General features: G+C 42.4%; 2 protein-coding genes across 3 annotated transcripts; one reads left to right on the forward strand and one right to left on the reverse strand.

Moving 5' to 3' along the window:
- Positions 1-32,792: 32,792 nt before the first annotated feature.
- zic1 (zic family member 1 (odd-paired homolog, Drosophila)) lies at positions 32,793-37,173 on the reverse strand. The gene is made up of 3 exons (XM_070986075.1): positions 34,972-37,173; positions 34,359-34,522; positions 32,793-33,907 (listed from the first exon to the last, which is right to left on the reverse strand). The coding sequence occupies exons 1-3, from the start codon at positions 35,930-35,932 to the stop codon at positions 33,710-33,712; spliced, it is 1,323 nt and encodes a 440-aa protein (XP_070842176.1). The 5' UTR covers positions 35,933-37,173; the 3' UTR covers positions 32,793-33,709.
- A 2,065-nt stretch (positions 37,174-39,238) lies between these two features.
- zic4 (zic family member 4) lies at positions 39,239-45,996 on the forward strand. Of its 2 annotated transcripts, XM_070986074.1 has the most exons (3): positions 39,239-40,652; positions 40,761-41,393; positions 43,497-45,996. In XM_070986074.1, the coding sequence occupies exons 1-3, from the start codon at positions 40,226-40,228 to the stop codon at positions 43,934-43,936; spliced, it is 1,500 nt and encodes a 499-aa protein (XP_070842175.1). In that variant the 5' UTR covers positions 39,239-40,225; the 3' UTR covers positions 43,937-45,996. The 2 variants fall into 2 exon arrangements, with proteins under 2 accessions (XP_070842175.1, XP_070842174.1); XM_070986073.1 differs by having other exon boundaries at positions 40,093-41,393.
- The last annotated feature ends 26,093 nt before the right edge of the window (positions 45,997-72,089 follow it).

Consider the following 72,089-nt stretch of genomic DNA (forward strand, 5'->3'; position numbering starts at 1 on the left):
GAAATAAACACATCTCTAAACAGTTGCCAGATAGCAGTGAATAACGGATAGCCTCATACTACACTTCCACTTCTTATGTGCTCAATGAATCGTACTTGCTAAGCATAGTGGCTTGAAGTTCACTGCGCAGTTTCTGGGAGACGTTTTTGCATTCTTATTTCTCTGTGTCAACGTTTTTAATTATATGTTGGCAGGGCTTAGGATCTCATTAAATTTGAGAGTATCATTTGGATGCTTGAAAGACAGCTTAGTGTCACTCAGTGCTATGGTGATGGATATAATAAATCCTATGCTTTCTAATCCTGTGATGTTAAATTCATTTTCCAAACCTGCAAATAAATCGCCAAAGACAACCCTCTGAAATGCGTAATAGCAGATGTCACAGCATTCACAGACAAGTTGGAATACCCTTATTTCACAAGTGTCAGATAAAGACTGAGAGAAGTCAAAAAAGGGAGTACGGAGGAAGCAGATCGTCTCCCTGTGCCCCCCAAAGTAAGATGCACTCACTTGTGCATCGCAGCTGCTGCCATGTCTTGTAAATTTAGCTGCAATTTGGTTTGCTTGGTGATGTGTAGTCATATTGACACTCTTGTCCTGCCTGTGGTCAGCTGGCAACAGTGCTGATCACATTTCTGGCTCATTTTTAACACAAACCCAACCACACTTTGGACACTGCGGCCACTTACAGCTTGAAAGTCAATAGAGATTTGAATGTATATTTTTAACATTTATCTTTAATCCCATCTGAACTGGTTTTACACCTCTCCTCTCTGCTCTACTTTGCCATCCTCTGTGTGAGACCCATAAACTGACAAACCAGACCCAGGTGATCTAGTTTCCTTTTTAGAGAGACTCTCCTGTGGAAACGTGCCAAATGTAGTAGATTTGGAGGTGGGGGCTGGGGTAGGATTCTCATTATGAACAGACTTTATGTTGATCAATGCTTATTAATGTTTTGATCGGTATATTATAACACTGGACTATTTAGAGACTCAGTAAACACAGGAAGCAAGGTTTTGTACGTTGCTAAGAGGGGACGTTAGGCTAGGAGGACAGGGCCCAGACTGGGAAAACTCAAGTCAAGTATACATACTGTACGTGGGAAAAAGTTGCATAAAGCCTTTAGAGGATCCAGAGGAAGCTGCAGGAAATCTCATAAATAGCCTCAAGTGATGTCACTTGAGGCAACATTGGTTGCAGCTGAAGTTTGGCAAAGAGGAAAATCTGAGCATGTTGAGTTAGAAAGTCGCTCCTCATCTCTGCTCAAGGCTACATTAACTACTAGCATAACATACCTGAATCTCTCAACTAACTGTTGAATTATGGGTGATGAAAGTGCCAGATTTTAATAAGGAAGAAGAATAAATGGAATTTTAAAATAAGACTATCTTTGCTTTGCAGCATCAGTTTAGATTCATTTTTTTTAACTGTCCATCATGGACATGTAGTAAAACATATTAAAATGACTGTGCTTGGAATAATAATTTGTGTCTGACATGGTTTTTTTTTTTTTTACACCTTGTTAAAAATTTAAATCTTCACCTGCCATTGCCTTACAAACTTTAATCATAGTGGCTCAGTGATGAGGTCTGTGACCTCACAGCAGGAAGATCCAGGGTTCAAATCTCGGGTGGTGCTCGGTCTTTCTGTGTGGAGTTTGCATGTTCTCCCCATGTTTGTATGGGTTTCCCCCATCATCAAAAGCATGTATGTTAGGTCAGCTCTCCTGCCAGTGCCCTTGACCAAACACTGACTTACAGCTGGAGTTTGTCCCCAGGCGGCCACACAGTGGCTGCCCTCTGCTCCTGGTGCTTAGAATGGGTTAAACACAGAAATTAGATATCACTATCCATTATACTGCGTGTGACTGTGTATGTGTGCATGCTACAGCCCTGTAGTGTCAAACTCTGCACATACACATCACTCTGCATGGCGATGGTCAAACATCCAAGTGAAGTTACTATAATCAAAACACTTTTGATTGGAGGGGGACATTAAGTCTTCTTTTCCCTCTTTTACCAGACCTGCACTGTAAATATACAGCACAACTCCACTGCTTTAAAAATAAAAACACTCAGACTGCTAAATAGATGCCTTTTTGTGCCTGATTGCTGCTTGGTCAACCTCACACCAATGCTCTTCAGTTGTTGCTATTTTTCTAGAAATACAATGGATTGCACTGCTGTTTGCCAGAACCCTTGAATGGACATTTCAGCATTGTGCATTTGTTAAATGGATTGAAAGAGGGAACTGTGCCTGAGAGTACAAAGCAATTAAAAAAATTCAAACCTGATTCCCAACATCTGTCCAGTCACATTTGACTGTTTCCGGGTTTTCCTAATCAGCGAACGGAATAAGATTAAGGGATTGTACTCATTGAGCCAAGCTCAGTGTTCACTTTGAAATGAATGAAGACTCAACAGGTAATTACTCCACCTGGTATTGACACCGGACATTGATTGATTGATTGATTGATTGATTGATTGATTTATTTATTTATTTATTTATTTATTTATTTATTTATTTATTTATTTTTTTTTTCACTTGCCAGACTGGAGTAAGATAACTGAATTCTCTCTGATTTGTTTTGGAACATTGATCAGTGGGGACAACATTTTAGTATACAAAACAAGGTACTCATCCTGAGGCTGCTATCGATATCCAAAAGGAAGATAAATATGAAAATAGACTCCTGAAAAATTATGCATTTTTGCTGTGTGTGGAATTGACGTTCTTCCAGCAGGTCCAGGGGTAGAAGGAGGAGGTAGAGGGATTACATAACGACCTTCACATACTGATCAAAATGTGGTGTAATTAATGTAATTATGCATTTACCTCTTAATGACTACATTTTATTGTAAGTCACTACCCCCCAAAAGCAGATTAAAAGTCAAAAAGTGGTGGGATAAAGTGGGTTTGCAAACTCCCAGTATTGTTATGTGTGCAATAGTTGTGACATGGGTAAGGCTTAGGTTTTGGTTTTAGGTCAAGTGAGCAGAAATGTGACCTGCCACAGTGGCAGGGGAGGAAACATCTTGATTTCAGACCCTTGGTGTCCCACCTATTGACAAAATTTCTGAGACAAGCAAAGCAATTACTGATGACAGACAAGATACTATTGTTTTGTCAATAAAGGAATATAATATAGAGTGGTGAATGGTTCATGTTAAGTCTTTCTTATTTTTTTTATTCCAGGATTTTACGTTTCCTTGATCGTTCCTTTATAATAATAGGAAGCTACCACATTAAATTTAGAGCCATGTAGGCTAAGAAATTATGAGAGCGGCACCTTGTTATACCCAATTGATGCCCATGTGACACTAAATATACCAGAATTAGAATAGTTAAAGTGTTAGTTCGTAAACCACGCATCCCTCTTCTCAATGAGACTTTGGTGTAGAATCCATTTCAAAATAGATAACGATCCCCTGCTGTTTGTTTGTATTTTCGAGCAGTCCTATATACCTAAGAGAGTGTTTTCTCTCAAACTCCAAAATTAGATCAAAACAATATAAAACACACAATCCCAGAGCCAGTGGTCCAGAAATGCAATAACATGTTTTTTCTCATTCCGGCATTAATGAAGTTCATTCGTAACAGTTTAGTCTAATTCGTACAAATTGAAAGATGGCCTCTGCATTAGCAGCAGTGAACAAGTACAATGACAACTTCATTACCATAAGTAGAACTGTGCATCATAAAAATCATATTAAAAATTGCTCCCCAAATTGCCATATTAGTTTCTTTATGGGGTAATTTCTACACTACATGCAGTAATAGAATATTTTCTTTACCCTCCAGTGCATATTAAACTCACTTATCTTCCCCTATAAACTCTAGGCGTTGTGAATTTAATGGTGAAATAGGGAAAGTTGCCTCTTTTCTTTCCAGGCGAATTTATTTACAATACAAAATTGACACTGGCAAATGCTTTAGAGATGCAAATAGCCATTTAGGAGATTGCCACAGCATAGTATTTTATTCCTTATTAGCAGCGCCTATGAGTCTAGTAAAACAGTTTTAACACAAGAATGACTGATAAAGGATGAAAAGGGGGGTAGCACGCACCTCGGTGGCTTAAAGGATAGGTCAGGTTTGGATGGATGAGGCAGGGAGTCAAAGAACGCCAATACTTGAGTGATAAATGATTCAACTCTGATTAGAAATATTGCTATTTTTCAGCGTTGTCAGTGGAATAAAGGCATAGGCACAATGGACTAGTTACAGCCTTTTTCATAATTGAGACTAGACCTTCTAGCTGTGCCCCACAGCTTATCATTAATCAAGCTGAATGAAGCAGAGGCAGTGTGACAGCTTTGGACAGCGTCGGATAGGGAAGGCGCTTTTTCAGGTAGCCAGGCGAACCTGAGAGTCATTCATCCACTACTCAAGCATGTAACTGTTTTCTGCGAGTGTACAACTCTATCTCCTAGCTATACTTCTCTTATCCTGTTAACCGACTGAGTAGTTTTACTCATGTTTGGATGCTATAGGAAACAAATCAAGGTCATCTTTAAATGAGTGAAGGACAAGGATTCCGTTCTGGGTCCATTCTGGGTACCATTTCATCTGCATTGGCTATCAAATCCCTGCTGCTGTCAACTAAAGAGTCTCCAGATTTACATTTCATCTCAACAGACATCTCAAAATCTATGCTTCTCTTATGAGGAAATCCTCCATTTTTAACTGAAAACATACCCCCAAATACAAAGTTTAATCTAACTTTTAAGCCATGAAGTAAAAGAAAAACAAGTAAATCTTCGAGTCGACAGTGACGGGCTATCCTAACTGGTTTGTCACTAAAAAAATCAATAGGCTGGCAGAGAGGCAAAGCCCATTATTGTTGAGAAAGATGTTCATTAATTATGTCATTTAATTGGATTTAGGCAGGTGCACAATGAACACCTCAGCCAGGGTGGTCAATGGTGAGAAAGGCCTGAGCGTCACTCCTCTCTTTTTCTATTAGGAACCAGCATGTCCCCTGTCTCCTGGAATTGCTGTGCTCTTTATTGATTAATGACCCTAATTTATTACCGAGAAGAAGGCTGTGAGTTGTGCTAAATGTACTATTAATCAACTTTCAGCATCAAGTTATGAGGATCTGCGTTGAAAATGCCACCAGGAACGCAGGAGACCAAGTGGCTGTTTTCCCCCGGCTCCTGCAGCAAGAAGTCCAAGGTGCTGATTTTAACAGGAGTTAAGAGTCTTTCATTGCTCTAATACCTCCTGTCCCTGTATGACAAATGTCTTTGTGAGAAACTGAACATAATTCCTTTTGATGGAGTGACCGCCATGTTCTTGCCACAATTCACAGTCAAGCCAAGTAGAATAATGAAACACCCGTCCACACCCCTGAAGACCACCTATTCATTTCAGAATAGGAGCGGGAAAATGCCCGCAGCTCCAAATATATCACAGATAAATCAACAATATTATATTAAGCTGAAAACGGATGAGAGGTTAAAGAACTGGAGGCAAGCCTACAATGAATTTCAACTCTCGCAAGTCTGTACAAGGCTATTATTTCCCATTGAATGGAGACATTTATGACACTTTAAATCCAGCTTTGTAAAAAGTACAATTGACTATAATTTCTGAATGCATTGCCGAACATCCTACAGCTAGTAGTTACTCCAAATGCATTTGAACCCTTCAGAAGTACTTCAGTCTTTCTCCCGCAGCTGTGTTATGATATATTAAAATTCAATGAGAGGGATCTTACTATTAACCTCTTAAGCAGGCTGAAACCATCAGGAATTACCTCTTAAACTGATTTAACTGTAAAGGTTATTACTCTAAAAATCACTACAGTCCTCAGACTTGTTATTTTCTTTAAGGAATTCATTTTGCTTTAGCATGTCTGAGTCAGAAGTTTAGTTAAACTTATTCGAGCAAAACAACTTTTTGTTTCAACTTTCACCCAACTTTAACAACAAAAAAAAAGCCTATTTTAATGAACTGTACTTCCTTGACTGCATTTTATATAAAAAACCCCCCCAACTTTAAATGAACCTCTGCCCACTCAGACCTGTGATCCCTTCCCGCCTTTCTGATGCTCTGTTTTAGCTGCAGTCGGTTGGCGGACTCAGACAGATTTTCGAGGCAGAAATCCATTTTGACTGAAACTCAAAAGTCATGGGAGTGTGAAATCAGTTACTAGTCATCACAAGTTTTACATCTACAGCTGCTTTGAGAGTTGTTCACTGGCATAAATATTCATTGGACCGTCCCAGACTGTTGAAGTAAAATACATGAATTCTTTATGAGTAACCATTTCTTCAAGCCTAGACGTTAATGTTAGTCCTGCTAAAACGCTGTATTGATGAGTTGCGTTATGCACTAGTGGAGAAGAACGGGGCTGATTTTACACTTTGGAGAAGAGATTATTTTGTGTTTTGATAGCCCGAAGTGGTTTGTTTTTGTCTGCTGTTTGTCACTATTTGGCAGCGTTATTTTGATCCGTAGCATATTATTTGCATTGATTTTGCGAGATGCAGAAGTGTGTCACTGAGCATATTGCACAAGTATTACACTGTTGGCTGAAACGATAAGTCGATCAGTCAGAGTAGACTCACAGATTGTTAACCGGCAACTATTTTGTTAATTGATTAATCGTCACAATCTTTTCAGGCTGTTTTTAAGCAAAATGCAAATCTTTCACTTGTTCCTATGTGAAAATTAGCTGTGTCTCTTGATTAACTAAATAACCCCAACCCAAACCCTCAGAATAAGGCCTTAATAAGTACTTTGTAATAGCAAATATAGAGTCACTATGCAACTTATATTCATGATTGAGATACTCCTTGTTTATATTGTTTGGTTGATATTTAATATTTAATGTCCTTTTACTGATGCCCTCTATGTTTGCTATCCACTTTTGCTGCTGTAATACCTGAAATTTCCCCACTGTGGGACTAATAAAGGTATATCTTATCTTATCTTATCTTATCTTATCTTATCTTATCTTATCTTATCTTATCTTATCTTATCTTATCTTATCTTATCTTATCTTATCTTATCTTATCTTATCTTATCTTATCTTATGTAATTGTAATCTTATATCTGCTGGTTGGATAAAACAAGACATTCAAAGAAGTCACCTTGTGCTCTAGTTAATAATGATGGGCATTTTCTCACTATTTTTTGACACATTGTAGATTAAATTAGTGGATTTGTTGAGAGAATAATTGGCAGATTAGTTGATGATGAGGGTAATTATTAGTCGCAGCCCTACTTGTCTTAAATCTTAGAAAATGTCAGACTGAAGCTTGCTACTGTAATCAATTATGTCTCTAGAGTCAAAAGCTTAAGGTTAAAGGTAATTGTAAACATGCTGCTATCTAGCAAAGATCGGGATGTATATTCCCTCTGGGCAAGCCCTGGTGTCACAGACTGAAACAAGGTCAGAGGAAGCGTGGTAGCAGTCAGAAATCACAGGGGAAATGTAAACTGAATTCCCCAAAAAGGCTCTACGGTACGACATGACAGGAAACAAGCTGATCTCTGGTGATGTATCCTTCAAATGATGTGGAATTATTAGATTTATTTATTTATTTTTAGGACGGTAACCTTCAAGCTCATTTTTAATTTCCCGTACAGCGCTCACATTCAGAGCACTGGCAGGTGTGCCTGACTGTGAGGCTGCCTGCAGCATGCATGGCTGAGCTGCGAAAAAGCAATGTCCCATGATGATCAGGGACAATCCACTGGTTTGTCAAAACCTGGCAGAATCTCTGGCTCCAGCAATAGCACCTTGTTAGATTGAGGTGCTCAATCAGGGGAGTGCTGGAGTGCCCGGCCAGGTTGAGAGTGGTGATTACCGGGGCACGGCTGTCCAAAGCCGCTGAAATGCTCCACCTCTCCACAGGAGGCCCTCTGACATTCAAGCCTGCATTTTCTGAATCAGTCTTGAGTGATTAGGGCAGCGACAGGCAAAAGGACAGATCAAACAATTATTCCTCCTCACCCTCCTCTCTATCCTTTTGACATGTGGCAGAGCAGGAAGAGTGCAGCTCAGAATTTCCACCATTTTTAATCAGTCGTAATAGAAAAGAATATTGTGTAGTGGTTTTGTCTGGTTTATTTCTTATTCAAAAACAGATTCAGAAAACATCTGTTTTTTTTTTAAATACAGTTTTTAAAGAGACAGATACATCGTTTGAAGCAAAAGGTCAGCTTTTTTTTTTTTTCTTAGAACATGACCCAGACAAATGGAAACAAAAATCAATTTCTTACCCAAGCAGCACTGCGAGGTGCAAGTAAAACTGTTACGTAAAGGCAATATGCCACATATCCCTTTGTACGAGGGCTAAGAAGCTCATTCAGAGGCTGAGTATTAAAGCCGGGAATGCACGTTACAGTTGCTGTATGTTTTATAACCTGCAGCTTTTCAAAAAAATGGCTACAGATCAACAAAAACTCACATCCCTCGGCATTTTGAATAATATTTACATAATATTTAACTGCACTGTTGCCTCTTTTCTTGTTTGCTGCCGTGCCGTCTGAGCTGCAGGGACATACAGCAGTAAAAATTAGTCAGCGTGAACAGGGGAGAGGGAGTACAGTATGTGTCAGAGCACAAGAGGGCAGTGTAAAATCCCTCCGACAGCCATCCATACAACTAGTTTGCCTCCCACCTGAAACAACAGCCATAAAACCTGTTGTGGGCTGCCAATCTCCAGTGGCTGTTTTCCTCCACGAAGCGCAGGCCTGAGATCTGATTACAGAGGGGAACACTGGACCACAGTCTGCTTACGAGAGACGGGGGGGACAGTCTTGAATGACCGTTCAGCAGGGGCTCCACTTTGATCTTGGAGGAGAGGACTTTCCATCTGCATGAATGTGTTTTCACACATAACAACAAACAGTTATTAGCAAATTAATAAAAGAGAAAAAGGAGCAAGACGTGCTCGCATCGCCTCTGCGAACGCTGGTTTCATTCTTTGAGAAGATTATTAGGGAGAAGATGGGTAATGAGTTGAAAAATGTTAAATTCAGGGAATGTTCACTGCGTAGCTTTCTGTGAATGATTTTTTGCTCTCCGTGGAGCACTCACCTGCGATGGGGGAGATGAAACGTGAATACAGTGCACCTTGATGCTGTTGAAAATAACTTAAACATCGATATTATCTTCATTCATAGCTTGAAGATGCTTCAGGCACTGAATGCTAAATGACTAACAGCAAAGCATTTAGGTGAACTAATCCTGCAAGGAAAATTATATGCTGTCTAGGTTTAATTAGGTAGATAAAGAAACTATGATCCATATAGTTTTAGTGGCTATAAAAAGATCATCATCAGGACAAACACACTAAATCATAGTCCTGCTGGTGACTAAAATGGAATGCAAGAAGCATAAAAATAAGTGTGCATATGCTATCTTTTGTATTTTGAAGAAGCATACATTGTATTGTGTGTGTGTGTGTGTGTGTGTGTGTGTGTCTGTCTGTCTGTCTGTGTCTGTGTCTGTGTCTGTGTGTGTGTGTGAGATATTGTAGCTCTACTCCAAAGTGCAGCCCTGAAAAGTGGCCTGGCGCTTCAAAGGCCGAGGGATTAGAGTTTTTCTATCCCATAATTAATATGACTGAGGAGAGAGGGACAGCACCTGAAAACTGGACAGAGCAGCCAGTCTCCTGCTGCGGCCAGAGAGCACCCCACTACCCACAATGCACCACAGGCGGACTCCATCAAAGGCACAATACTATGTTAACCCCATGTCTTCACTGAATAGGCTTAGCTCTGTCTTTCTTTCTCTCCTTTTCTGCTTACAGTGAATTCAAATGTCTCGTTTGAAGACCAAAACAAATAAAAACACACATTTTGTCCAAATTAGAATGAGGAGCCTCGCTGTCCTGTTGGCTGCTTTAAATATATTCTCGGGAAATTCTTGACATGTTTCTTGGCCTTTAACCCTTCTGGGTCATTTTCAATTCCCACCAAGTGACAAATGAGGCATCTTTTGAAGCCCGATCAGCTGCGTTTTCAGGTTCTTAAGATGACATCTGCTGCTGTTTTTTACCATTATGTAGCACGCAATTGCATATTTCTGCCTCAGCGCTATTTAAAAATCCATTTTATAATCCTAAGAGCATTTTTAAATGGAAAAACCCCATTCTTGAGTTCTAAATATACAGCTTTGCCTTTTCTTCATTACATAAACCGTACTGTATATTCTGAATTTGACATTTTCTCCTCTAGTTATCTCATGCCAGAATACAGGTGAAAGGTTACATTGCTTTCAGAGGGAATGCTGATTCGAAATTGCCAGCAGTTGTTTTGGAGAAATCCCTGGTTGCTTTGAAGTCTGCACCCCACTGAGTGTCCTAACTTTGACACAGGGAGCCATGGCTGCGGCTATTTATACATCTTGTGGGAGAATAGGTTTCCCCCACATAACAGACTTTTTTTTTTCTTTTTTTTTTCTCTGAGGCTATCCCTAGAATTCAGCCATGCCACAGAATTGGGAGTAGGTTCGCGGAGTTAGCGTGATAATCGAAAGACGTACAAAAGCCGGCTAGTCTCAGTGGATCATACATGCTGTCGTTTTATGTTGTTATTTTCACTGTTGTTGAGGATTGTAGGTGCGTCCTTGCCGACTTCGATATAGCAAAGTACCAGGGTCGCAGTCAGAGAGTCCAAACCAATGCATCTCTTACAATTCTCACAGTCTATTGATTCTCCCTCTGAAATTTATGTTGCTTTTCTGTGGGACCCCCTACTGTGGCCCTCACTGCCTCCCCCACAGGAGGGTCACGGTGACACAAGAGTGCTGGGCCAGATGCCGAGTGATCCCCTCCGACGCACCTCCACTTCCAAAAGCCACATCCATCGCAACTAGAGGACAATCAGCCTAGGCCTCATTGAAATACCACACACCAAACCTGAATCACCAGCATCGCCCGCTCTCCTGCTTGCAGTTTTTTTTTTTTTTTTTTTTTATTCCATCAACAAGAGCAAGTGTAAATCTCCGGAGCAAATGCTCAGGGGAAAAAAAGATCGGAGGAACAACTGGGGACGATGAAGAGGGGGAAAAACAGAAAGAAAGGAAGAAAAAAAAACACAAGTGGAGAACAAAACAACCCAGCTGGTCCACCTTTGCCACTGGAAGCCAGTGAAGTCACCCTGTGTTTTTGTGAGGGTGCGTGTGAACAAAACGGTCTTTGAAGTTGGGTTACAGCACTGTACTGTGGCATCACTACGGCCACTACTAAGCCCCTGCAAAAATGTGCTGGGTGATTATAGAAAATGCTATAGAATCCAGTCATAAATCAACTAAATTTTCATGCAAATGGCCTCCTCCATGGGGCATTTATGTAGTGTGTGTATAGCAGCATCAATAGCGCATAAAAGCCGTATTTTGGCACTTAAAAGAGAAATCATTGAGACATCACAGCCCAAATGCACACAGAACCTTCAAGGTCAAACACGGCGAAATAATAAAACACTGACACACAGAGAGACACACACACAAACACACAATCGGGAGGTACAACAAGACTGGAGAGTCGTTAAGGCTTTTATCTTCTGGTTGAAGGAGAAAGATCCACCCGACATCCCAGAGGGCACTGATCAATCACGGCCTGACTGGTTCAAACTGTTTGTGCTGGATTCCACATCTATCACCATCCGATGGAGCTCTGTGTCCGACTACAGCGCCGGAAAAAAAAAGAGAGAGCACTTTCAATTAGGGCATGGCGAAGTAGATTCACACCACTTGATTTATAGTGCAAGACTAATTACACAAGCCCTTTTTTTGCCTAATGCAGGCGGAGCTGAGACTTAGTCTCGTACTTAAGGAGGTTATTGTCTTATGTTAAATGGCAGGCAGTGGCATAGATGAGGACTGCGTGTTTTCATGTCCTTTAGAAAAGCTCTTGATAGTGACATGAAGGATAACAACGGACTGAGCTGCTTTGATGTTTTGAAAGAAAGAGAAAATACTTCTTTCCTAATAATTTCTTTAAAGGATAAGTTCAGACCGCATCATTTAAAGAGTTTAAGTCTATTCCCAGGCCATGTTTTAAAAGAGGAAAACCTTTGATATAATGCAAACATTAACAAACCATCCCGGAATACTTTCAGTTTCAATGACGGCTTTCCTATGCATAAGTGTAGATTATGTCATTTCCTTAAATGTTGCCACTAGCCTATACCTCAGGGGAAGACAGGAAGGCTTAACAATAGGTACAAGCTACAGGCAGAGCGCTGGGAAACGCTGCAGCTCATGAATATCATTAGCTGTGAGCTGAATTTGTATTACTTTGGGATTACATCTAACCCTGTAATGCAACCTGATTGTGATTGCGAACTGAAAATATGTAATAACATAATCATATGTAAAGCAAATGTAAAAATACAAATCATGTTGTGGCATTAAAACCATCCCAGTTGGTTGGTTCCACGGAAGAAGGCAGGGAGTCTGGAGTATCTTTTTTTCAACCCCCCTCACAGGGCCATTTATATAGTGTAATTCAGTGCTGTACGTAATGTAAACGCACATAATGAAACAAGACTAAGTGCTAAATACACATGAGATGTCTTTATTGCTTCAGTACAAACAACCTAAAAGCATTTCAGTCCTGTTCAGGTAAATAGTTGCAGAAAGAAACCTCCATGCTCCTTACTTTTGCAATGAAATGTGCCAGATGGCTTTCACATCTTCATTTATCCTGCTAACACACAATTATCAACCTACATCTTCACTCCTGTATTTGACACTCTGTAATCAATGCTATCAAGAGACAGACATGATTACATTGATCGCGCATTTCAGTCAACCTACATACCTTAATTGGAAACATCTCCTAATGAAGGCGTCATGTTTATGCTCAAGTAGCTACAAGGAAGTCGGTTCATAACCTGCGACATCCCCTTCACCCGCAGACACTGGATCCCACAGTAGCAGAGGTGGCAGGAGCTGGGTGTCAAGTTGGGAATTTAGACACATTTTCCATCACTGAGCCTCGAGGGATTTCACAGTCTCACTTAAGACAGTCTGCACCCCCCAATAGGTGCTATATCTGAGATGAGTGATGGTATGGGGTGGCGTTTAAAAGACAAGATCCTCCCTGGTGACAAACAATCAGGATCTCAGAAGAAATCAGAAGAGCAAGACTTGTTGCACCACACCCCTTCAGAGACAGAAACATTATTAGATTATTAGTCTTTTTCTACACCCTGTTATCTATGCTTTCAAATCAACAAACATCAAAGTGTCCCCTGAACTTCTAGGTTCTCAATCACTGATCTCTGTAAACCATTAATTATAAGTTTATGGTTTGCTTCCCTGTCGAACCACTGAAAATCCATTTTGAGAGGATGCAAAAACAGACATTTTTCCTAAATCGTGTTTGTTTGTGCTCTCCAGGGAATAGTTGGTGTTGGGTTGTGTTGATAAGATATCTGAAGTATTTGTCATATTTATCTGTCCAATTAATGCTGTTTTATTAATTTTAGGGTTGGTGTTTATCTGTTCTTTCAAATAATTGCTTAATAAGCAAGAGTTATAATAAATGTCCAAAATTGTATTTATTAGAGTGTTTTATTCTGTGCAAAAAAATGCAGAATTATTCATGTTACTCATTAACAGTAAAAGCATTGCATTGTCACCAGCTTCAGCCAACAAATACATACTCTAGGTTTGGAACGTCTGGTCCTTAAATGACAATATTTTGCTATAATGTGACTTTCCAATCAAAACCCCTTAAAAATACAGCTTCCGCATCCATATTAATTTCTTTAGCTTCACCCAATTCTTGCAATTGCAACTTGAGTTTGAAAGAATGTCACTGAGGTGTGAAGTTGCTAACAGGTTTGGATTAAATTCCTGTTTCTGACACTGACACAAGGTTCCACTCTGATTGAATGTGAGAGCTGCTGATCAACCCCCAGTTAAGGCCAACCGATCCGGACGGAGGTGTCACTGCAGAGCTTAGCTGGAGGCGTAAACGCCACGCTCCTCCTTGAAGCAAGATGAAAGAATGTTCCGCTTGATACGAACCCTCCTAAACACTCTGACGGATGTGATCGACCAACCCCCTCAAAAGACGTGTAGTGACAACAGCTGATCTGCTCAGGTAAGCACCATCTTGCTTTTCAAAGTGCTTTACATCGCAACTCATCGTAAGAGGTTGATTTCAAAGTCACTGCTCGACAGATTTCCTGCCCATGTGGATATGTGGCGAAGTCACGGATGTCTTGGAGGCACAGGTGATAATAGGGCCTTAATCGCCCTGCTGGTTCTGCTTGTCCCTCTCAATGTCACATATCCGGATAAATGTGGTAAATATCAGCACATAGTTGGAATAATGCCACTTTATCTGGTTTTGTCAGACCAAGGTCTTGGTCACATGAAGCGGGTGAAAGATGAAAGGTGTACATAACATTTGCAATTTTTAAAGCCAGTGTACTGTATAATCACCAGGTTAATACTATTTGGATGGTGCAACTTGGAAACTCTTGGATTAAAAATAAAGCTGAAATGCGAAATGCATATTTTTGCATGCAAGATGCAAAAGCTTTCTAAAACGAAAGGCGGCTGCTTTGAGGCTAATTAGCATTTTCGACACAGACAGGTGATCAGAGCAGACAGGTGTAGAGATCCAGCCTTTGGTCAATGGGAGTTTTGGTCTGCAGTAGCACCATGTCAGTGTACAGTAATGAAGACAATACATTGGCCATTTTTTCTCATATTTTGCATTTTTGTGCCACATTTTTATGACATAAATATCACTAAAAGCAATTCCCCTGACACGATGCTTTGATGAGGAAGGATCTTGGCAGAAACATGGTGCCCCCATCCCTCCTCTTACCCTCCACCATACCGGCTGTACCTCTTCCAGCCATGCCTTACCAGCATCCCCGCTGTTCAATACCGTCTCATTTGTCATGTATCAAACGCAAATTTGAACGAACTGCCCTTGCATATGCTGTGGAAGAAGGAGTCTGCCACAGTGATGCTCTGGCTGCTGTCCAATCCTCAGCTGAATAAACACAGGGGCCATTTGCAGGTTGGCAGACACTGAGATGTTTGTCTTTCAAGGCAATCCACCTCCCTTTACTCCAGTTGACCCCTTCCCTCTCAAACACAAAGAGGAAGAGGCGGCAAGAGCCTACAACTGCCACAAGTCACCAGATTTCCAGTACTAGAGCTGCTGTGATTGGCCGAGAAACTGAAACTGACATGAGTCTGCAGCGTTGCTGGTGTTTCAAGTGTCAAAATTTGAAGTTGTGAGAGGGCTGATGAAGAAGAGGAGAGAAAAAAAAAAATCCAACTTTAGAGGACGTTATATCAAAGGGATCAAATCAAATAGGATGAAAGAGATGGTTTTGAATGATTAATCAATGTAATAACAAATCCGATCTGCAAACTGAGACACAGATTAGAATAAAAAGCAAATGTTGATACTCAGGTTAATTAACCAATTACACATCTATAAAGAATCCTGATATTTGATTAGAATCATTTCATCAAACGCTATTGTAGCCCCAATCCTGTCCTCCAGAAATTACATTTATATTACTGCTAATTTGTTTTTCGAGTTTGGTTTTGAGGGAAATGTAATTACTGCCTGGATTATGTTGGGTAGGAACGTTTTTAGCAGGGAACAAAGTTCTTGTAGCACACAGAATCTGGTGGTCTGGGTGGATGGCGCGCTTACAAAAGGCAGGACTGTGAAACTGTAGACCAAGGTTCACATTCTGAGTCAGGGAACAGATTGAGGTTCTCAATTAAACATGCCTGCATACAAAGAAATAAGGATGCAATTGCAAATTAACCTATTAGTTAACTTGCAATTGGTCCCTTATGAACAATATTGAACAGTTAAGAGAATGAAAAACCAAAATAGTAAACATAAACAACCTAAGTATCAATTAACCTCCCATGCTAGCATGCTAAACTAAGATCATTGCACCTGCTTAAACATCAGCATGTTAGCATTGTTTTTGCATGCATGTTGGCTATGATGACGTTAGCATTTAGCTCAAAGCATCACTTTGTCTAAAGCCTCACAGAGCAGCTGGCCTGGCTGCTGGATCAATATTCAACCAAAACCCCAATCTTCGCTAACCTTAACCAAGTTCTGTGAGTGCCTGAGCAGAACCATGATGTGATGAAATACATCATCTCTGAATATCACAGATATGTTCAATACTAACATTTTACAAATTAATTTCCTCGTTATATTGATAAAAAGCAGAGGGCAAATGTATTTTCTTGAAGGCAGGGTTAGGTAGCTCTCACCACAACACACACACACACACACACACACACACATATATGCACATACATTTGTGAGACGGGTGTATAACCTCAATGTTTCAGTGATGTGTCCCTCTCTGTAAGCTCCACCATATTTCAAACAACTCACAGGAAAACTCTGAAAAACATGAGCATGGTAAATGCAGCTCAGTCCAACCTCCTGGAAAACTGGTGACAAGAAACAACAAAACCTAAAACAAATGCCGTTCTAAAGCCGCTGCCCTATTGTGTATTCATGACCTGGCTCTTGTTTGGAGATGGTCTTTCAGTGACACAAAAGCAAGCAGGCTCTGCTGTTTCTGTCAGTTTAAGCAAATAACAATGATGCAACAGGAGTGCTTCCAGTGAATGTGAAATGCACTGTTGAATCACCAGTGGAGCCCCACAATGGCTTGCCACGCATCACAACAGCCAGGACGGACTCAATATTAACATTTCCTTTTGACGTTTGGCAAAAGGTTTTCTTTAACCCATGGAGGTTGAATGCGAATCAGTGGATAATAAGAAATTAAAAGGTAAAGAGGACACAGGGGAAAGAGCAAGAGAGAAAGCCAAATCCTAGCCCCAGGGCTTAATGTTAGAACACAATGGCCGCCGAGGCAGTAAAGGAGTCGACATTTCTTATTCACCCCCTCCCCTAGTGCCACCTGCATTACAATTAACCTCATGGCAACCTTGAGGTCTCTGATTAGTGATGGCCTATTGTCTCGATCCCATTAATGCTTGGCCCCCACTTTGCCCTCAGCGCACTCACATCAACAAATCAAACCCCGTTTCCGGCAGGGTCTTTTACTGCAGAGAGCTGGCCTCTAATATGGGACGGCTAACTAAGAGATGGCTGCAAGAGGGTCCTGCAGAGAGCTGTTCAAGGTACCTGTGAGGCTGGCTAACACTGAGACTTAAAACCAGTGTCTGATGTTTGAGTACAAACACTTTTTTGTATTATGTTGCCATATTCTGTTCAAAAACCTGCAGGAAATCAACCAAAAATGACAGAAACTGGAAGAATACGACAGGAAATGGCACTGACAACCGTGAAAAACAAATGTGTCAAACATAAGCCTGACCCATGCAGTCTAAGCTTCGCAGCAATGATACTCAGGACAAGTGAAAGACATGGAAGTGGGAACGTCCCAAGAATTAAAAGCACGCCAGATGTTGGGAACCCCTCAAGGAATAAACCGACACATTAAACATAATATCACCTCATGCACTGGAGTGCAATCACTGGTTCCCTCTGGGGAGCTGTTACACTGCAGTATGTGTTGCTGCCACAGTTTAAATCTCAAGAACTAGAAACTAATGCGCCGCAGACGGGGTTAGCCCACGCAAAGAGTACACTTGGGAGCTCCAGCTGGCTTGGGAGCTCCGTGCAGAAAGCGCTGACTGTGTTTCTGTTTGTATCAAGTTCAAAAATCAACTCGGAGTAGTTGTATTTGATATCTTTGGGGAGATAAACATCAAATCTTTCTATGTATGTTTTCACCCATCAACGCTTTAGTCTGTAAAATCTGCCTCCCATTCCTCCGCCTGTTCTTTCTTAAATCACACATCTCAGCTGTGACAAGGCCAAATTATTCACACGGCATTAATAATAAGACAGATGCATTGCATGCGTGCGTTTATGTGCAAGACGGGAAGATTATTCACTTTATCATCTTTAAAACTCTGCTAACATTTTGCCACCTGTTATTTAAAGAGAATCATAATTAGTAAAAGTATCTTCAACACATCATAAATGACATTATCAAAACAAACAGTTGTGAGACACAATGCATATTTATCACTCTAATGATGAGATCAACTCAAAACCAGCCTTGTAGTTTTAGTCACTGAAAGTTTGACTGGATTTGTGTGATGAGGCTGTTAAGTTGGAAATGAAGAACAAATTACAATAATGTCATCTTTATAATCATTTGTAATTACCACAATCGTTAAACTGTAATTATTGAAAATACAGAATGTTTAGTATTCATGTGTGTGGAGAAGGATGATGGATTGTGCATTGGTAAGATTTCATCAGGTTGAGTTTTGCATAGTTAGTGCTTGATTTGAGCGTTCAGCTAACGAAGCACTGTCAATGATAAACCTGCACATTACATAAGGAATTTATGTTAACTTACACTTGCCGCCATATTACTTCACTGCATACTCCACATACACCGACTTCCCCAAAAGCCTTCATTTCAAAATATCTCGAACAAAACCTTACTTTGAAAGCAGGAAACAATCACAGACTAGCTGCAGCTAATGGCAACACGGCTAAGCAGTTAGCACTAATACAGTCGTTAGCCTCCTCACTATAATCCATATATGCTTCAGTATGTGCAAGTGCTGCTAGTGGCCTTTATTGGCCTTCCTGCTCTTTACAGGGACTACATGCGGAGTGATGCTAAAAAGGATGAACAGGCACAAACAAGAATATCCTCTTTGCAGCAGAGAAACAAAACAGACACCAGTTTTTTATTATATCATTATTGTTATACAACAATGATAAAAATGTGACTCTTGAATCTTAAACCCGATAAGAAACCAAATATATGCAGAGTGTGACGCTGATAGCAACCTAATTAGTCACATTTTTGAATCAAATTTTTGAGAAACTTCTACACAAACGAGGCTAGCAGAGGGAATATGAGTATGTACCGGGAGCCTTTTCCCTGTAATTGCTTACTTTGAATTTTGTAGTTGGAAATTAGCATCAGCTTTCTTGGATGTTCTGCTGGATTCATTTGTTATATGATGGCACTGATGGCCATTCAAGCTCCACAGCTAGACTCTGGGGGAGGAAAGGGGTCAATTTATTCCATCTGAAAAGAAAATATTGGCGTTCCTGAGCTTTTTGCTCGTCTCTATCGTTGTTAGCTCAAAGCCGCTTAGGCTGCTGTTCAATCCATGTAGTGTGTTATTAGATGAGCAATTCAATATCACATTTACCTTGAAACGTTCATATTTTTTGCAGTAAGTAATCCTCGAGGATCATCCGACATCCACGACAATCTGACAGGATGTTGATAAAAATGGGTATGTGTCGTCTTGATTTTTGATTGTAGCAGCTAATACAAAGATTACAGAGATTCACAGGATGTTTTTCCACAGCAGAAGAAGGCAGACCCATTAAGCATTTAATTCAGCCTGGCCCAGGTGCGTCTCTCTGTCCAGCTAAGCAATACAACAGTTACACCATTTATGGACTGTCCAGTGTGCAGGTGGCAGAGAAACTTCTGGGGCACACCTGCCAGCTGATTCAACCATTAGACTACGCACCACACTGTCTATAGCCCCGATCCCCAGAGGATGATCACCATGCAGGTGCAGAGACACAGAAACTGTGATGGATTACTCCAGATTTAGCATTTGCTTCCTCCAAAAAACCTCCTTTATCGTCTTTGAATGAGACAACTGGATGCTTTGTTTCTGTGCTTTACTGGGAATTCTCATTTTCAGGCAGCAATAAATGGTTGTTGGAATGTTATCAGCTAGAAAGCATGTGTCAAATGAGGTGACTATGATGGTTTTCACACCGGCCTGAAATTAATTAAAAATACTTGGAAAGTGAAGTAGGCTGTGGAAAGCTTTGTCTCCAGTCCAAAAAAATTTCTCTCAAAAAAATAAAAAAAGAGAATGCAAACACCAACAAAGAAGCATTCCTGACTCTGCTGTCGACTCTGTTCAAGCTCCAAAACATGTCCCCTTCTCCCAGTGAAAACATTAAGAGGCCGCGAAGCTGCCACATTGCTTATATGGCTTCACCCAGCAACCATTACACACCTAACCATTACTCCGACCACACTGCTTCAACTCCAACCCAAATTAAGCCTCCCATGAAGATTCGTGGAAACAGAATATAAAAGTCTTTCTCCTCTCCTATCCATAAAACTAAGCACCATAGCTGGTTTTAATTCAAAAATCTGATTTTAATTACAACATGAACGAGTTATCTTTGTTTCACGTGAGATACAAACTACAAAGAGTCCAGATTACAGAGAAAAGTGTCGTTAAATGATGATATTCTCTGCACTGGATCATTTGTGGAAATTAAAAATTAACTTAAAAGAATGAGACTTTTTTTTTTTTTTTTTTTTTTTTACAATGTAACAACACTAATATGTCACAGCTGAAAATGAATATCATAAACTTCACATAGAGCTGGAATTTATGTAGGGATATAAAAAGGGGCTATTCTATTAATATTATTAGAGGAATGCTAGGCCTGGTGTTATCTTCCATAAGATTCATCAACGTTAGTGTTGTCCAGACCCCCCAGGGTTGTAATTCTTTATCCCTGCCATCTTGGTAAACTGCATTATTTAGTTAAGAAGATGTAATTCTTTTCCCTTCACACAATCAGCAGGCCAACGCAAAGCAGCTGCACATAAGTGAGTTTGCACATGTAATGTTTTTAGCTTATAGATTTGAAAAAACAAAACAAAAGAAGTGATTAAAGTTTGGTTGCACCCTAGAGTCAGATAGACATTTCTATTACTACTTATTAGTTTCTTAGATGATTGGGTAAAATCCTGTGCTTTATCATGTATCCATATGCTGAACTACAATGAGCCAATACCAAACCAGATCCCGATTTATCTGAATTAGACTATTTCTCTTTAAAATGCACAAAATCATAAGTCGACACAAAAGCAGTTTAAACACGACACAAAGCCTTTTGATTAAGCTCACAGGATTCATTTAGCGCTAGCTATTGCTGCTGCGCTGGATTGTTTGGTGTTGTTGCAGCTTGATTTCACGTTCATCAGCTCAGCAGCTCAGAGTGGCGTATTTATCCGAGCCCGTAAACAAAATAATCATTAACCAGCAATGCAGGGAAAGCGTTTTGTCTTGGTAAAATATGATACCAGGTGAGGCTGTGTCTTGACAGGTCGCCATTTCTGAGCCACTAATTTGGTCTCTTCGTGGCAGTGGCAACTCCCAGCACAGCAGCAGGACAATTATATCCAGGTGCAAGGATTTGATTCAACAAATTCTAGGTGGATCTTTCCAGCTTGCTCCCCCACCCCCTCTTTGCCGCGTTGTCTCTCTTCTGGGCCAGCTTGGAACAGATGCCCTTGAAAAATCTACAGCCCTCACATGTGACTGAGGACCTTGGCAAACAGCTGAAGCACTTCCAGAAACTTGAAAGTCATGAACTGCGTTGTGTATTGTAATAATTGCAATGGCAGCAACTGGAAACATTCCCGTGAATATTCCAGAAGATAATGGGACATGCTAATGAGCGTGGAATCGAGCCAGTCAAAAAAACGAAAGAGAGAAGGGTGGAGATGGGATGGAAAGGTGCCCCCCTTCAAGTCATGTGGGGTGTGTGGGTTGCATGTGATGTATGTGCGCTCCGTCTTCTTGGAACAGCAGTGCTGTTGAGTGTAGAATAGCACTGTACGGGCCGCCTGTCAAAACTGTTGATGCACATTTGGGGGAAGCATGATTTGGGAACTCGCACCTGGCAGGCTGAGGGATTTCATGCTATGCTGCTATGCCAAAGCACTCAAACAATGCCATGCTAAACTCAAAGCTTAATTCTCTGGTCGCCACACACAAAACATGACGGAGGGCCCGTAAATATACACACTTTTCCGGCTGGTGCGATGGCAAAAAAGAAAAGGTCTCAGACAACTTTGAGGAATGTTTTTGCTATCTAAATCAGAAAGTTTGGTCTAATTTTTGGCTGTTTTATTTTGATTTATTTTAATGTACTGAAATGCTAATAGAGTTCAGAATGGGAATTTATAGCCAGTGAATGTGTGTCAGGTTTGTCCCAGGGGAGCAAATGATGTAAAATTAAACTCCAAGTAACGCTTAATAATTTATTGATGTACATTAAGTCTTAAAGCGTAATTCCCTTTAAATGATAATTAATGCTTTAGGAGGAGCTTATAGTGCGGTGTCTTATTAAAAATGCTGGACTGCATCCTCCCTGTTCAGCGAACTCTGTCATCACTGACACACTACATCTCAATCCTGTGGACAGCTGATTGGATTTACTCAAAACTTGGGCTGAAGAAAGTCTCACGCTGAGAGTAAAATTGACTTAGGCCTGTATTCAGAGGGAAAGATGAAGGGCATCCAGTCTTATCATTCTCCATCCCATGTCTCCCTGCAGCCCCAATACTTTCCATGTGTTACTCCAGTTTGTGCCTGAGAATTTTTCTGCATGTGATGTCAACATCAAGCCGGGACCCAAAGTCAAGGGAGGTACAAGGGGTTGAATCAGAAGTGCTGCCAGCATTTTATGGCTTTGGAATCCATGTTCAGATTGATCAGTGGATGAAAGATCACTAAGAGATGCCAGGCAGCCAGGGAAGTGGTGTAAAGAGAGATGTAGCTTAATGTTCGTGTGACAAAGTGGGGTAAGATTGGCAAGATCGGGGGAAATTCAGAACATCTTGCACTCATAATACCCATGAATTCTGACTATAAAGTGGATATACATTAATTTGAAAAACACTAAAAATCCTACTATTATATAGCCTTGTTTTTACAACAAAACCACCCTTTTATTAAACTGCAGTGATTTTCTAAATGCATTGTGACAGTTTAGGCTTATACATCACAAAGATGGACATTTTATTGCATGTTACATTTGAATTTCATTTGCTAATGCTTAACAACGTTTCTGTAACTGTAATGTATAAAAATGCAGACAGTGTAACCGGGGGTCTGTGTATAATTTCATTCCCACTGCATCCTCACCGGGGTGCTGGTTCTCAGACTTCAGCCAGAACACAAGCCTTTATTTGATTTAGGGAACTCCCCCTCTCATGAGCCTCCTCTGCTCATGAAGTGTCCCAGTATGGAATGTCTGCATTATTGCACTGCTGACAGAGATTGATGCTCCTCCAAACCATCTGCACATGCAACAATCCTCAACTTCAATGAACTTAATTGCAGAAGAAGGGGGGGAAAAAAAGACTTTTAAGGAGTTAGAAAACACAAAGAATGAGAGTTGTTGTGAATGTTTCTGTTTGAAACATATGTTGGGAAGGGAGGAAAAAAAAAAGCTTTGTAATGAATGTTTGAGGTTTTAGTCAAACACCATCGGCAAACGTGTCAGGAATGAGTGATTTATTGAAACGCCGCACGTGGCCATGAAGTTGGGTTGTAGCAGAAGCAGCTTAAAGCCACGGAGTGATGTTACTTTGAAATTATTTACGAGTCGACGACATATCATCCTTCAGATGCACAAATTCAGGCCTCCCAAAATAGACATGCAAATAATCCTTAATGGTCCTAAATCATCTTGTACAGCTTGTGGGACCAAACAGTGGACTCACTGTGTCCTTTAGGTTTGAGCTGATTGTAAAGAAGTTGTGAATGCTGATTTGAAACCTGATTTTTTTTTTTTTTTTTTAACACTTCCAGCATCTTTCTATATTAACCCGACACTTGTAATTCACTTAAGCAGGTGTATGATATGTGGCCTACGCTCTTCAAGGCTCCGAAAACAAAGGCTGCAGCTTAGTTGTACAAAGAATCGACCTGCAAACCAGTGGGATCAACTGTTCAAGCCGTACAGTACGTCACTGTTCTGTTTAACAAGGCTGGGGATCAAAACACTAATCCCCCCCCCCCCCACACACACACACTCCCTTTGGTTATAATTAACTTGCAGTGCTCGATGGTAACACTATTTTAAAGATATGTTTCTATGGGCTCTAATCCTGAATCAGTCTCTCTTCCTGTGTAAAGCACCAAGAGGAGAAAAAAGACGAGGATGGCTTTGTACTTTTTGTGTTCACTCTCTCTTTACTTCATCATGTATTATCAGTTCAATACCTAATATCACAGGGGGGTTTGACTTGAATACATTAGTGAGAACAGAGAGAAAAGCTGTGTGATTTTCAGTAGTTTGGGTTCCGCACATAAAGCAGATGAAATTTTTGGTAAAGTGTGGTCCTGAGCACACTGTGTGACTGGAGGCAGCCAATGATTTGTTTATTTAACTTGGAGCCCAAATTATTATTACACAATCTAAATGAAGAGCAACTTTAAAAAGCAGAAGAAGAAGAAGAAGAAGAAAAACATTTAAATTTGATGTTTTTCTGTTTTGCATTAAAAAATCCTCAATCACATAAATCAAAACATAAACAAAGCCAGCGTTTCAGTGAGACTCAATTACAGATTGCAGTTTTTAAGCATAAACCAATTATTTTATAAAAAGAAAATATAAGCATCTGGTGGACAGATTAAAAAAAAAACGTAAACGCTTTGCAGAAACGGCCGCTTTCAAACAATCATTCCACTCGCCATTAGGTAGCAACATGCCGCCATTTATCTGTTTGATGACGGGGGCTGTGAAGCGATGACAGATGGATACTTACGTCGCACAAGTTTGGAAACAACCTTCAGCGAGAAGTTCAGCTGGATGCTCTTTTTTAAGGACATATCAACACTTGTCCATTAGACACAAACCACTGCTGCGCGTGGCTTTGTACCAAATAGCTGAGTGTGGATGCAGTGCAGGGGGCTGTCATATGTTAAAAAAATAAAAATAAAAAACACAAGTGGTTGCAGACAAGTCACGTGACACTTAAACACCAGTCCTGCTATTTGCTTGGCTGTGAGTAAACACACACACAGAGGACTGAAGCCATAATTACGCATACATATATGATAGTTGGAATAATGGCATTGAGCCGCTGTCTGCATCTAGTCTTTCTAGAGAGGATCCATCTTGCATGTTTGCAGTGCATGCAGAGTTTCAACATTTATTTCTAAGTTTCAAAAGCTGCTGACAAGTTCCCAGTAAGCCATAAACCACCAGTGCAACATTACTTGTGCAATGTGAACATGGATGCTCTGATGTGGGTTTTTGTCCAGTTGTGATGCTGCTTTCCTCTGTGCTCCTAAAACACAAACTTTCATCTAGATTTCAGGCTTCATTCCTTTCATTTTTTCTCTCCAAGTGTAGATGTTATTCATTGGTTTAAGCCTCGCTGTTTTTCAGAGCTTGACCTTTTGTGAGCGCTTCTATTTGCCTTTTCACTGGAGTGCAGTGTTTTTTCTTTGAACCAGACCTCAGTAAAGCAGAACGTGACGTAGCATGTTCGAGCGCTACAAGTAGCCATGCTATTAGAAAAGAAGCATCTTATGCTGAGTTCATGAAATTTGAGAGAAATTCTGACTCGCAGCGATGCATTTTGTAACAAAAAAAATTTATTAAGGCAACATCATAGTCAGAACATTGTAGTGTTTCCATATGCAGACATCAAACATGGTGTTGCATCCCACACAGGGACCTTCCAACCAAATCAGCTCTTGTTGTCATGAATTCAGACATCTTTGAACGCTGACTGTGCCATGCCGTGCGAGCAAGCAGCGGCACAACAAATATGTGGTTTGAGTGTTGTATTTTGGGTTTGGGATATTTTCTTTTTGATCGTGTAAACATTAAAACCCTGGCCGTTAAAGTCTTTCTGATGCATTTTCCACACAAAGAGTGGCAGTGTGAGGCTTTTGGCCACAGTTGTGGTATAATTTCCATTGCAGGTGGAAACACCAATTAGTGATTAATTGAAAGGGGTGGAAAAATAATAAATGGCAAACACCTGGAGCAAGTGAATTTGGGCCAATCATTATCAATCAAACTGTGAGTGAGCATCGGCCAGTTGGAATTAATGAGATACAAACACCTTATAATGTCGGACATGCGTGACATTTTATTTCTAAATTGTTATTAGCAAACAAATTGAATGATCACAGTTAGCTCTGTCCTGCAGTTGGTCATTCGCTTGGAATAGCTGGATTTCTTGTCTGCCAGCGTGTTAAAAGCGCTTCGCTGTGCATGCTGGAAAAATGAGAGAAATCTGTTTATGCTTTGTTTTTACATCAACACATAAGCAAACATATCATCAAGATGTTAAGAAAAATGACCTTTTAGCTTGGGGTGCGTGTTTGACGTTTTACAGAATAGCCCTTTACTCAGCCTCCTTCTCACACATTAATACGTTGGCTTACTGTGGATTGCTACCCTGCATGTTGATAAGAAACTGAGCAGTCACCTTCTGGCCGCTCACCGCTCTGCACTTTAAACTCAGGCCTGAAAGTAATTTTAAAACCACTGGCATGTATTAAATATTGTTGGAGAGGCGCATTCACGCAGGAGCACAGAGGCCAGCAAAGCCTCTGGAAGTGATGTGACCCTGTCATTTCATCTATTCTCACCTGAACCACATTGGACCAGCTGTGACATCCAGGAACATCAGAGTCAAAGACATAAAATCGAACTGTGAGATACTTACAGGAGCAGCTGCTGCACACGGGCCGGACTGTGAGTCGTGCATCAGGGAGCTGTTGAGTAGGATTTGGTACATCTCGCTTTACATTATTAAGCATCTTTTATTGAGTGACATTTAATTTTGACAGTCCTGTATTGCTGCTTTACAGTTGAATGAAGTTTTCTGCAGGCAGGATTTAAGATTTCTTTATTTTTTCCGCGCTTTTCTCGTCACACTTTTAAATAATGTGTTGCATGTCACCAGCTTTCCCCCTAATGACTCACAGTCCTTCACAGACTCCTTGAGCTTTCTTCTTGCAACATTAGGAAGCTGATATTCTGCTGGAGTTCAACACTTGCACAGTCATACAAACACACACATACGGACACACAGACACATTCAGCTTCCAGGCCTTTCTTGGCTGCCGTCACCAGTCGAGTTGCATTTCCACCTGTGTCCTGCTGATGCAGCTGCTGAAAAATATTCCATGCCAAGTGCACTGTTATGATGATACCTTACATACCGCGTTTTGTTTGCCAAAGTCTACTTTTAATCACTCTCTTTCTGTGATGCCAGTGTAATTATAAATGAATGCACTGCAGAGAGGTGAAACATATCAGGTGTGATTGAAGCGCTGCATCAGACGGTACCTCTCTGTTGCTGCTGATACTTACTGTACGCAGCTGCAGGATGTCAGAATGGCTTGTGGACCTTTGCTAAGGTCAGTGAAAATGAGCGGTGAGATGATACGTTTCTATCTGTTGACATGCTTCCTTTGAGTTGTAACATTTTACTACAGGGTTTGAGCTTGATGACTTAGCCACAGCTTTATTCCATTCTGAATACATTTGATGTCAGAAACGCTTCAGCAGTAAGGAATGGAAAATATCTACAGATGCACACACTGGCATGACAAACACATACACAGCCGCAGCACGTGCTGGACTCTAATGATGGATGGATGGACTAATGATGGATGTACTTCCATTATCAGAATCAAACTGAACAACAGTGAGCCAAAACAATTACGAAGCAGCAAATGTTTGTGGGGGAAAAAAGCGTGGATATTAACATACTATTGAAAATAGCTGCAATTGTGCATGCACGAGCCAACTAACCAGGGGAATTATGATTCCAGTTTGTTTCATTGCACATGTGTTGTTTTTCCTCTGAAATGATTTACTCGTGAGGAAAAGAAAAAAAAAATCAAATCCATTTCTAGTTAAAATATCTGCACTCAAAACAACAGGCAAGCAAAAGGACCGATATTTATTGCCTCTTGTCTCTGAAAAATATTTGAAGGTTTTGGGCTGCAGCCCAGCAGGAAAACAATGAATTTCAGGCAACCCAAAGAAAAGCTGGTGCTGTGCAGACGCTAGTGAGTTTGTTAGTGTTACATGGTGTTAATGTGTATAAATGCTGCTTGGTGTTAAAATATTCAACCACTGACCTGGGATTAAGAATTCTATTGGATATTTTTGGCTATGGCCGCCATTTGTAACAGCGGTGGTTCTGATCTTTTGAAGCTTTTGAAGAGATGCAGTGTAAACTGTAAACTCTAACCTGACCAAAAAACCAGAGAGTTTAAGAAAAAAAAAATCATCTTAAAAAATCTTCCTGACAAACTCCTGATCAGAAACTTATTTGGGAAATTCCTGTTTTTGTAGAATTGGTGGTGACCAACAACGTAATCGTCTAATATGATGTCCAAATTTCAAGCAGTGAGAAGTAATTTGGGTCTGCTATCAATTTCAAACACCATATGCCATCTTTACAGAACAATAGCAAATTGGTTAATTGGGACTCATTGTTAAATTTGAGGGAATACGAAGCGACATCAGTTCGCATCAGGCTTCATGTCATTAGAAACCATTAAAACCTTGGAGTGCATATGGTTTCAGCCATGTTTTCCTCGGGGGCCACCTTATGATGCACTTTGACAAAAATCGTTGTGATGTGGAATGGATCAGGAGAAATCTGCCAGTGATTATCTCTGGCTGGTCATCCTCCTTTGCAAAATAACAAGTCATTATAAGACTCATCAGATAAGCAGATGTCGGCAAGCTGCTCTGTAAGCGAGAAGACCTCTCCATTGAAGCAGCACATTAACGCAGTGAACGCATCGCTTTAACACGGAAAATCAAAATGTGGGGGTCGATTTCATCCTGAGGAATTTGTTAACAGTCTTAAATGTTTGCCTGCAGGAGTGTAAACAAAAGGCTGGAGCTCTTTTCCCAAAATTAGAAACACAAGAAACTGCCATCACTCTTCTTATATGATTCCTAGTGTTTGTTCTCAAACTGAGAGAAAATGTTAATATTTCATCACTAAGTCCGTTTTTTCATAGTGCTGTGTGTGAATAAACGTGTTATTTAAAATAAAATAAAATTAAAAAAAAAAAAAAACGCGGATTGGCCCTTTAACTGATGCGTCGTGAAAGGGTTAAATATGCAAGATTTTGGAACCGGAAGCTCGTCGATGGCCGGTGCCATTTCCTGGATTTAAAGGCCACTCTGCCTTCCCTCAAAGCGACTACCGGCGAAGTGCCCCCGAGCAAGACGTCCTGCCCCAAAACTGCACAATAAGTAAGCAAACACTGCTCTGGAGCAGCTCAGGTGTGCGTCACGACGCGGCTGCACGTCCCCTGAATAAACCCGGCATAGGCAGGGACTATTTCCCTCTGCGCGGAGGTGTGCGCCAGTCTCACCCTGTCGCAAGGAGCTAATTGGAGTGGCCTCATTTAGCAACACGTCAAAGGGGACGCGACGACACCGTGTCAGCGCCTCCACAAATCTCCTGCACCGTCTAAACTTAATAGCATGTCAGAGACCACAACTGATGCAACGGGGGTCACCGTGAGCCTAATGTTTCACGATAACGAACCCTCTCCAAAGCCGCGGCTCTGGGACCGCGCTGGCAAAGCGGAGATTAATGTCCCAATCAGTGATGTGGTTAAGTAAAAAGAGCTGCGAACTATATGAGCTTTAGTCAGGATTATCGCGAGGCAGCCCAGCACCATTCAGACGAAGGAAGAAATGGGGGGAAAATTATTTGTATGTTGTCTGTTCATGCCGTTCCCAGTAGTTTGTTTTATTTGTGACGATGGATGAATTATTCAGCAGGTTAAACGGAAAGTTGCTCAAACTACTGGCACGAGCTGCCGGTTGCAATTTATAAAGATTTAAAGACAGAGTTTAAATAGTGGATCATAAAAATCAAATTTAAAGGTTTTTTGTTTTTTTTTTAAGATTGGACGTTGGAGTTTGGGCTAATTTTAATACCTCACAGCTGTGGTAACGTATTTACACTTTTAAGTTAATTAATTGAATTAATATATTTTTCCTTTTTGCTGTCTTTGCTGTTCGGACACGAGCTTCTTGCCAAAATAAATAAATAAATAAATAAATAGTCACCTTCCTAAACTTGTAAACAACAAAACAGCCAGCTGGCGCTCCTCACATCGTCCAGTCACTTTCTATGCATGAAGATTATAAATCACTTTCTGCAAAAATCAATGTCTGGATTATGGTTGTATGCAAACTTAGACGTTCAGTGTGGGATGGATTGCTCCATTACCCAGAGTCTGGCAATGAAATCGTTTTATGGCTGCACATACGACAGGGTTTCTTGGAGGCGTTTTGAAATGTCTGCATGCCAATAAACGAAAGTGGCCTTGACTTGAATTTGACCTTTTTGTATTAGGACTCTTAAGCTCAGCAGATGGAGACTGTAGGAGACCTTTTTTCCCCCCCAAGATATTTCATGACTTGCAACTTGGGGGCGTATATAGCCTCATAAGATTTTAAACTTCGGAGCTGTTAAAAATAGATATCACATGCCCCTCCTCCCCTCCCTCTCTCATGCATACAGGATCATTTAGCCGGAAACCTGATAGTTAAACCCAACTGCAAATGTTTAACTTATCGATTGAGTTCTCATTGGCGGCAGCTGGGCATGCAGATCAGAGTGTTGGCACATGGCATGGCCACCTCCACCATCAAGGGGCACGGATTATAGCTTTCCTCTAATCTTGGACTATACTCCGCGTGTCAGTGGCTGCAAAAAAAAGTCCAACCGAAAGTTGCATTTATCTGCACGTATAATGTTTGGAAACAGAGCAGCCTAATTAAATGTGTGTCTGGAGACGAAGCTCACCAGAAAAATGCCAAGAAGGTCCAAATGTCATGAGGAGGAGCCACAATTATGAAATGCAGCCTTTATTGCGTTAAAAACAAACCTATTGTGTATTAATTTCAAATCTTTTCCCATTCTGCATCGATTTACTGAAGGTGTGAGTTGTTTGCAGAAAACAACAGATAATTCTGATTTTAAAATGTGTAAGAAACAACACGAAGTGAATGCTGAACACCATTCTGTGCGATATTTGATGCGCAGCTGAACTGCAGAGTGTCTACCTTGGTAACACAAACGTCAGGCTCGGTTTACTGGCCACAAGTGCTGGTAATAAATATTCATGATGCTGGCGCCTGCGCTTTCCCGATATCTGAGTGTTTGTCATTTCTTGAGCGTAAATACATTTAAAGTGGATGTTTTTCCTGCGCTCCTATTTGATCTGGAGTCACCATCAGCTCTATAGAGACGCGCTGCAGCCTGTCGTCGACTCCTCTTTTTTATGAGCATTTTATTTTAGACAGCAGCGGTGTGTAGCTTCACTGGAAAGTAATACGACAGAAGCATGAGGTGGAAATTAAACAGCATAGTCAGGGTTCATGCTTCGCATTGGCGCGTTAAGGAGCAGCGTCTGGCTGGTTTGGGGGGCTAAAACGTCGCAGTTTCTCCCCTCAGTGAAAACACGTGCAGGCAAATAAAAAGGAGAATAAACTGAAGCCTGTGGCCACAAAGAGGCAGATAACTAGCAATCTAAACAAAACTCCAAATGTATTCCAGGGAAGTATTTTTCCATCATTATTAGACCCGAAAACTGAATTGTACGTTTTGAGTCGTTTTTCAAGTTCACATGATGAATAAGCTGTTTTTTTAAGGTGGATTTAGCTTCTATCACTACATTTGTCAAACTGGCATCAGCTTTGGATTTAAATATGGCGCATGTGTGGAACATCCCGCCAGGCCAGAAACCACGAGATCGTTTTTAACACACCCACTTTAATATTTCCAGTTACATGTGAACATTTTTCTATAAAAGCTGCAAAGTGACTTTTCTCAAACGAATACACACGGCGTGGAGTGCGTCTTGTCTATAGCAGCGAAGCATCAGCACTGGAACCTAGATAGATAGTGTTAAATAGAGTCGAAAAAGTCATTTTATTACCTACCATCCTTCATTTATCTCCAAATTTAATAGTCCGTGAAAAGAAAATATGAATACATTTCAATACATTTCGACAAATCATCTAAAGATGGTGGGAGTGCGTGGATGTTTTTTTTTTTTTTTTTTTTGGCTGATATAAACGAGAGGCATGCGCGCGCGCACACACACACACACATGCACACACACACACACACACACACACACACACACCTCCTGTGCCGCTGTGTAGATTCTTTTTAAGATTAAAATTGCTATTTGGCTCTTTTCGGTGTGTGCAGCAGTTTTGACAAAGCTGCAGACTGACAGATCGTGGCTCCATGCACACTGGCAGTGTTAACCGTGATCACTGGCGGCTGCTGATGTGATCTCTGCCTAATGGGGCGGTCAAGCAAGCTGCAGCCAGGAACAATGAGGGGCCACACTGACTCCTCGGCTCTCCCTAAAATCTATGAAATCCGACAAACGCAGGAAAGAAAATAAATTAGATTTGAAAATTAGATTCCCGAACAATTAAGTAACGCAAAGTACTCCGGTTTACACTGAGGAACAACCGCCGTGATTAATCGATTTAATTTGCACATTACTGCAGGGCAAAGTGTTGGATGTTAATTTTGGATAAACAGAAGATGCAGCAGGGGGAGTGAATTTCCTCATTGTTGACTGTCAGGGAAGTTGTGACGGTGCGTTTAAAACATAACCTTTAGCTTTGAATGAGCCTCTGACACACACACACACACACACACACACACACACACACACACACACACACACACACACACACACCTTGCAGAAGCGTGCACACGCGCACAATGATGAGTTCGAATTATTTGTGCAACAAAACTCGCGTGCATGCTTTGGTCGAGCTCGCGCTAAAATGCATTATTACGCTGAAAAAGGCGAATCGTGTGCAGCACATTGTTCTGTTGATGCTCTCCTCTAGTTTCACACAGCACCCATGTTGAGATCAGCCTCAAACACCAATGAAGCCAGTAACCCCCAACGCATTGCATTATATTTTTTAATCCTTTAATATAGTACGAAATGTATCCAAACATTTTTTTTGTAAACTAAATTTTACATACGAGCGCATTTCTCCATAAATACCGATCATTTCTAACATGGTACCGGTCCTTTACATGCGGATAAATATGGAAAATTGAGCTACTTACATGTAATAATACTTCCTTTCAGACAAAGCAATTGACAGAGATTTTATATTTATCACGTACATAAACAGATTGACACGGAATTTCAGGCTTCCACTACACGATTTATCGACATGACATTAAATAACAACAATGATACTGTGCTACTCAAACTGGACCTTGGACGAAAATGTTGCACTGAATAGGCTACAAAAGCACATTAATACTAAGAGTCGGTTAGGTCGACGTGTAGACTGTAGTAATACTGAATAATTCACATTTGGTTCACAACTATAACATTCTGTTCAATGAAGTCTATTCATCGCAATATTCTTAAAACCATCTCATTTTTCCATATATGTAGGGACCACATTTTCACAAATTCCCTTAAACTGTGATAGAACTATTTACAAAATAAAATATTACATTTTTTCCCCAGCTTGGTGAAATCCTTGTATGTACAAAAATTCAGGCCCGCAGATAAGCATGCTTTTGGAGATCTCTTTTGAGAAAGTCTCTCAGTAAAAATAAAGAAATATTGAAGGGGGGTGAGGGGGTGGGGAGGTGAACTCGGTGGCTGTCCTCGCCTCCTTTTTGTCCATGCATTCTCTCTCACTGACATTAAGACAGCCTTTAATTGATCGCTCGGGCCTCCCGTGATTCTCTCAGTCCACGTTTCGCTGGCTGACTTTATAAAGTCTTTGCTTCCAAGCAGTTTATTTTTTTTTTTTTTAATTCTGCAGTCTTTTTTTTTTTCACTTTCTTTTTTTTCCAAAAATATTTACACGTACCATTCATTGAAATTTGACGACAGCGTGCTGTGGCTGGCTGTGTGGTGTACTGCTGAGGCTGCTGGTGATATGGAGCTGCTGCTCTGGTTCTCTGTGGACGGGGATACTATGGTGGGAGGTGTGGAGGACTCGTACCCTGAACTGGCCGCTGGAGATGGCTGCGGTCCCGGATTGGTGGATTCGTGGACCTTCAACAAGAGCAACGAGAAGACAAAAACGTTTATAAAAACCATTTTTTTCCTCCGCACATGCTGCTCGTTCCTGGGCTTGTTTTGGTGCGGATGCACGACAGGAGAAATTCACCCAAAACAAATCAAAACTCCTGATCTGACTGTTACGAACGTCTGCAGGAAAATCTTAAACAAAGCAGACCCAAAACATGATTATTCTCATTAAGATCTTAATCTGATTTGCCGGTTGAAAGAAACGAAAGAAAGAAAGTGTCAAAGCAAATTAACTCATGTTTCTGTATTTCTGGAATAAATCCGCAACCTTTCCTCGTAATAATATGACACAATATAAATATTCTTATTCTCGTTTCCGGTGAAAAACAGCTTCAAGCAAATAGCAGTTAAAACATTTTAGGATTGCGTCAAAGACAAGAGAAGAGTGAGAGAAAGAAAAGCCATCGGGTTTTACCTTCATGTGTTTTCGGAGGGAGCTGGGATGTGTGTATGACTTGTCGCACATTTTGCAGAGATAGGGCTTGTCCGACGTGTGGACGTGCATGTGTTTCTTGCGGTCACTGCTGTTTGCAAACCGCCTGTCGCAGCCATCAAACTCACACTTAAAAGGCTTCTCACCTAAACGAAAAAAGAAAAAAAAAAGGAAACACAATGTTTAACACTGGATTTGAAAACCCCACATCATCACATGATTTGTTTATTTCAGACTTAATCCTGGCCGAGAATAAAAAGGCATCCTTTTCTCCCCACTTTAAAATCTGACACAGACAACTATAATCTACTTAAAGACATAATTAATTGGATTTAGCCCATTTAGGCTCGTGGATTAATTCGCTTAATTACATTTAAATGCGTATCACAGATCTAACTTTTAATTTAAAATAACAAGACTTTTTTATTTGTTTTTTTAAAAAAGCATGCGAAATATTTTGTGTTGACATGAATCACATGCCAGTGAAGAGACCCCAGCTGCCTAATGAATAATAAGCCGGATCGCATGCATGTTTTGGATGGGATATTGTCAGCGTGGATTTGGCAGTAAAAAGCGCTCTCTGTGCGGATCTTACCCGTGTGAGTCCTTTTGTGAATTTTTAGATTTTCCGATCGAGCAAATACTTTGCCACAGCCGGGGAACGGACACGGAAAGGGCTTTTCTCCGGTGTGTACTCTGATATGATTTACAAGTTTGTATTTGGCTTTGAATGGCTTTCCTTCTCGGGAGCACTCCTCCCAGAAGCAGATGTGGTTGGTCTGCTCCGGTCCCCCCACATGCTCCACCGTCAGATGGGTCACCAGCTCGTGCATCGTGCTAAAAGTTTTGTTGCACGACTTTTTGGGATTCGTCAGCTGCTCCGGCTCGATCCACTTGCAGATGAGCTCTTGCTTGATCGGTTGCCTCATGTATCGAAAGAAGGCCCCTGCTCCGTGGTGCGCGGCCATATTCATGTTCATGGGGCCGTAGCCGTGCAGCTGGGTCGAAGCATAGTGGTCGGACCGCGGGCTTGTAACGTGGCCGTACTGGTCGGCCCGTCCGTACATGTCCCCCGAGAAGCCCAGCCGCATCTGGCTGTTGACCACGTTGGAAGACGCATGGCTCGCCGCTTGCTCGTGGAGCCCCGGGAAGAGCAGGTGCCCCGCTGCATCTGAGTGTCCATGTGGGCCTGCGAAACTTCCGGAGGCGAACAAACTGTGTTGCGCGCCGGTGGCGTCCCCGAATCCCCGATTTCTGAAGAGAAAGTCCCTGGTGGAGTTGAAAGCCGCCGTGGAGTAAGAGCCAACGTGGGTCGGGTGGTGGTGGTGTCCCAGGGCGGCTGCTGCGTAGCCGGGCGCCTGGGAGGAAAACGCCGTCTGTCCGGAGCCAATATCGTGGGAGCTGTGGTTTATTTTGAAGGCGCCCATCCCATCCGCGAACGGATTTATCCCCAACGCCACTTCTCTCTCTGTGACTTCGCCTGTTGAGTGATGCCGCGAGGAGCCGAAAGTAGTGACTCCTATGGTGGGATACTGCGGTCCTGCGTCCAAGAGCATCTTCAGTCTAGACTCGCCGAGACGACTGAGAGCAGAAATCACAAAATCACGCACAGATATTCTTCCTCCCCCTCTCTCTATCTCTTGGACCTCACTCGACTGAGCAAACTCTCAAATCCACCGATTTTCTGTTTACTTTTTACGACGCGAGGAATTCCCCTATACCGCTCATCCGATGCACACGCAAAATCATGTATACATGCAATATTGTCTTTTGCGGTTTATCTTCCTGTGGCGCAACTTTCACCTCCTCAGTCAGGCGGTGAGCTCTAGACTGATAGTCGCAATCATTCCTGCAGATAAATGAATTGAAAAGACAACACAGTCCAGCCCTGATGAATGGGAGAGGAGGGGGGTAGTCATGTGGCCGCGGAGCCGCGCGCTCATTGGCGGAGCCCCTTTCCCCCCAATAACATCCACTCACCAAATAACAATCCACGGTGCAGGGCCCACACTTCTATTGGCCTCTTTGCATCATCAATCCCAGATATTGTGAGATTGCTGACTGTGAATTTGGTTAAAAGGCTGAATAACAGCAAAACAAAAGTTGAGAGGCACCAAGACGACAACTGGCCTTGTAGGCAGTCGAAGCACGTTCTGCAGCCACATACTGAATTAAGAGTTTGTAAAGCAAACGTGTCAGATTGTCTTTGTTAACAAGGGGGCATTAGATTACCAAGCACACCATTTGGTGGTGTAATTGGTGACGTTTTTGCGCAATTAAGCACCCAGACTCTATCTATCTATCTATCTATCTATCTATCTATCTATCTATCTATCTATCTATCTATCTATCTATCTATCTATCTATCTATCTATCTATCTATCTATCTATCTATCTGTCTGTCTGTCTGTCTGTCTGTCTGTCTGTCTGGACCCGAGCTTGATAGATAGATGATCAGCGCCAGAAGAATAAATTATGACACTGATTTAATTTATTGCAGCTAGACTGGCAGGATGGTAAACAAGCCTCGTGGCATTCGAAGGTGGACCCTCATGACGCGTGTCAGGTCCAGGTATGCAAGAGACGAGTTTCACGTGTTTCCTCAGGGAAGCCCATGGGAAACCCTGAGGTTTGATATGAAGTCTGCCCACTGTCATCGCTGTCTTTAAAGGCCTGTTATTATCAACTTATCCCTTCCACGTTTCGGAGGAAGTCCACGCAACGTTTTGTTGTACCGACTCTTGTGCGCGCGCCTTGCGTGTTTTCTGCCTCCTTTGAAAACAATGTTCCTGCGTCCACTGGAGCTCACACCAGTGCAACATCTGTGCTTTAGATTTCCACAGCATCGTGCTCACCAGCATCACCCCACGTTCACAAAGGTTACTCTGAATATATAGGCCAGTATTTAACTTGGATTCACCAGTATGCTTAATGTATCCATCACAGTTTGGCTGTGCTTGTGCAACCTACTCTTTTTTTTTTTTTTTTTTGCAGGCCAGTGATGCATAGCCTGTGTGCAAAACCTTGTGGGTTGTCGAAGTTATCAAGTGGGATTTGCGGCGCTCTCTGCAGGAACCTCCGGCTGCTAGAGTTCAAAGCCACATGCACAGACGTGCCATGCGAACCATTAAAATATCTTCTTGGCTACTAGGCTAGTTTCTACAAGGCATTCTCCAAGTCAGTCTTGAGAGACCAGGCAAAGAGGGGAACTTTTGTTGTTCTCAACTTAACAAGTAAGACCTACAACTTGAACCGACGCTTTAGGTAGCCCGCTACTCTGCTATGCAAAATGTGGAGGGATCTGTCAACAGGTGGAAAACGGTAAGAATGGCGCATCAATGAACAAGACTGCAGGTCGTGTGCTGAGACGTGCAACAAGTGAGGCTAAATTGGAAGTTGTGTACCAAGAAAAGAGTCGTTGGAATTATGCATAGCTTTGCAAGTGTATTTAAAGTTTCTGTGCCACCTATGTGCCTCACAATGAATCTATTATTTAACTTTTATGCGTAATAAAAGATGCGTCTTAATTACTGCCATGATCCTAGAGTTATACTCCAGAATGTAAAATGGCTACCAGGAGCTTTTTTGGATTGACATCGAAAGCCAATAAGCCAAAGCAACGTTTTATGAGACCTCTCTGCAATATTTAGCTTTTTTTATTTTTGGTTGTTTGGGGTCTTATACAACTCCCCTGCTTACTTGTCTCCAGGAGTGACTGCATGCACAACTTGGACCAGAAATAGCACTTCAAAGTTTTGCATTACGCTGGGGCTGTGATGCCTTTGAAGGCTACAGCTGTGAGCCTCATGATCCCCATGCGCAAAGGCCATTTAATAAACATCTTTTGGATCCGTCATGTCTCAAAATATTGACTCAATTCCTAACGTGATGGATATGACGCTGTCAGCAGAAGATTTTGACAAGTCAATTCAGAGATATAACCGAGAGGAATATATGTATATATTTTTTTAAATCATGTTTCTCACATGAAAATATCCGCTATGCGAGTAAGTTCCCTTCAGCTTTGGTTTATATCTGGAAAAAAAATAAAATAAAATAAAAAATCAGTCATCCTGAAACACAAGTTCATATTATGTCCAGTTGATTTTCCTATCAGCGAAAGTAGAAAAAAAATAAAATAAAATGAAAAGTGTAACTAACGAGCGCCTGTAACAATTTAGGTTGTATCTTTACAACCCTCACAAATTACTGAAGATCACCACAGAAGTGAAATGATTACCACATTTCACAGTCGACATCAAAGTGATCAGCACCATGTGACCGTCTTTAAGGTCACAATAATTTATTTTTGTCTGCAGCTACAAAGATTAAGCGCAGTCCAAACATCCGCCCTCAAAAAAGCGTCCGGTGACACAATTATTGGTTGCAACACACAAGATATAAATCAAAACATGTAGAATAATATAGTCATTCGTGTGACAGTAATAACTGATAATTATACAGTATTACAAGGGTAAGACAAAAAAAATCTACATTTCAAACTTGTGATCTCAAGTAAGTTAGTTAAAATTTTGACCATCCATGTTTGTTACAGAGATGAAAAATGCCCACCGTCCTGCAGACTATAATCCGTGTACAGTAACATCCACACATTACTCGACATTTGAATGACTACACACTGAATGTGATACGTAGTTCGTCGGCCGATGGTTTAAAAAGACAAAGTCTGCGGAAATAATAATCAGTGGCAGATCATTTACACGGTCTCTAGTTATGATCCATAATTAATATCTTCCTTTTATGCATTCAAACATGAAGCAGAAAAGAACCACTGAGACAGAGTATTATACTTTGATAATATTGTAGTAATCCATACTTACAGTACACACACGTTTTATTCTGAACTTAAGTCTGCAACGGCACCACCTCCTGTGACCCTCATCTGCTGCCGTCCTGGGTCTAAAACAAAATTACCCCGGATCATAACAACAGGTCCCGTCCATTACTTTTTTTTCCTCGGGACAATGGCCGCAGCTCGCGCTTTTTACACTCTCTACACACACGGATCCCAACAAGCAGAGCACGAAGTCAACGCTGCAGTGCGCGCTGAAGGGCGAGCGACTGGATGTGTAAATATGGGTATTTATCAAAGCGCACATTGATGGTATGTGCTCCGGACTATTTTAAACTCCCACGTGGAGTTTTCCTTTGGTTAACTTGACAAGTTTTTCTCCGCTGGCGCCGATCTGTTACATGCGTAAAGTTGTGCGTAATTTGTGCGTAACACTGTCTTTCATACGTTGCGGGGCAAAATGAAGATATCACTGCATTATTTATGATCCTTACAACTTTTATAGCGACAATATGCATACTCTTTCGAGGCACTCTGTTGTGTAATTGCACAATCAAAGTGGGGAAATTGCTATTTCATAGCTGCGCCGCCTTTGTTTCCTGCGACAAAAGAAAGCCGACTGTATATCTGGATCAACTTTTTAGGAGTTTTATTGTACAATAACCTTTGCATAACAACTATTTTTCTCAAGCGTTGCCCGAGGCACTGCGCATGCGCGCTGGCTGCTCGCTGTCACTAAGACATTTTTCTTCACGTTGGAAACTGTCACTGGTGACGTCAATCACCGAGCTCTGACCAATTAGAGCGCAGGGTGATTGTTTAGCTCCACGGGCTGCAGCGCCTACCATGAATCTCTATTCAGTATCAAAGCGTCCTGCTGCTGCCTCTCAACCGAATGGGATTCCATGTAGTCTGCAGATAGACTTAACTTTATAAAGTCTTTTTTTTTTTCTTTATTTTTCATTGCGATTAAAATATATTTGTCATCATCATTATTATTTTGCCTGCTGTCAAGTTATTCTAAAATTAGGAAGTAATGAGCGTGGATGCATTGGGAAGCCCCGTGATGGACCCTACGTTTTCCAAACGGAACACGGCGCTGAGATTAGTTGACTTGGCAGGGGCTCACCACCATCACCATCATCACCACCATACCCCTCAGAGCGTGACAGGCTTCCCGGGGTTCAGCAGCCATCCACACTCAATGGCTCACTCGCACCCTGGGGAGATTACTGCGGAACCCCGCCTGGGGCCGAGTCCATTCGGGCCAGAACACATGGGGCACTCCGCGGCCCTCAAAATCAGCCCAGCCCATCATTATCCCCACCACCATCACCACCACCACAATCATCATATGGCAGGCCACAGTGAAGTGGTCTCCAGTCAAACGGGAGCTTTTGGCCCGGTTCAGGCGACATCGGTCCCCTATTCTATGTCTCACACGGCCCAGGCTTTATCCGCAGGTAGGGATTTCCTCATCCGGAGAGATCTGACAGCTCAAGCCATGCCAGTACTGACTGACCAGACTGCTGGTTCAGCCTCTCACCACGGAATGTTTGTCTCAACAACAGGTAGCTATCCCGGACACTATGGTCATCACCCTGACGCTGGGAACCATACCCTCTTCTCCGGACTCCATCACGACCAGCCTTCTAGCGGATCACCGGGTGGCCAAGCGTTGAATGGACAAATAAGGTTAGGACTACCTGGAGAAATGTACGTTAGGTCTGATCACTTGAGTCAAGTGGCAAGCTCCAGGGCTGATCCGTTCTCCGCCTCGCCGTTGCATGGCTACGGTGGTCTGAATCTGAACATGAATCTGGGCGCTCACCACCACCACCACCACCACCACGGAGCCGGAGCCTTTTTCCGCTACATGAGGCAGCCGATAAAGCAAGAGCTGATATGCAAGTGGCTGGAGCCGGAGCACTCGCCGAAGAAACTTTGCTCGAAAACTTACAGCACCATGCACGAACTCGTAACGCATGTGACGGTGGAGCACGTCGGAGGACCCGAGCAGGCGAACCATATATGTTTTTGGGAAGAGTGTCCGAGGGAAGGCAAACCATTTAAAGCCAAGTACAAACTTGTAAATCACATTCGAGTGCACACCGGGGAGAAACCGTTTCCATGCCCGTTCCCTGGCTGTGGGAAAGTGTTCGCAAGATCCGAGAATCTTAAGATTCACAAAAGGACGCACACAGGTCAGTAGCTGTATATTCAGAAAAAAAAAAGAAATAAATAAATGTTAATGCTCTGTGACATGTAAAATAAAATCGAGTCGCATTCTGAAATTCAAATGTAGACTTTGCACAGTAGCCAGACACAAGTTAGTCGTGTTTGCATAAATTTCATCTTGTTTTTTAAATTAGCTTTCATTGTATTTTCTCTGCTTCCACGCATTCAAAATAAGCCCTGATGAGCCATGCCAAGTAATCAATGCGCGCTGCCGATGGATCAGCACGCATGCAGCTCCTGGGCCACCTGTTTGTTAGCTGCACCAGTGCAAGGTTCTCCACAAAGGTTGAGCTTGGGGATTATGGCACAGCTCACTCAGGCGTTTGACTGTTCAGCCTCTTGTTTACACCACAGCACAAAGACTGAGACCCACGTCAGGTCCTGTCCGTGTAGCTCAGTGCACGCCACACATGACTGGCAGCAAAGTTGGAGAGGTGCATCTTCACGTTCAGTGTAACTGATATGATGATGTGGTGATGATGCTTTTATTTACCCCCACCCCACCCCCGCCACTTGTTGCTCTGTGTATTTGCTATTTAAAGCACGTGGCTTTATTTCAGCCCCTAATAATAATTAGAATTATTCTTATTGTTATGATGATGATGATGATGGTGATGGTTGGATTTTTTTTGTTTGCATTATTAAATTCAAAGCTGCAAAGAGTGCTTTGATTTAGAGTATTTGAAGGCTTATGTTACCCTTATGTTTTAGTGATATGTCATGGATGCCTGGTGAAATAACGCTTTTGGAATGATCAGCTCTTGATAGCCTGGAGCCAAAGCAACAAGTCGACAAGTGCAGGCGGCTAAAATAATTCACCAACAGGTTGGCAGAGCGTCAGTGAGCACTGACGTGTGCACATATGCAGCTCTGGTTTTTAACTTTAAAAGCACACACCAGTGTAGTATGGCTGCTTGCCTCTGTGGCCCAGTGGAGCCAGTGAGGAGAGGAAAAAAAAGGGCCTCAAAATGTCGAGTCAGACTTGTAAATGAATACAATGATTACATTCCCTCTTTTTTTTCGTGGCTGCATGGCACTTCCCCCCTCCGCTCCATTTCTGCGCTCTATGTATTATTCATATAATTTGCTCACATTACCTAAGTACAAATCTGTTAAATTATTTCTGTGTGTTGACTCCCAAGGGGCCTGGTCTTTGGTATCATGTTTAAAACCTATCCGAAAGTGTGGTTATGACTGGGGCTGCCCCTGGGGTCTGTTCCTCGACGGTTTCTTGTACTACACTAATATCCTTGATTGGCTCTCTCAACCCAACAGCTGAAGGTCAAATTGATATTCAACCCGCAAGTGTAATTAGACAGAGGCAATTACATATTCTCAAAAGCTTTAATCGGAGGAGAAAAATCAGCAGTGGATGATTTCCGTGTAATTTATTCAGATTGTCTTTTTTTTTTTTTTTTTGCCTTGTCATAATCAGGTAGGAATACTTGTTATTAAGACGCAAAATTAGTTGCAGTCCGCAACCATTTGCAGGATTTTCAAATAGCAGACAGGCTGCCGTTATTTCACGCAGTGGGTGAAGCCTGGCAGTGGCGATGGTTTCATTTATCATGCTTTTCGGTTGGTTTTAGGCCTGCTAGGTCTGTGCTCTTAGCTTGTCTGTTTTGACGTATGCCTTGATGCATGCAGACGCCAGGTATAGACCCAGGACGGTGGGGGTTCAGCCCTCCTGTTTACACCAGACTGAGACTCATGGCAGGTCTGTCCAAACAGGGAAACTTTTTAGAGTGCAGGTGGGGGAAGTGTGCTTATTGGAAATACAGAAAATAGATGCAATAATAATAAAATCACATATGAAAGAATAACAGAAAATAACCAAAGTGCCAGCTTTAAAATTCTTTCTTTCTTTCAATCTCAGGTACTTTGATACTTGTTGCTTACCGTAGTTTAATCTTAGCCCATGTGTGGCCGTTAGCTGGGGTCACCCACATTGCTAATGTATTCAAACATCAAGCTGCTAGAAACTGGGGGGCATGGTCTCATAAAATAACCAAATAACATGGTTTAATGTATTGATTTCTGCTCCGTTGTGTCATCATCCCTGTTAACAGGTGAGAAGCCCTTCAAATGTGAGTTTGACGGCTGCGACAGACGCTTCGCCAACAGCAGTGACCGGAAAAAGCACTCCCACGTCCACACCAGCGATAAGCCCTACAACTGCAAAGTGAGAGGCTGCGATAAGTCCTACACACACCCCAGCTCCCTGAGGAAACACATGAAGGTGCACTGCAAGTCCCCCCCGCCCAGCTCGGGCTACGAGTCATCCACCCCGTCCCTGGTCTCCCCCTCCTCAGACTTGGGCCGGGAGCCAGGGGGCTCCTCGGTGCTGTCGGAACCGGTGGGAGCCTCCCAGGCCGCGAATTTAAGCGAATGGTACGTGTGCCACAGCTCAGGTGCCAGCGGCGCCCAAACACCGCCCAGCGGGCGCTCCACGCCCGACCCCACAGACGAGCCACCGTACAGAAACCCGGAACCAAGGGACGCGTTTTAACCCAGCCGAGCTGCAGCGCGGTGCCAGAAGTGACAGTTTCAAAAGCTTGGCTATTAAAAATGGTTTGGCTTTGGTGCCTGCACGCCCGTGAAGGCCCACTGGTCCCCCCTTTTTGGATGAGCTACCAGACACCCAGAGCCAAGAGACGCATTTTAACCGCATTGGAAGGAAAGTGTGCAAACCTTAAAGACGTGCTAATTTCCAGGCACAATAAAAGAATATATATTCAAACCTCAGCGATTGAAAACGGTTGGCTCGGTGCCTACACGCCCTGACGGCCCACTGCTCCACTTGTGGACAGAGTCGTGTAAATCCCTTAGACTGTGTGGTACGTTACTGTAGGCTAGGCATGTCGGTGTAAAGTTATTTTGTAAATTCGAGTTTCGACTTCGATATGTTTTTATTTATTTTTCAATCTGACCTTGAAGGATTTTTTGTATTATCGAACCAAAGTGCATGTTTCAATTAGGGCAAAACTGTACATTTGTAAATTTTGTAAGTTTCGATGTGTTGATGTTGATAATTTTGTAAGGATCTGTCTGAAAGCAGTCTCTTACCGATTACTGCCGTTATTTGTACAAACATTTTATGTTTACAGCATTTTTTTCCCCATTTGTGCAGAGGGTAAACAATCGAACTGTTTCATAGCCCTGCAGTATTTGATATACGACCGTGAAACTCTAAATGTTTTATCAAAGTGGGCATTTTGTGGTTTTGTATCATTGTCGTCAATATATATATTTTTTCTTTTTTGAATATCTCAAATCGAGCGGCTCTCAAAATGCGTACCGAATTGCCTTGTAATTTGTGAGTATTTTGAATAAATCTTGTATGACTAAAGTGAAATCTGCTGAGCTACTCTGGGTCTATCTGGAACTTACATGCGGTTATGTCAGTTTTCTTAAAATTACTCACTTCTCTGGGAAAAAAAGTGCAAAATTTCTGAATTTGTTTATGCCTTTAAAAATAATATTTGCATGAAAACAAAAGAAAACTGTTGCTGTTTACGCACACCAACTTCTGCTTTTCAGACTCAGACAAAACTGCAAAAAATCCAAAGAAATAAATGTAAAGAAAAGCCGTTTGCGTTACATTTAAATATTCTATTTTCTAAAGTGTTTCTCGGTTAAAGGGGGCGACTTCAATTGCGCCCCACTTGTGTTAAAGTCTTACTTTCTGAGCTGAGCTGCGGGCTGAGGCAGACGTGGGCAGAGTCTGATGAAGGTCTACAATATTCTGATCCAGACTTCAAAGAGCGTTTCGTACAAAGAGCCATTTTTTCACGACGGTGAATCCTCATGGTGAATTAAGATTTCTATAGCAATGGCCAAGTCAAACTCAAATGATATGGGGCCAAGTCCGTGGACTCAAAAGCCTGCTCTAAAGAATGTAATATTTGCTTCCCATGGGGTAGGAAACGGTAATCTATGTCCTTTATATTGCAGACGAGGGCAGTATAAAGAAGAAAAATATATTCTTTTGCTCCAGGCCTACTTTACGACAATCAAAGGAGGAGCCGCTGAAACGCAGTTGTCTCCCACCATAATAGACTTGCATGGCGAGAGGGCCGAACTGCTCAATGGACACATTTAACCATAATCATATTTTAGGCTTTATACATGAAATGTGTAAAACCAGAAGAGCTCCGCTGCCTGTAATGATGACTGCACATGTTCGTGACAGACGTGGAAATTAATTATTTCAGCTATGAACACTTTCTTTTCAGTCATTTTTTTTAGTAGTGTAAAATAAAATGAAAAGTGTCAAATCGGTTTGAAGAGGAGTGAAAACTTTCAGTTTACTGAATAAACAAGAAGAGCTCTGTTGTGCTGTGTGGGAGAACTTTTTGGCGGAGGGGTAAATTTTCACCCCGGCCTTGACTGAGGCAGAAGTGGGTGGAAACAGCAGAGCTACAACTCTCTGATATAGAGTTTGGTTAAGTGCATGACAGTTTGCCCTGTGGAAGAGGCCCAGATGAAAGAAAAGAAAGGAAAAGAAAAAAAAAAAACACTAAACCAACCAAACAGAAGAAGATGATGGTGATTTTGGCACCAGCTCTTGTGCGTAAAAAGAAAAAAAAATAACAAAGGAAGGAAGAAAAAAAACAAGATAGTTGGATCTCAATTGAAAGTGGGAGTCTTTGAAGTGGGAGTTGATATCAGAGGGATTCTTCTAGGTCGTCTGAACGACGTTGATGACACGGAAAGCCTTTTGTCACCGATTTGTTGGGCTCCTCTCTATTGGGCTCCTCTCTATTGGGCCGTCTAAAGCTTTTAGTTCCAGTCGTCAAAACGGACAAGAACTAACTGAGTCGCGTAAAAACATTTTCCATTCAGCGCTCAGAGTGAAGGATAGGCAACATTTTTAAAGGGTTGTTTCATGAGAGGGAGCCGGAGAGAGGGAGAGAGTTATAACACGAGTCAGTAAGGTCCGGCAAGGTGTTTTTTAGCCCAAGTGTTTCTGAATGTGATCTTTACTGCAGCCGGAGATCAAAGAGAAAAGGCCCTGCGTTCATTTAGAAGCCACGAAGTAAAAGAAAATCATGGCCCGGTGCTGCAGGACTGCGCTCGTCTGCTCTGCAGCAGTTTAGTGACATTTACGCGGAACAATTTATGACTCTGACCAAATATAAACATCCTGCGTTCAGTCAGAAATGAAGCTGGTGTACAAGTAGCGAGGAAGCTCGGCTCCAGTCTAAGTGTTAAGTGAACTGGTGTTTGCACCGCAGCGCGGATATGATGATTGTTTGCTTTTATTGTGAAAGTTAAATACCCGGCGCGCAGACGCTGGATCCCACAGGCAGCCAGGACTGCAAGAAAGGATCTGTAACAACTGGTCCCGTTGGGTTCACTCATCGGGGCTTCCCACCTTCAGCTGAGTGACAACCTCTGATCTGATATCAGCTCTGGGGTCAAGAATCAAGAACAGGTGTGTCTGTGAGAGAGGAGGAGGAGGAGGAGGAGGAGGAGGAGGAGGAGGAGGAGGAGGAGGAGGAGGAGAGACTCTCCAGTGGAGCTGCAACACGAACGCCAGACCTCTGCAAGAAACAAAACAGGAAGCTGGTGGCGGCATCGCAGTTTCACAGGAAATATTCTCATTAATTATAGAAGAGGAGATGTTTTAAAATAAAGAAGGAAGAGGGGAGGGCAAAACTTCCAGAGCGCCTCGAAAAAAGAAAATGAATCCATTTCATTTCTTCCAAGGCCCTCTCACCACCACGGCTGCATCCTAAGGCTCATTTGAGTGTGAAATATCATTTCTTTGTAAAATAATGGAGGCGGTAATCCTACTTCCGGAAACTGTCCGGCATTATTGAACAAAACCCTTTTAATAGGGGGATTAGCAGTCTAGGAGTAAAAGGCTCACCCCCCCTCTCCTTCCACACCACCCCTCATCAGTCCCCCCTCCGCCTCTTCCTCCACGCCCACCCCACGCTCCAACACCACCATCAGCACCTCCTACACCAACCAGGTCATAATTATCAGGAATGAAGTGGCCGAAATTGGCATGGAAAATAAGGAGAAAGGCAGACAGGTGCAATAGAGCCACCAGAAACAGACCGGAAAAGCAGGACAGAGTTGTTACAATAGAGCTGGCATCCTGGGAACACTGGTCGAAGAGAGAAGGCCATTGATTGTACCATTTATTCTAGTCAATAAACAAATAGATTTTAAATGTGGCTAAAAATCTCCACAGACAGCACGATTTTACACCGTCATTCCTCCTTCCCCTCCATCTAAATATTACTGTAGGATTATTGCGTTTTTCTTCCCGTAAAGGAGCATTACACTTTATTTCTTCGACTTTGATCGAGTGCGCAGGAGTGAGGTCAAAAGGCAAACCGTGCGCACCCACAAGTTAACTACACGATCACATGGCTCTTGATGTATAGGCTACCACGAGCTTCCGTCATAAAGATTTATGACAACCTTTAAAGCTAAATTAACTGTATTCCGCATATAAAAAGGTGAGCAAGCAGAGTTGAGGCAGGTTTAAGGCTACACCCCTGCGGTAGCTTTTGTATATAGCAGGCAAGCCTCACGTAAGTCAGGAGAGGCTGAAAAAAAAAAAATCTGTGCCAATAAGACCTTATAGACCCCCACCACCGGCCTCCACCTCCACCCTCCACTCCCCAGGTTTTAGGATTACCGTCATCCGCAGATTTCAGGAAACGAAGTTATTTTACTTTCATAGATGAGCTGGCTCCCTCCAAAGCGAATCAGCCCCCCAGTAGCCTATAGGCCCGAACACGGATTTCTAACAACCTCCACATTATATGGCAGAATGTGCCACATACTTCACACCTGCACTCTGAATAGCGGCTCCTTTTCAGCGTATGATACGCCTGTTGGTCTTGGTCTCAATGCAGCTGCATGAATGAATCAGCGACCCGCTCATTTGGTCTCTTTTGATCTAAGATCTCCTGCTCTCACTTGATCTCGCGGTGTGAACGGAGGAGCAAGCAGGAGCCACGACGACCTCCCTCTTTAACGCAAGTCGTTCCATATATGAACTTGTTGCTGCAAACATATAGATCTAAATATTGCCAGGAGTCTATTCAGACACGCCGCGTGCATGTGCATGTGAAGAGGAGGGAAAATATGGGGGAATTGAAAACGTACAATTCTTTGTGCAGCAGCTCAGTGTAAACAGTAATCTGGTGGCGCACTCGATTTCCTCCTGCGCATTTACGCAGAGCTCTAACGCACGAGTCGTGTTTTTTAAATAACTTCTCAGTGTTTCATAACAACAAACTGAAGGAAATTATTTCAGATTTCAAAACCTAATATGAATAAGGATGTTTGTTTAAAAAAAGGCTACTCAAACTTCAGATTGAGAGAAAGTGGGCCGTGCATCATGCAGAATAAATGATTCTGAATTTGAGGACTTGCCCTTTGGCGACTAAGGCGCACAGTAATATATCATAACGTGAATTTATCATCCTCTGCTGACCTCCGCGTGGTGTGAGAGAGTGTTCGGTGACACTGAGGCTGCAGTCACGGCGAACAGGTGTGTTCAATTCAACAAAGAATATGAAACTCTACTAAGGACAGAAATGTTAAAGTTCCGCAGGCCTCATGCTTCAAGTTTCAGCACTGAGCACAACGACCCCATGCATGAGCCCGAAGAGGCTGAGATAGCCAGTGCTGCTGAAATAAAAACAAAATAATGGTTCTGCACTGGAAGTGGTTCACAAACAAGGAAATGAACCGTTTTAGGACAAAAAGAACCCTCCTACTGATTTAGCCCGAGCCATAATGGCAAAAGTGCGTTTCTACACTCGATAAAAGAGACAGTATATCATCATATATCAAAATAACACAGAGTATTAGGGGATGCAAATGCTGCCAGTATTATGAATCATTGGTTTATCTGCACTATTTCACACGTCACACTGGAAATATGTTCCAAATAGACAAGCAAATGCACAGTTTGAGAAGAGGCATAATGCATGTGATCAGTGTAGCATTATCGAAGACTTTGGGTCATTTCGCCATCTCCCGCAGGAAAGACATTATGCCTCTCATATTTACATACTCTTTAATATTTGTCAAACATTCATAAATTACAAACTAATGAAATGTTCGACGGTCCTTGGAGATCCAGCTAATGAAGACATAGACTTTTGCTTTTGACACATCTTTGTTAGGTTTAATACCATTCTCTCTATCACGCTCTATTAACTATTATTATACTTATGTCAGGCCACCGCTGACACGTTACGACATCAGGATCACCTGCTGGAGGTGGGCACGCCGTGGGATATAAATGGCCTCCATCCATAATGCCAGTAGCCTGTAGAAAAAGTGTTAAATGTCTGTGAGGTTATTATTATTATTTTTAAATGAATAAGACACAATAAAAAATACCTAAAAAATTATATTTTTTAAAAAGTAGCTCCAAATTGAACCGTGTTTTGCGCGCATTTTTGGAGCAACTTTGACAAGTGTGAGAACATCCCACTGCGAAATTTTTCACTTGTTTTTGAGGAAAATAAAGAAATAAATACACAGTGTAATGCATGATTTGTTAAAACGGATATTTTTGCTGTGCACGCAGCTTGTGTGACCACTACAACGTCAAGAGGCACTTGGAGGACTGAACCTGTGAAACGAAGGAGAGGAAGAGGAGGTGGAACAGCGGAGGAGTGGGGGGGGGGGGGGGATATTAATTATAGAAGAGTGTCGCCGGTGTAGAGTTAATTTCCGCTCAGGCCGAGCGTTTATTTATTCATTCGTTCATATCATTATTTCCTCTTCCTTCGACCCAACACACGCCAGAGCTGCACACACACACTAAAACCCAACGCTGATCAAAACGATACACCAACTTGGAATACTTTGAAATTCAATGAACGGGAGGCATTGTCACCGCAACAATATAGATCCTTGGAGACGTGTTTATTTGACAGAGCAAATCCCCAGCGTGTCAGGGTTGTCATATTCCCCTCAATGTCCGATGCAAATGCCGCGGCATAATCAGATGCAGCAGCATGACGCGTTTATTACTTTGTCAATCATTTTGATACGACGCCATTGAAACAAAGCGAGCCCACGTCCGGTAATAGAATTAAAGAAACCCCTTTCAGCGGCAGGCAATTTCAGTTTGACGCGTAAACCATATGTAGGCTAAAGTTCCTCTCAGAGGGGTCAGCGGGTCTTTATCTGTCCGTGGAAACTTTACTGCCACTGTTCACTTCAGCAGCGACCATGATAATGATAGTCCTAACGCATTTTACGCCATAATTCTGGTTAAAAACTCTTATTTTGGAGTCTTAACGAATTAAAGGCACTTGATTCTGTCTAAAGAAACACAAAGCAGCACTTTTAAAATATATATATATTCCCACTTCAGCGCAGAAGACGCTATGCGAGGCTTATCCTCCCGGTCCACGAGTTAATTCATCAAAAGAAAAAAAAAAAGTTTCAATAAGATTTTTTTTTCTTGGTTTCAATAATAAGCCGACCACTGTGACATTCTTTGAGCTGAGGCTATCTTCATAATACTGATTTGTGTAGCCTTGGAAACTACTCAGACCAGCGCAGACGCGAGCCCAAAGACTTTTTTTGTTCACTTATTTCTGCAAAATTCGACACTAAGGCTGGGATAAAAATGACTGCAAGTAGAGAAACATTTTTTTTAAAGGAATAAGATAAAAAATAAAAGCACAACCAGTGCAAGAGCAGACGAGGTAAGTGTCGTTTTCCCCTCACGTTATTGCACAGCCTATAGAGAGAAAAAAAAAAAGAAAAAACGCACATGCGTGGATGATATGAGTGAGAGTGTGTTGAGAACTGTCAGGAAATCAAACCTCTGAGTCCTCACCCGACGTTAAGGCTGTCTAATTTCTAGGCATAATTAACTTTATGCTCAAAATCAATTGTTTCCTGTACACAGCCAGGGTCCAGGACTGCAAGCAGTGAGAGGCCTATTTGAGCATGTGAGAAAGCAGGAAGCAGCCCTACCTGCCACTCATTAAGCCCACAAAAACTCAATACAAAGAGGGGGGAAGAAGGATTAGACCTGCTCGTTATACCTGCCGCGCAATTAACACTACTTATTCTGCTAATCCCTCTGTTCTAGAAATAATTGAAGTTGCAGTAATAATACAAAAAAGCCAAGCACGAACCAATGCCTCAATTGTAGAAAATGCTTCTTTTTTTCGGGCACGATAATTAAAATGATAATAATTTTGTTTATTGTATGTCAGGAATTCAGCTTGTAACGTCCTTCTCTTCCTGCGTGTGTCTGCTGAGGAGGTGAGGAGTGGGAAGGGAGGGAGGGCTTGCCTTTAAGGAGCCCAAAGAATCTTGTGCTCATTTGTGCTGAATGCTCTTCCTCTTATTTCCATGCGAATCAGGTTGAGAATCAGCATCTTCCTCCTCCGCCGTAAAGCGGGTAATCACATCCCCCTTTAGAAACGGAGGTAGCTGCAACCCTTTGTGCCCGTTGTGTTGTAGGTGAATCGGAGCACACTTGAACTGAAAGAGGACTTGACCTTTGCCTTTATGTTTCCCCCCCAATGTTTGTCTAAATCACAATTGTCTTTTGTGAGGGGACATGCGCTGCCGTGACACGTCCCATTGAGCGGATGGATGTTCGCAGTCAGACGGGCTGGAGGGGACGTCAATGGCTCATAGGTGTTTGTAAACTTTTTGGTGACCTGCTCAGAAAAAAAGGAGCACTGAAACAGGGCAGGATGGAGAGGGGGGGAAAATCAAGCACAGCGTCTGAATAGGCAAACACGAGTTTCCATAGGTGATTAATTTCTCGCTTCTGTGTGCTGTAAACACGTTGAAGACGCGTTTAAGGACCCCCGCGACGCTCCAGGACGCGCACGCTTCGTATCGCGGGAGGGATAAACTTGTTACCATTCATGTCACCGCGCAGGTCTACCTACATCTCTGCTGGATGGACACACGGGTCAGTGGAGCTCTCGGAGGTGGGATTCCTCCAGGTTTCTGTCACGCGTCTCTCACGAGTGTAAACAAACGCTGGCCCGGACGCACAATCACGGAGCGGTAATTTCTCCAAATGCGACTGCACCGTAGGGCACATTAAAACGAATGTAAATAAATGACGAATTCAGACAGATTTTTGTTTATTAAAATAATATCATAACTTCCATAAACTGTAGATTTAAGTGGCAAGACCTATTTACAAAAAAATAAATAACACATAATTCAATTAAATATAAAAACATATAATTTTACCCCCAACATTCTTGTGAATTAATTGATTTTAATTTTCAGAAATCACTTTAAAGGCCTCGTTTTGCACCAATTACGTAAATAAGTGCTGATTAAATCCGGTGCAGTGTGTAAATAAAGAGCATAAAAGGTTCATATTCTCCCGTCTGAATGGCTTAAAAGCGAATGTAAATCTCACAGTGTAACCTAACAGCACCAGAAAACACTGATAACTTTTACTCATTGAGTCCCTGCGAGGCTTGTCAATCATATCAAATCCATACATGTGTTTTGAATTTCAGTGGTTGGACTTAACACTCTAACACGATTAAACTGTGCAAGAAAAATGGGTCGCGTTAATGCCCCAAATACTCCAATAAATCAGCTAAAGAGAGGAGTACATGCGCGCGGAGAGCATCGCTAGGGGAGTTATTTTGATGCACCCACTAACAGCATAGTGGCTCTGACCCTCCTTCCTACAGGCTTTTGACACGTTGCAGCACTCTGCTTGTCAGTTTTCACAGGATCTTTATTTCTGTGTTGCAGTTACTCTCAGCACTCACTCAGTAAACTGCGGGAAAGTTGCTTGGGAGCGATAGAAATACTAACGGAGCCAGTAAAACGACTGCTGTTTATGACAGGAGGGACATGATTGCGTTGGTCGCAGCCTATGGGGGAGCAGGAATGTGTTCATTTATCATGAGTGGCAGCGTGTGAGATGACATGCAAACCCGAGACAGCAGAAGCCCCCTTTTCTTCACCATAAAGCTTCATCAAATGACTCTATATGATGATAATTACACTGCTGAGTGTTGGAGGTGCTGCCACGTTTACTGTCAGCCTTCATTTTGGGCTGATTTTACTCATGCATGCACAGATTTACTTAATAGAAATGTAACATTGAAGTGCATGTGATCTTAATTTGTTTCTTTGAGATTGTAGCAAGTGCTGCACCACAAGAGGCTCGTGCAACATTTGCCTGAAACTAGATTGCTGGACTGATAATGGATGTCATGTAAATAAAAGTCCCAGCTGCGTACAAGCACATGATTCATATGGCAACAATCTCTTTCCTAGAGTTACTAATAGTCGCTTTTTAACCCTGAATTATGCAGAAAAACAGTCCTGATCCACAGAATAAATCTGCAATCTGGCCAAAGTAAAAAAATACATCTATTAAACATCTAATTTTGCAGCTGTAAAGGCATGAACTCACACTTGCCACTTAGCCAGATTTTGCCCTAATATGCGTACAGAGTGATATCTCAACTCTCTGCCCATGGTGCAGTGCCTTCAAAAGGGGAATATTTTGGCACCAATAAACTGCTACTAATGCATACACAACTTCAGCTCTACAGCAGACGCCCTCCAACACATTTCAGAGGTATAAGTGTGACCCCAAAGAAGAGCTATTGCACCCTTTGCAGCATTCACTACTCTATGTTCGTACAGTGTGGCTCAGGGGTGAAGATCAGAAGGTGAAAACAAGGATTACCCAGACTGTGTCAAATGTTAAAGCTCCCGCGAGACTTGCCAGAATATCATAATTAATGTTTAGGGCAGATTTGAACTGTAGACTCTTGGCGGCCTTAAGGGCACAAAGGGAATGTGTGGAATTTCATATGCCTATCATTTAGCCCACAGAAAGACCTGCAAATTGAGTCACTGCTCACACTTTCTCAGTCATATTTTCACTCTCTTTTCCCTCTTTGCACACTGATTACAGCTATAGTCTGATGTTCCCCCTGAAGAAGGTGGAGATATGGAAAGTGTAGTGAGTTGATGTGAGCATGGTGCACTTGTGCATCTCCTGCAGGACTTTTGGTGGCACGTTTGCTCAAACAGTAGCTGCATGAAGAACTGAATAAGTGTAGCATGTGGGCTGCTTATTGAAAATTATTGTAGTTATTTTTCATGGGAGATGACAATGTGTGTGTGTGTGGGGGGGGGGGTGTTATTTTTTATGGGTTGTACTGGTAATCAATTTCTGTCTTTCTGCTTTTTCAAATCGGGACTGGGGCGGGGGAATCCTCCTCTATCATCTCCTTCTCTCCATAACTTTGTTCCCTTCGGTCTGCAGATCAAAGGCCTCTGAAATTGGTGTCCCGAAGATGTACATTGTTGAGATGACAGGGTGACAATGCAGAGAGAGAGCGTGGTCTATCAGACATGTCAGCCCGCAGAAAGGAGAGGGAGGAGAGGCTGAGAAAGGCCTGGGTGTCGATTTAATACCCCAACTGGAGGAATTTGAAGCTTTTAGCTGTGGCCAAGTCGGTTTCTCTTCAGCATTCTCCCAGTTAGCATCTGTGATCCATGTCTGCAGGGGTGGGAGGGTGGGGGCATCTGCTGAACATGGGCGACAACAGGGTCCAAATTTGATAATGCGGATCTCAGTATTTTTGCAGAAGTGATCAGTATTTGGAAGTCAATGCATAGACAAATATAGATTTTCTCCAACCTGTGCGCATCTCGCAAGACATTCGGTGACATCCTAATAAATTCAGACACTTTTCAATGAAGTGAGGTGCCTCGAGTAAATCAAATGGGTGCGTTAGGTCTAATCTTGTGTGTATGAGAGACAGAGAGGGTCAAAAAGAGACAGGCTTGTCTCTGCGTCCGCACGTTGGAGCGTCTTTACGCTGCAACCTGCTGCTCCAACAAAGACTTTAATGGTTGAAAAGAATCCGAGGTGACTGGAGCTCCGACATTCACAGAATAAATATTTGTATTCATTTGAGAAATGAGGATTTGAACAACGAGACAAAACCCGACAAAGCACAAAAAAAAAAGAAAAAAAAAAACGCATGAATGCAAGTATTGTCCCCGGCTTTGAAATTCTGATTCACCATATCATAACCCCTGCGAGGAAAAAAACATCAATATCCCCGCGGAAAGGACACGTTTCTATGGAAAACCAAAGAATTTTAGCGCATAACAGATCTGGCGTAGGAAAAGGGGGAGAGGGATCAAAAGGATCAAAGGCTCGGCTCAAGAAGGCTTTTTGCGTGAAGAAAAGATGGACGATGTTGACTTTTAAGCGTTGGCAAGATTTTGGAGACCCATTTTCTGCTGCCCGCGTCCCTGAAAGTGGCTTTAAAAGCACTTTACAGCAAAGTTCCTTCATTACGCAGCAGTTATTGTTTTTGTCGGCATTAATAAATCTCGACCATATATATATTTAATTTTTTGCAGCGAATGATTAATGCTTAAAAATGTGATATTGTGAGAGAAACAGATTTCCTTGCAGATTTGCGCACTGTTCTGGTTATATGTTTTGCAAGAGTCAAACATCGAGGACTGCGCGGATTAAGACGCATCGTTATTTAATATAGTCAGGGGAAAAAAAAAAAAAAGAAGCTTTTTTCCCCTCTTACATGCTTTTAAACACAGCCTCACACCTGGAATAGAATATAAAGACATGCTAAACTATTTTTTTTTTCTGCCCATAACAAACCCGAAAAGACCCGAGAGGCTGATGGCTGAAACGTCTCAATTGTAAGGCCTACGCACATTTTTATCCATCCGCCCTTTCAGGTACCCTGACACGCAGGCGGCATAGAAACAACACTAAAGTAAACAGGACTAACAGGAGACTAGTCCCTTTGTTGTGCCAAAGGCAGCTGCCCAGCCCTCTATTATCCCGGAGCAGACTGACCGCATCCTTCCCCGCTGCCCCCTCACCAACCCACTGCACAAAAAGAGAGGGATGTTCTGCTTGCATGGGTAACACTGTCGTTCCAGCCCTTAGCAGTCCTCTTACTCTCTATTGAAAGGAGTGGGAGTAGTGGACACAGCCTGATCTGCCGAGCACAAAGGCCCTCCGTCGAGTCCCATTGGGGTGAAAGGAATGAAGGGGCTGGACATGTCTGAAAGAGGGTCGGAAGATTTAGAGAAAGAACGGAAGTTTTGTTGTTGTGCTTGATTTCCCTTCCTAACTAGGGATGGAGTGGATGATAAACTGACTTTACTCACCTTTTAAGAAGCAGAAAAGAGTCTGCTCACCTATTCCCGGCAGAGATACACCGGATCAAGTTTTATACTGCATCAGCTTAAGCTGATTTACTGCTTAATTATTGCAACGTAACGTCATCAAAGTCAATCTAATGGAAATAAGAAAACAGCTGAAGAACGGATGGTTTCTGTTTATTTGATGCCAGTACAAGTCACTTTTAACAGCAAATGCATGATGTTTTAATTTTGATTTAAAGCTCCAAATATCATTTCCTGACTGAGATGTAGAATATTATTTCCTCTATTTCTCCATCATAAAAAATCCTCCTCTGAGTTGAGCAAAAACAGCAGAAGATAGTTTAAAGACCGACACTTTTAATTAAGAGTAACGAGGGCTTATTGGTGGGAATCAGAAGAATTCGATATGAAACTGTTGCCTGGCAGAGATGGGGACGGGAGGCCGGCGTGCCCTCGGGGAGTCCCATGCTGGCAGGGTTTATGTGGACATTCAACAGGGATTGAATATGACCCTGTTGTTTCAAAATGGCCTCCTGATTTATATCCATCAAGGTTTAAAGGGCCTGTCATGTCTGCTAAAATAGAGGTGTTGACAGCCACACTTGACAGCTTCTCACTCATACTGTTTTAATGTTGGTGTTGCTGTGCTGTATGCTCCCCCCATCCAAGCATCCCGGTCTGACGAACAGTACGGTTCTGTGGCTCATGTTGCTTTGACTTCCTGTCTGCATCCACTGTGCGAAAGTTTACAACATTTTGCAAACAAGTAGATGAAATGACTGCTGCTTTACAGGTCTGGGGTTCCATGAATGGTGACGGTATCGGGGGCAGCGGTGACTTCATGCAAACAAATGCAGCACGGATCAGGTATGACGTTTCTTATTGCACAATCCGCGTCACAGCCTGCTACAGATTGCTGGGTAAACCCAAGTGAATAAATGCTGGTTTAACATAGTGCCACGAGGCTGAAATCCTCAGAGAAATTCCCGCAGCCTGAGAATGCTCTTTGAAGGCACACTGCATAGGTCACAGTGCAGACACCACGCAGTTGCGCCGTTTCATCCTCATCAACATTTGTGTGGGCCGCGCAGCCCCGAGGCCTAAAGAAACACGCTCGGGATTTCTCAGTCTATAGTTAGCCAAAGGCCAGCTCCTCTGGCTCCGCTGAGCGGGGACAGCACTGACATCAGCACAGCCAGCTCTCTGATTGGTGCAGGGAATGGAACAGCAAAATCAGACAGCATTTTGCAGCCTGATTATGTTTCAACTTATTCTATGTGTACTGTAATTGAGATTCATTGTTAGTGTACCTACACTACATGCACAGCAGGTCTCGCGCACACTGTGTAAATAAAGGGGAGCCTATGTTTCCCTGCCAGGTTATTCCAGACTCAAGCGTGTGCTATTTTAACTCTGTGTGCATACTGTGACGGTTCACACACTTATAAAGCCTCTCATGTTATAATTACATCATCTCAAGCCTTGTCATTCAGACACTAGCATGTGAAGCATGTAAACCCCATGGCTGGCTATATATCAGCCTGCTTTGTTTGACATTTATACACAGCCATGGTCTTGTGTAATTATGAGCTTACTGTTCTGTCAAATATTTAATGCCTTGTAAAACAGCGAGCTATTTATAATGTACAGTGAATGCTGCAGTGCTATCTGTGAGAGAGGAAGCGGCAGAGGGTTCAAATATAATCTTTGACATGTGCACAGTAAACATGATTATAGCTGTAACTGCATGCAAGTTTAAGATGCCAGCAGACACCAATAACTCATCACACATAAGTTTGGACTCAAAAAACAACACCCATATATTATGGACCTCAGCGGAACAAAGCATGCTGCATTTCACGGACCTAAAGAATACAATTTTGCATCATTTACATGCATTTGCTGTGATCTGAACCGTGAAAATCATACACACAGTTCAGAACCTTTAATTATGAAAAAGATGTAAAAAAGACTCAATTACAAGTGCAACTCATTTTGCAGCATGGTTCCTGGTCTAAGGAGCTACTTTTTACACTGTTGGGTGGTTCAGTCCAAAACAATTCATGAGCTCATCACAGGTTTCAAAGTGGTTTGTCTTAACCGTAAAGTCACCAGTGGCTTCCTTTGCAGATGTCAAGTTAAAATTACACTTTCACCTCCAGTGAAGTGATGTAGAAGTATGACATATGGCATTTTAATGTTGTAGCCACTCTTAGATACTTTGTGTACTTCTGAGTGTAAAGAACAACATTTCCCTCTGAAATACGGTGGCGTAAAAGTATAAAGTATAGATTACAATGGAAATACTCAAGTAAAGTACAAGCATCTCAGAATCTTTACTAAAGTACAGTACATTGAGTAAATGTACTTCGGTACATTCCACCACAGAGTACATGTATTTTGTCATGTCTCAGCTCTGGATGTCCAGTGTAAAAGCTAAGTGCTGCGGCTCTCCACGTGCAGTGGTCAGTGTGAGGGCGCAGAGAAAGTGTTTTAAGTAATGCTGAACACATGCTGGCTAAATATGTTAGCTCAAAGCAGTGTCCGGCTCGACTTATGTCAGTTTCCCACCGCGGGGAACTTGACGTGTGGGAATAGAGGCTCCATGCATGGCTGCCATGCATTGGCCCTTACGTTTTTGCACATGTAGGTAAACAATCCCGCCTTGTCTGCTGAGAGGCCTGCGCTCATACATGGGTGCAAAACATGTGTTGCGGCCAAAGTCGCATCAAAGGTCACTAAGCTATGCTTTGAACACTTCAAAGCTGGGGGATGAGACTGTAGCTTTTAAGTTTTATGGCAGGTGTAAGCAGGGGTTGCTGACCAGCCCAGGGTGGTCTGCTCCCTGGTCTGCGAGAGGCTGCTGGTGGTTAGCGTGGTAGAGGTGGTGGTGGTGGTGTGCAGAGGGCCGAGGCGTCGGGGGCAGGGACACAACTGACTGACCAGGCTGTGTCCAAAATGTCTTCATGCAGCAGGCCACATTTGGAGTCCTTGGATCTGAAAGGGTCTCTGGGAGCAGACTGGACACAGGCAGACGTCCACTTCAAGGGTCTCTGGTTTCAGAGGACCTCAGCAGGGTACGTCTAAGGCCTGTGTCAGTCCCATTTGGAAACAGATACATTGGCAGAGAGGAGCGGAGGGGCCAGAGCCTGATGACCATAACACAGAGTGACCACAGCACTGCACCCTCCCTGACAGACCAGAAACAGACCCTATAGCAAGTTCAAAGGATCCAAAGGGGTCTTGCCAAAGTTCATTTGCTGGAGTTCATTCATCTCAGCACCTGATGTGGTTCACTGGTTCTTGTTTCGTGAGGCATTTCAGTTTGAAGTGCGAGACTTCAAAGGTGGCAACGTTATTAAGAGTTCTTATTCGAAATGAGCCGTTCTGTCTTTTTAGCAACTGCATCACCCCAGTACAGTTCACACCAATTAAGGACCATCCAATTTCACCACTAATGAACATCGATTTTGAAATATTCCGCGTTACTCTCCTGAGCTCATTCTAATTTTGCCGTCAATGGGTTTATGTGATGAGGAGAAGGATCTGAATACAGCTGCGAATGGCAGCACGGGAAGGTTTTGTAGGGATTTTGTCAATTTTGGCCTGAACCCAAATGAAATGGATACTGCCTAAAACGACTCGACAAACAAATGTGCCTCTGCCTCAAGCTGCACAAGTCCACGTTCTGCAACAGAGCTCCAAATTCACGCAGTCGGGCGTGCTTTTAAAACGGCGCATTATGAACATTGAAATCAACACAAAGTGGCTTAATAACTCCTCCGGTGACAGAGCCTGCTGAATTGATCATTTTGAATGCTTTACAATATCCATAATTATACGAGTGGAATACAAGGTGCTGTGCGTCTGGTTGATGATCCCAGAATGACAGGTCTATAACAGCCCCCCCCCCTCCTTGAGATAGTTGGAGACCCACATGCACATCGAGAAAAGCCATTACAAGCCCAGGGTGAAGCAGGTGTGTTTGCGGCACTTCACAGATGGCTGGGAGCGTTGTTAATGAGAGAATAGTAAACACCAGAAAACTTTTATCTTTGATGCGAGATTGTTTTACCAAGTGCGCGGCTCTAACTCGTCAAAGCCGTGGAATGCGAGGTCAATTCACACATATGATTTGATTGACCCCCGCGAATGAGGTCCTGCCCAGATACTTAGCACACAGTTTATGGACTCGCTGACACAAGTTTTACTGGAGGCATTTACAGTCTTCTGATGCCCAGCTCACCAGCTTTTTTAACTGCATAACAAATGCTGTAGTCCGAGGATGGAAGACCTCTTATCGACTCTTTATTAATCGTGTCCTATTATAAAAGAACATTCTGCAACACCCAGAGAAACATTATCCTCCCAGAGAGTGAGGCTTCTCTCTATTTTACCGTTGTACTGAGGTGCTGAAGTGAGATGATTAAAAGTGTATTACCTGGGCCTGGTGATTCCCTGAATGAGCTGTGCTAAATTGGTTGTTTTCTATGTTGTGATTAATTGAACTTCCAGGGCCACATTTCATCACGCTTTGTTTTTCTGTCCTCAGTCATCACCTATTATTAAAGACAAATTTTCAATACCTCTCTGGGAGTCCAATTAAGGATTTACATTGTGACAGTATTTTTCACTTTAATTACTATACATAGTGCAAGCCTTGACGTACATCCTTATTTATCAAACAACACAGTGGAGCAGAATTCATCAAGTAAACGGATAGTTAGATTCTGTAATTGCATCTTCTCTTTTGGCTGAGTGGGAAAAAAACAGGATCCAAAATCTGATGAACAACTGAATAATATCTCTGGAAAAAGACTACACAGCACATTCATGGTGAAAACTGAACAGTAAAGAATACTGTAGCTCAAAGGATATATAGCTGCATGTGATCGCGCTATTAACGGATTGTATATAGATGAAAAAGACAAAGAGAACGGAATTTTAATATTATTATCATCCTCAAATCCTCAACAGTAACTCAACAACTGCTGTAATATTACTCGGCAGGTTTCTGAATCACAATAGCTTGTGGGACTTAGCAGAAAATGTATGGTCAGTGATATTAATTTCATTTTACCTCATATTGGGCAAACAGTTGGAATCCCTTTGTAACTAGCAGTGCTGTAAAGCATTAGTGGATGCCGGCGTTCGCAGTGATGCCTTGTGGCCACTGCTCTTGACTGGTATACAGCGTTTGACACTGGCATTCTGGGATTCCCTCTTAATACTTAAAACCTAAATGCCTCATCGTTGGAGACGACTGCGATAGTGTTGAAGTTAAGTGGCTTCAAATTGAAATTTCCTGTGGGTTTGCAGCCTGCATATGGAGCCAATAAAAGTCCTGTGGCCCTGAGTAAATGTTAATTTTTCTTTTTGTGGGTCTGCAGGGTAAGAGAAATGATGACAGTTTCTCTACTAAACATGCAGATGTTCTGTGAATAATCATTTCATTTCTTGAAAGAAATTTAATAAATAAATGAAAAATAGTACAGCAATCCTCGTTCAGTGATGGTTCCCTAGAAGCGAGGCCTGCAGTAGTTTGAGGCTACCCATGGCATCCAGCTTAATGCCCAATTTTCATTCGGCATCTATACCACCTCCTTTGTGTGACCCTGCAAATATCCTCTGGGCCTCTTCATTAGTCTACGGGGCCTGTGTGCAAAGGCTCTCCAGTTAATTTGCCCCGGCAGGACTGTTTCCCCTACTGGAGATCAGCAGGAAAAAAAGCCTCCTCGGTCGCTGATTCACAGAGGCACGCTTGATGCAAATGTATAAAGCTGGTTTCCGTTTCTCCATTTTTAAGATATTCCCTTCATCCATTTTAAGTGCTTCAGCAAATCTCTCACACCGCTCATCGGCTTGTTTATGGCCAGCTCTCTGGTCTGATCTTGTCATGCGCTGGTGATAAGAGCGCGGCAGTGGATCATGGCTATAACAATTTTTTTTTCTTTTTTTCTTTTTTTTCTGCATTGTTTGGCCGACCACTTGCTGCTACAATTGACCTGCGAGTGGAGCTGATGACCAAGATGACTAACCCCTGGGGAGCCCGAGTCAGGGAAATCATGCGAGAGATGGAGAGAGACAGAGAGGGAGAGCAAGAGACCAAGACCAACTTGCACAACACGGGCATGCAATCACACACCAACACACACTGCACTGTGTTTCCACACTGCTCTCAGCGGCGGAGCTCAGTGGATTTCGGGTTGAAGCGTCTGCAGCCGAGGAGAGATGCCACATTTATGCAGCACAAGGCCGTCATTTCTTTTGGGTTCAGGAGCTCCTGGCGAGACTCTGGCATGATGCGCCCGGCTCTGACAGGTGCTGCCATCCCGACAGCGCGGCTCGGCCACCAACCAGACAAGAGTTGTCTGCTCGAGCCACAGAAGACCCAGGACCGTGCTGCGAGCGTGATCCCAACTTGGCACTGACCGCAGCACCAATCACTGGAGCTGATTTAATTGTGTCACTCTTGGGAGAAAAAAGAAGTTGGGGAAAACAGAAGTGAGGTTGCAGTGGCGTATGAAACCATGAACACAACATTTATTGCCACACCTTTAGTTTAATACAAGTCTAAAATCCCTCCTCAGCCTCCAGTAGGGACTATTTTTTCTTTTCTCAAATTATCATGGCAGGGTGCACACTCAAATAGGTGTAATGTTATTTGTTATCAGAGGTAGACATGGAAACTGAGTGAAGGAACCGCTTTCACAGGAGACAAACTCTCACCATGAAACATTTGGAAACATGTCTCCCTCCGCTGCAGGGCTGGGAGGTTGCACATGGAAAACATTAAGCTCTTTACAGATTGAATAAGGATGGGCCAATAAATGTCAGGAATTTCAGAAAGCGGGGACCAAATCCGACAGGGTGGGACTCCATCACTTGCCTCCACTCCGGCGTTGCATTCATTACGAGAGCAAGCATTCCTCACCACATCCCACCTTGCAGTTTGCTGTCTGCTCTGTAATTAGCTGAGGCAAGCTATTGTTTCCATGACAGCAAGAGCAAGCAAGAGGCAGACAAAACATAGACAGGGAAATAAAGAGCGAATGAGGAAAATACAAACCAGGTGGACATTTTGGACACATCCATAAAACAGTAATGAGACATTCACAGTTCACCTGGCAGATTCTCAGTGCCACTCCTCTCGACGCTGAATGGAGAGCAGTGGGGTCAAAGCAGCAGAAAGAGAGGGGAAAAAAACAACCTTTAGAAGAGATGAGATTAACATGGAGCTGCACAGAGATCAGGTGACGGTGTGAGAAAGACACATTAAAAACACCGTGTTGACGAGATTGAAAGTGTCAGCTTTAATTTGGGGGACTTTGGCTTAGCTCGGGCTGCAGATGATCTGGTCCATACTTTTACTGGACGGCGTCCAAATCTGTCTCCTTGGAAGAGTTACTGGGCCATGGGACCTTGTCCAGACACCCCAAGGATGGCAATATACACCGCAGTGCTTCAGATGGGCTCAGTCTGGATTGGTTGCAGGGCTGAAACGCCGCATACTTCTTTTTTTTTTATGATCAAATGTTGAATATCAGCATGGAATTTGTCTCATTTGTTTTTTATCATCAGATGCAAAAGTTGGCCGGCTGCTCTGGTACTTGATCAGCCTGGACAATCTTTTGATTTCCACATAAGACTGTAAATTTTTGTTCAGTTTATGATTCTTTCAGTAAGTTCGCATGGTGTGTGATGTTTAAACTTGAGGATTTGTCAGTTATGCTTATTTAAGCATGCAACAGAGGACACAAGCTGATGATGAATATTTTCTGGCTGTCCTCAGGTTTCAATAAGCCCCTTCTAGAAGCATCTTATCGAGGATCCTGCCTTCTTCTGCTTCCTCTCCACTTTCCCCATTCAGACTGTAGACATACTTTAAGTTTACTTCTTACAGTTTAACTTTGAACAGTTGGATCATAAAGTTGTACTTATCAAGTGACCATTTTTCTACTCATCCCTCAGCTCTGAGATTTACGGGGGGTACAGTCGTCAGAGTGAAATCATAGGTCTACAGATGTTTTCAAGATGTTTTTTCTGTCAGTTGCAGATTATCCCCTGTAGCAAAATCTCATTAAAGTGCAATTTACAGAGCTGCACTGATGTTGCCATCAACCAAAATTAAAGGCATTAATTTTTCAAAGAAGTTCACCGAAGTCCTCACAATAAATGATGTAGCACTTTGTAAGAATGATTTGCCAAAGTATTATTTTGGAGGAAGAAATTAACTCACATTAACGGAGCGAGGGGATTGGACATAGGCTGCAAAAAAGATGTGCAAATGTGGCCATTTAGTCAGAGCATGTCGGTACGGAGACATGCATATTAAGGCTACCATGCTGGGACAGATGAGGGAAGAGGGAAATATGAAACCCTGATGGAGGTTATGACACAGACACATAGAGAGACGTGTACACTGGAGGGCTAAGGCGCCCACTCTGCTGTAGCCATTGTTATTGTATGCAGGAGGACAGAAAGACGCCAAAACTTACATGTAGTTTGGTTGAAGAAAAGCTTTTCCTTCAACTGAAAATGCAAAGGTCAGAAAGCAACAATAAATGTTTGTCTCCTACTTAAAACTGTTGTTGTATTGGTGACATCTTTAAAATCTACTCCCTCTTTTTGAAGTGACTGACACATTAAAAGTCAATAATGAATTATTCCAAAGAACAAATAGAGTTATTTGAATTTACATATAAATATACGTAGTTTTTCCTCGCAGTATCACCGCAGACATTTAAGAGCTGGCTGAATTTCTTTGTTTTCTCCTCTTAAAATAATGTGAGAAACAGTTTGGTTTTATGAAGTATTAATAAATTATGACCCCAAAATTAATTTTAAAAGATTGAAATTCTACTTAAAATTCGACTTAAATTACATTTAATGCACATAAGTCTTTGAAATTAAAATAAGGGAGCCAACTAAGAGAGAAAGTGTCAGTCACCGAGAACATTCGGAATATAATTTATCTGAAATTTTCAAATGTCTAACACTTGGAAAAATTGCAAAACTCTTCTGTGCGAAAGGTTGAGATTCCCCATGAAATGTTTTACCATCAGTGAGTGTCCACACGCTCTAACACTTGTTAAATATTTTGACTGCTTGTCAAATGCTTGCATATTAAATAAATAGTCGACAAGTAATTCTTAAGATTAAAACTGCAATATTTTGTCAATGGGAATTTTATTATACAACATAATAATAATAATAATAATAATAATATTAATAATAATGATAATTTAGATTTTATTACAGTTCTGACTAATCCCTCTGCCATAGTTTATTTCAGTGACTTATCACAGAAATTACAATTACCCAGGCCGGATTTTAATACATCCTAATGTACATTATAAGTCATGATTGATTACTAAATGGACATCGAACATGGGAAGTACAGCTCCATCTTTTAAGTACATTAAAATTAATACCAAGAAATGGTCTCTAAGCTGTGGAAAGTGCGCGGGCATTGCTCGGTCCTTGTAACCAGTCCTGGAAGCTGCAGGGATGTGATTTATAGTGATGAGGGTGTACTCCTGCAGACCACGTAGGGGACATAAAAAAGTAGAGCATAATATTGTATAGTCCGATGATTTATGTTGGTATTTATGATTCGGAAACGGTGCAATTAACATTCATAGACTCGTGGTCTGAATAAATGCAGCCTTGCATGAAGCCCATAGGCCTGTGCAGCTCAGCAAAATGACGGGATACTTTAATTAAGTTAGTTAAAAGAGTTCATTATTATTATTATTATTATTATTATTATTATTATTATTATTATTACCAAACCCTGGAAAATGTAAAAAGTTTTTTTTTTTTTTTGTTTGAAAGCAGACGCGGGCTGTGACAGACCTTTATTAAAAGTTAAGTTAAAAGTCTGTCTGGGCAAAACAATGTAAGGCGGATATAGGTTTAATTAAGTTAACTTGTGAAAAAGATGTCACAGCATGCCGCTACCAGCCTGCCCGCTGCACATAATGTAGGCGAAAGAGCAAACGCAGGGCTTTCTTATGGCTGGACGCTCTCTGAGGCGCTTGTTTTTGTCCTCAGCTCACACCGTCGGGGCGTCATGCCAAAGCCTATCAGCTAAATATCAAAGATGCGGAGTGTCGGATCTTTCCACTCTGCATTTTTACCTTATTTCATCCAATCCCACCTGCTGACGCGGGTTAACTTATTTAAATGCAGCTTCTGTTGGGAGGCTGCACACGCACGCACGCACAAAAATGCCATTGTCTTTTCTCTTTTTTTTTTTTTTCTTTCATCCCCAAATACAGAAATCATTTGCAAGGAAATTATAGGCCTCGCGAGGGCAGGTCTTTTGCATACTAATTTTGTTAGACTTACCTCCCGTGGTCAATGTTCGATGTGACCATTAGCGAGAGCACTAGAATTTATTTTATTCGATTGAAAAGACAGTGTTTAGAGTAATGTGGCGGAGGCACCTTATGCCAGCTTTAAGATAAATGGCTGAGGACTGTCTTTGTCTGTTCTTGGACTCAGGCCTGCTGCAGATATGCCTCAGGAGTGTTTGAGAGGCGACTTTAAGAGATTTAAGGAAAACACGTGGCCTTTGTACGGGCACAATGGCCCCCTCATCAGGTGCCCTCTCAGCACCAGAGAGGCTCTTTTTCTTATAGAATAATTAACGTTGCAGAACCTCCACCTTCACTGACCATTCGTCTATGTGCTGACCTTCATATCTGCAACCCCACCCCGCCTGCACCCATCTCTGTGCACGATAGAATTACACAGGCCCATATTTCTACTCGAATTATGCGAACGCACCAGACAAGTTTTTAAAAGGTGAAAGGAAATATTTTTTACAGGCTAAAAAATAAACACTTCTCCAGCTTTGGGATTTGTTTAAAAAAAAAAAAAAAAGGCTGTGGACTGAAGCTGGAGGCAGGAGAGATTTTACTGTTGGTTACTTTGGGGGGGTTGGTGAGTTTGAATGGCAGAGAAGGGGAGGGGGAGAAGGCTTCAAAAGCTGCTTACCAGCAGGTGGCGGCAGCATAACGTTTGAGCAGCCCCACCCCTTCAGCTTCTGGGTTGTGGACTTTCTGGTAATATTGACAGGTGTTTTATCCTCCAGCTCAGGAGAAATTAAAACTGTCAACATGTCAGCAAATATGATATTATTGATCATCGATGAGTGAAATTCAAAGCTGTTCTTACATGTAGTCTGGAGGGTTTGAGCTGATTTTTAGAAAACAAACAAAAAAACACTGTCTTTGGATAGTAATGATCATTATCTAAATTGCAGACCTTCTGCACTCACACGTCTAGTTTTACAATTATACATTTTTTGCTTGTTGAACAAAGTCTCAGCGTTACTGGCTGACACCCAGACCAGACAGGATAGCCATCAAGGTCCTTTGTGATGACTTATCCCCAGTGGTCAGGTCCCTTATGTGGTGGGAGTCATTCAGAAGATGAATCACATGATGCATTTTTAATTTCCCTGCCGTGGCCCCGGTCCAGGACTCGGTGGGTCAGATGGAAATGAGCGCTGGACAGGCCGGCGACATCAGCCGACGAGGGCTGCAGCACTTAAGACATGATGTACGACGGTCATTACCAGAGGCAGGTCAGGAGGGAGCCCGGGTCATTCTTGCCACCAAAGAGAAACAGCAGAGGAGGCAGAAAGTGTCTGGCCAGTTTAGAAAATGGCACATCTCTTCAGACCTTCACCGGGAACGCACACAGGGCCTCTGATGGGTGAATGGTCCCTCAAGACAGCAAGGGATTATTACCCATCCTCACCTCTGCTCTTTGTTCTTGTACAGTGTGTGGCTGCAGCACTCGGCATGCTCTCTCCCTCAGAGTTGCATCACAAATAATGGCTTGACATATGTGCCACTTATCAACACGTCTGCAGACAAGTTGGCAAGTCACACATCTATTTTAGTTTGAGGTCGGCTGATTAGTGGTGCAGATGCGGGATCGAGCACATGTGCGACTTGCACTCTTCGTGTTGGCGTGGTGCAACTCCAGCACAGGAGAAGCTCCGGCTAATTATCAAACGTCTGACGGCCATTTCTTTCTCTACCTTCGGCTGAAAGCTTGACCTTTGCCTCCTGAGCTGCGTTGTGAAACGGCTCGTCTTTGTGAACGTGCTTCTGGGTGGCGCACAGAGCAACTGGGGCCTCGGTGTTGTGTCTGGTGTCACAATATTTGGGGTATCAGAGAGAGCAAACAGATTAGAGCAAAGCAAGGTGTGAATGTCGATGAATATCACCGCATGCATCTCTGCTATGAGATTTTATGGCTTCCTTATTATGAGCAAAGGGTTATTCAAAATTAAACAAAAGTGCCTGACAAGTAGAAAATTAATTGCATTCAAAGCCGGTTCAAACCTCACATTCCAAACGCAAAGAGAGGACAGCATGTCAAGGAGATTAAGAAGTGAATCAAGCAAGGAGAGGAAAAAGGGGAGGAAAAAAATGAAAGGAAATAACCAAAATGAAATAATGTGCTGGACCACCTCTCGAGCGAGTACAAGCGTGGCATCTGTGTCAGATGTTGTTAATTAATGTCAGTATGTTCCTCGCTGGCACTTGGCTTCCTGTCCTTCGTGCAGGGCAGATCCGAGAGTAGAAGTGCTTATGGGGAACAAATGTGTGTGTGTGCGTGTGTGTGTGTTGAGGGATGGGTAGGGGGGCTGAAGGGTTAGAAACAGCAGTGGTAGGGGGTGTTAATCCCACTCATTATAATTCCAGTCTGTGGCCTGTCATGGGAAAGGGACTACAGGGGCCTACCGCCACATCTTATCAATATGTATTTCCCCTTTTTCACCTCTCCAAGTGGCCCCTGACTGCACTGAGGCTAACTAGCTTCTCTCACTGTCTGTGTGTCTTTGTCAGCATATGATCCAACTCATCATTGCAGGCACATGTGACAAAACACAATGATGTAGACCTGAGGCGTGTCAAACATGCAAAATCTTGCACAGAATTGAATTTCTGCATAGAAATGAATCACCAGATTTCGTTACATACCTGCTACGAATTTGAAGCTAATATATGTGATATCTTATGTCATTGTGCGGTGGAGTATGCAGGGATGAAGTGCTGTAATGCCGTAGTCAAGAGCAACATAATGACACATTATCTGACCCCGCACACTGTATACTGTATGCACGGTGAGGACACATTGCATTTATGTGATGATGAAACACATGCGATGTAGCTGAGAGCAGGTGAGGAAAGCAAAGGCCGGATTATCACAATGCAAGCAGGATGCAGCTGATTTCTGTATGAGAGTATGATTCTTTTAAAATGAACATGTTTTATGACATAAATAAAAGTATATGCACTATTTTGACTCTAACATAGGCTACACCCTTTGGAAACTTACATAACACCACACACAGCATTAAATTCACATTTCACAAGCTGCATAACTAGTAGGTGTTTCTGAGTTTCCCCTCCAGTGTTTTCTTTAGTTTGTTTTACGCAACACAATAAACCCTATGTCAAGTTGTACATTTTGTCATGTCTTTTGGGAAATCAAAGACTTTAAAGACGGTAAATTATTTTTAATGCTTGCACAAAAATAATAGGCCATTTTCTAAATGATGTGCCATGCTGGTGCCTGGGATCATCAGGATGCCAGTTTTGCCTCCCTGTTGATCGGCTAATTTGAGACCGAGCGCACCTGGTGTGTCTTATTGCGTGCACAAGTGCCGAGAAATGGCACTCTATCTACTGGGTTTGGTTATTTCCATGCAGAGCGGAGGTACTGACGATGTTAACATTAACGGGCCATTAAAATGAAGAAGGATGAAGTCATTGCCACAAAAAGTTGCTGCGCCTTGCTAAATGAGAGACCAGAGTGGGATGAGATGCAGTGGAAGTGGGGCTTTCAACATGGCCACCATGTCCTGTAATGGCCAGTATTTGGCTTTTATAAGCCCTCCACTGAGCAGGGCCTCAGATTAATGTAGACAGGAGCGTGACAGCAGTGGTCTGAATGGACTGCTGTAGGGACTCCATTGGGGCTTGTTTCAGACGGCCCAAGCCTGGTGGTAAAAGTGGAACGGCTGCGACATGCAGATGTTAGAAGCATCTAGAACTGTTCCATATCCAAGAAAAGCTCAAAAAGCTTTAAAAAGACTGCCGTGGCTGAGGGTTATGGTTCTGACTATTAGAGTATATCTGCTGTTTATCACTCTCACCTGCCTTGCTTTGGAGAGCCGGGGCGTCTAGCTGGCGACTGCTTCCAGCGGAGCGTCAGGAGCTTATCTTTTCAACAGGTTTTTGGGTTGTTGTGGACAGCAAATCAGGGCAGGCTCAGCAAAGGAGTGGAGCGCAGTTTGGGGTGGCGCCACACCTCTGCACTAATTTCAGGGTTTGCAGAACGCCCAACAGGAGAACGGCATTGCCATGGCAACAGTTAACAGCTAAAAGCACTGTCTACAATCTGATAGGGGCCCCAAATAATCAGCCATCACACAGTCAGACACACAGCCGATTATAGCAGGCTTTCTCCAACATGGAAAATTTAGGTGAACGTTAAATCTGTGTTTTGACCTGTTAAACATTTCTCTTTATTTATACACCGCTATAAATGCAGAGGCATCTGTTCAGCATGAGATGTCCTCGGAGTAGTACATTTAATACACTTTAATCCCTCTCTGTTCAGGCTAAATCTTATTTTTTATCTTCAGGTCTTGCACAAAAGCTCCTATTATTTAGCATTCACACACTATCACAAAGTAATAACACAAGAACAATAGCTTTATCCATTTAGCAGACGCACTCTGTAATAAAAACACAGTTGCATTTGCTTTCCAAACCAACCAAGCAAATTTACTCTCTCCACGTCTGTGCTTGATATTGAAATGATTTTCCCCCCCCAGCGTACAAGTGATATAAAAAGCGAATGAAATACGTGGGAGCACATGGCGAATCAGAGAGAGAGGGAGTGATAGTCAGTCAGGGCCAACCACAATATACTCTCCATCAGGATCTAGTCAATTTATCAGAGGAAAGATGTTATTAGCTTCCAGATAGCTGCAGCAAAAACGTAGGTATTTTCCTCCCCATCAGTCTCCTTTATATTTTTAGATGTTTTTTATGTGAGTACAATGGCCTCAATATCAAACATTTTAAATGATGCTTGAAATACCAGTCACTTGACTTTGATGTCACAGGCAATTAAATCCAACCTTACCCCTTTCCACCGTTAATAACAGCAATCTCGCTCGGCCTAGTGCCTAATTAATATGTGCTATTTGTCACTTTGCCTTGACACATGTATATCAAGGTGGGGGTGGGGAGAGCGGCTGCAGCGGGTGAGGAGGTGGCTTGGGAGGGAGGGGGTGAGTGAGAGGTGGAGGGCAGTGGTGTAAGAGTGGTATGCTGGGCTTTCATTAGGTGGCAAGGCAGAGCTGCTCCTCACTCCATCTCCATGCTGCTGAGTGAATGGCAGGTGTGCTGTCATTTGATTTCATAAGGGGGCATAAAGCTAAATATTTAGCCTCT

Source organism: Chaetodon trifascialis, chromosome 18, assembly GCF_039877785.1.
Source record: "Chaetodon trifascialis isolate fChaTrf1 chromosome 18, fChaTrf1.hap1, whole genome shotgun sequence".
Taxonomy (NCBI): Eukaryota; Metazoa; Chordata; class Actinopteri; order Chaetodontiformes; family Chaetodontidae; genus Chaetodon; species Chaetodon trifascialis.

Coding starts and splice junctions, on each gene's coding strand:
- zic1 (XM_070986075.1), bottom strand. CDS start 35,932: ATGCTCTTGGACGCAGGACCGCAGTATCCCACCATAGGAGTCACTACT. Junction 34,523..34,971: donor TCACAAAAGGACTCACACGG/GTAAGATCCGCA, acceptor TTTTTCGTTTAG/GTGAGAAGCCTTTTAAGTGT. Junction 33,908..34,358: donor CCCTCCGAAAACACATGAAG/GTAAAACCCGAT, acceptor CTCTTGTTGAAG/GTCCACGAATCCACCAATCC.
- zic4 (XM_070986073.1), top strand. CDS start 40,226: ATGAGCGTGGATGCATTGGGAAGCCCCGTGATGGACCCTACGTTTTCC. Junction 41,394..43,496: donor TCACAAAAGGACGCACACAG/GTCAGTAGCTGT, acceptor CCCTGTTAACAG/GTGAGAAGCCCTTCAAATGT.